Source organism: Zea mays, chromosome 4 (assembly GCF_902167145.1).
Source record: "Zea mays cultivar B73 chromosome 4, Zm-B73-REFERENCE-NAM-5.0, whole genome shotgun sequence".
Taxonomy (NCBI): Eukaryota; Viridiplantae; Streptophyta; class Magnoliopsida; order Poales; family Poaceae; genus Zea; species Zea mays.
Window position 1 is genome coordinate 187886328 of NC_050099.1, and position 71540 is coordinate 187957867.

A 71540-nucleotide genomic window follows, 5' to 3' on the forward strand; every position below is an offset into this window, starting at 1 on the left:
TTGACTCTTCACAAGTTGACTTGTTAGTAGATCCAAATATAATATCATGAACATAAATTTGGCATATAAACAAGTCCTTTGCAATAGTTTTAGTAAAGAGAGTAGGATCGACCTTTCAGACTTTGAAGCCATTAGTGATAAGGAAATCTCGCAGACATTCATACCATGCTCTTGGGGCTTATTTGAGCCCATAAAGCGCCTTTGAGAATTTATAAACATGGTTAGGATACTCACTATCTTCAAAGCCGGGAGGTTACTCAACATAGACCTCTTCCTTGATAGGGCCATTGAGGAAGGCACTTTTCACGTCCATTTGATAAAGCTTAAAGCCATGGTAAGTAGCATAGGCAAGTAATATACGAATTGACTCAAGCCTAGCTACAAGTGCATAGGTTTCATTGAAATCCAAACCTTCAACTTGTAAATATCCCTTTGCCACAAGTCGGGCTTTGTTCCTTGTCACCACACCATGCTCATCTTGCTTGTTGTGGAATACCCACTTGGTACCTACAACATTTTGATTAGGACGCGGAACTAAATGCCATACCTCATTCCTTGTGAAGTTGTTGAGCTCCTCTTGCATAGCCACCACCTAATCCTTATCTCTTAATGCATCCTCTATCCTGTATGGCTCAATAGAAGACACAAAAGAGTAATGTTCACAGAAATGAGCAACTCGAGATCTAGTGGTTACCCCCTTGTGAATGTTGCCAAGAATGGAGTTGATGGGGTGATCTCTTTGAATTGCTTGGTGGACTCTTGGGTGTGGCGGTCTTTGATCCCTAATTTCTTGATCATCTTCCTTATCTTCGTTATCTTCATCTCCTCCTTGATCAATGTCCTCCTCTTGAGGTGGCTCATCCTCTTGATCTTCATCTTCATCATCTTGAGCCTGATCCTCATTTTGAGTTGGTGGAGCTGCTTGCATGGAAGATGATGGTTGATCTTGTGTTTGTGGAGGCTCTTCGGATTCCTTAGGACATACATCCCCAATGGACATGTTCCTTAGTGCGACGCATGGAGCCTCTTCATCATATAATTCATCAAGATCAACTTGCTCCACTTGGGAGCCATTAGTCTCATCAAACACAATGTCACAAGAAACTTTAACTAATCCAGTGGATTTGTTGAATACTCTATATGCCCTTGTGTTTGAGTCATAACCTAATAAAAAGCCTTCTACTGCTTTAGGAGTAAATTTAGAACTTCTACCTCCTTTAATAAGAATAAAGCATTTGCTCCCAAAGACTCTAAAATATAAAACATTGGGCTTTTTACTAGTGAGGTGTTCGTATGATGTCTTCTTTAGGATTTGGTGAAGATATAACCAGTTGATGGAGTAGCAGGCAGTGTTAATCGCCTCAGCCCAGAACCGGTCTAGTGTCTTGTACTCATCAAGCATGGTTCTTGCCATGTCCAGTGGAGTTCTATTTTTCCTCTCCACTACACCATTTTGTTGAGCAGTGTAGGGAGAAGAGAACTCATGCTTGATGCCCTCTTCCTCAAGAAAACCTTCAATTTGTGAATTCTTGAACTCCGTTCCATTGTCGCTTCTTATCTTTTTTATTCTCAATGCGAACTCATTTTGAGCCCGTCTTAAGAATCTATTTAGGGTCTCTTGGGTTTGAGATTTTTCCTGCAAAAAGAATACCCAAGTGAAGCGACAATAATCATCCACAATAACTAGACATTACTTACTCCCGCCGATGCTTATGTAAGCAATCGGGCCGAATAGATCCATGTGGAGAAGCTCGAGCGGCCTGTCAGTCGTCATGATGTTTTTGTGTGGATGATGGACTCCAACTTGCTTCCATGCTTGACATGCGCTACAAATCTTGTCTTTCTCAAAATGAACATTGGTTAGTCCTAAAATGTGTTCTCCCATTAGAAGTTTGTGGAGATTCTTCATCCCAACATGTGCAAGTCAGTGATGCCAGAGCCAACCCATGTTAGTCTTAGCAATTAAGCAAGTGTCTAGATTAGCTTTGTTATCATTAAAATCAACTAAATATAGCTGACCATCTAACACTCCCTTAAATACTATTGAATCATCACTTCTTCTAAAGACAGTAACACCTACATCAGTAAATAGACAATTGTAGCCCATTTTGCATAATTGAGAAACAGAAAGCAAGTTGTAATCTAAAGAATCTACGAGAAAAACATTGGAAATAGAATGGTCAGGAGATATAGCTATTTTACCCAAACCTTGATTTCCATCCCCGAATGTAATAGCTCTTTGGGGATCTTCACTTTTCTCATATGAGGAGAACATCCTTTTCTCCCCTGTCATGTGGTTTGTGCACCCGCTATCGATTATCCAACTTGAACCACTGGATGCATAAACCTACAAAACAAATTTAGGCCTTGTTCTTAGGTACCTAAATGGTCTTGGATCCTTTTACATTAGAAACAAGCACCTTGGGTACCCAAACACAAGTCTTGGGACTCTTGTGTTTGCCCCCAACATATTTGGCAACTACTTTGCCTGATTTGTTAGTAAGCACATAGGAAGCATCAAAAGTTTTGAATGAAATATTATGTTCATTTGATGCATTAGAAATTTTCTTATTAGGCATTTTAACATGAGTGGAATGCCTAGAACTAGAAGACTCATTTTTATACATAAAAGCATGGTGAGAAATAGTATGAGGTTTCCTAGCATGAATTTTCCTAATCTTATGCACATGATAGTTTACAGGATATAAAATGTACCCTTCTCTATCCTGAACCATGGGAGCCTTACTCTTAACAAAATTAGACAATTTCTTAGGGGCATTAAGCTTGACATTGCTTTGGTTCCCTTGTTGGAACCCAATGCCATCCTTAATGTCGGGGCATCTCCCATTATAGAGCATGCTTCTAGCAAATTTAAATTTTTCATTTTGAAGTTCATGCTCGGCAATTTTAGCATCTAATTTAGCTATATGATCATTTTGTTGTTTAATCATGACAAGGTGATCATCAATAGCTTCTACATTAACATCTTTACATCTAGTACAAATGGGAACATGCTCGACAGTAGATGTAGATGGTTTGCAAACATTCAATTCATCAATCTTAGAATTTAACATGGCATTTTCATGTCTAAAACATGAAATTGAATCACTGCAAATGCTAAGCTCCCTAGTCAAGTTTTCACATTTTCTACTTCTAGAGCATAAGCATTCTTTAATTTAACAAATTTTTTATTTTCCTTAACGAGCAAGTCCTCTTGGCATTCCAAGAGATCATCCTTCTCGTTAATGGTTTCAATTAATTCATTTAATTTTTTCTTTTGGTCCATGCTAAGGTTGGCAAAGAGAGAAATTAAATCATCTTCATTATCGCTAGAGCTACCCTCATCACTAGATGTAGTATATTTAGTGTGGCTCTAGAGTGTACCTTCTTTTTGCTGTCCTTAGCCATGAGACACTTGTGGCAAACATTGGGGAAGAGGAGGCCTTTGTTGACGACGATGTAGGTGACGTCCTCGTCGGAGGAGGAGTCAGTGGAGCTCTCATCGGAGTCCCATTCCCGTCCCATGTGCGCCTCGCCACCCTTCTTCTTGTAGTATCTCTTCTTCTCCTTCTTATCCCCCTTCTTGTCTTCGTCCCTGTCACTTTCACTAGAGTATGGACATTTAGCGATGAAGTGACCAGACTTACCACATCAGTAGCACACCCTTTTGGAGCGGGGCTTGTAGTCCTTCCCCCTCCTTTGCTTGAGGATTTGGCGAAAGCTCTTGATGATGAACGCCATTTCCTCGTTGTCGAGCTTGGAGGCGTCGATTGGAAGCCTACTTGGTGTAGACTCCTTTTCTTCTATTGCCTTGAATGCAACGGATTGCACCTCCGGTGTGGAGGTGACGCCTTGCTCCAAGTTGACAATGTGTTTGGAGTCTTTGATCATAAGTTCAAAGCTCACAAACTTGCCAATCACTTCCTCGGGAGACATCTATTTGTATCTAGGATCCCCACGTATTAATTGAACTTGGGTAGGATTACGAAATACGAGGGATCTAAGAATAACCTTGATCATTTCATGGTCATCCCATTTGGTGCTCCCGAGGTTGCGCACTTGGTTCACCATTGTCTTGAGTCAGTTGTACATGGCTTGCGGCTCTTCTCCTTTATTGAGGATGAATCGACCGAGCACTCCCTCGATCGTTTCGCGCTTGGTGATCTTGGTCACCTCGTCCCCTTCGTGCGCGGTTTTGAGGACGTCCCAAATTTCTTTGGCATTCTTCAACCCTTGCACCTTGTTATACTCCTCTCGACATAAATAGGCAAGGAGTATAGAAGTTGCTTGTGAGTTGAAGTGCCTAATTTGGGCGGCCTCGTCCGAGTCGTAGTCCTTGTCCCCCACTTGTGGTGCCTGCGCTCCAAACTCAACAATATCCCAAATACTTTCGTGGAGTGAGGTTAGATGGTGCCTCATTTTAACACTCCACATGCAATAATCTTTACCATCAAAATATGGTGGTTTGCCTAGGGGTATGGAAAGTAATGGAGCGCACTTTGAAATACGGGGATAGCGTAGGGGCATCTTACTATACTTCTTGCGCTCATGGCGCTTAGAAGTAGTGGACGACTCGGTGCCGGACGTGGAGGGTGATGAAGAGTCGGTCTCGTAGTAGACCACCTTCTTCATTTTCTTCTTCTTCTTGTCACCCCTTCGATGTGACTTGATGGAGGAAGAGGATTCCTCCTTATACTTGTTGCTGGACTCTCTTGAGAGAGTCTTCCACGAGCCTGTGGGCTAGTCGTCGATCATGATCTCCCTCTTGGCGTGATCTCTAGATATCACTTCGAGTTGATAAGACTCTTAATGAAGCACTAGCTCTGATACCAATTGAAAGTCGCCTAGAGGGGGGGTGGATAGGCGAAACCTGAATTTTATAAACTTAAACACACACTAAGGTCGGGGTTAGCATTAGAATTAAATTCAAGTCCAAAAGAGAAGTTAAATCATCTATTTTATAAACTTAAACACACACTAAGGCTCTGATACAAATTGAAAGTCGCCTAGAGGGGGGGTGCACTGGCTCGTTAATGGTTTCTATCAATTCATTTATCTTTTTCTTTTGATCCTTGGTAAAGTTTGCAAAAAGAGAAGTTAAATCATCTTCATTATCACTAGAGCTACACTCATCATCGGAAGTAGTATATTTGGGGTATCTCTAGAATGTACCTTCTTCTTTTTGCTGTCCTTAGCCATGAGGCATTTGTGACCGACTTTGGGGAAGAGAAGGCCCTTGTTGATGGCGATGTTGGTGGTGTCCTCGTCGGAGGAAGAGTCAGTGGAGCTCTTGTCGGAGTCCCACTCCAGCCCCATGTGCGCCTCGCCACCCTTCCTCTTGTAGTATCTCTTCTTCTCCATCTTCTTTCCTTTCTTGTCGTCGTCCCTGTCACTGTCACTTGTATATGGACATTTTGCAATAAAGCGACTGGACTTACCACACCTATAGCACACCCTCTTGGAACGGGGTTTGTAGTCCTTCCCCTTCCTTTGCTTGAGGATTTCTCGAAAGCTCTTGATGATAAGAGCCATCTCCTCGTTGTCGAGCTTGGAGGCGTCAATTGGGAGTCTACTTGGTGTAGACTCTTCCTTCTTCTCTTTTGTTGCTTTGAATGCAACGGGTTGCACCTCGGGTGTGGAGGTGGCGCCTTGCTCCAGGTTGACAATGTGTTTGGAGTCTTTGATCATAAGTTCAAAGCCCACAAACTTGTCAATTACCTCATCGGGAGACATCTGTTTATATCTAGGATCTCCACAAATTAATTGAACTTGAGTGGGATTACGAAAGACAAGAGATCTTAGAATAACCTTAATTATTTCATGGTCATCCCACTTGGTGCTCCTGAGGTTGCACAGTTGGTTGACCACCGTCTTGAGCCGGTTATACATTGCTTGCGGCTCATCTCCTTTATTGAGGACGAGTCGACTGAGTTCTCCCTCGATCATTTCGCGCTTGGTGATTTTAGTCACCTCGTCCCCTTCATGCGCCGTCTTGAGAACATCCCAAATTTCTTTGGTATTTTTCAACCCTTGCACCTTATTATACTCCTCTCGCCACAAGGAAGCGAGGAGTATAGAGGTTGCTTGGGAATTAAATTGCCTTGTTTGGACGGCCTCATCGAAGTCGTAGTCCTCGTCGCCCACCTGTGGTGCCTACGCCCCAAACTCAACAATATCACATATGCTTTCGTGGAGTGAGGTTAGATGGTGCCTCATTTTATCACTCCACATACAATAATCTTCACCGTCAAAATATGGTGGTTTGCCTAGGGGTACCAAAAGTAAAGGAGCGCGTTTAGGAATGAGAGGATACCAAAGAGGCATCTTACTATACTTCTTACGCTCTTGGCGTTTTGAAGTGGTAGACTCGGCACCGGAGGTGGAAGGTGATGAAGAGTAGGTCTCATAGTAGACCACCTTCTTCATTTTCTTTTTCTTCTTGTCACCCTTCCTATGTGACTTGATGGAGTCGGTGGACTCCTCCTTGTGCTTGTCGACGACCTCCTTTGACAGAGTCCGTTCATCGTTCTTCCTTCCCGAGGCTACGAACTTTTCACCGGTGACCATCTCCCTTTTGGCGTGTTCTCCTAACATCACTTCGACTTGTTAGACTCTAATAAAGCACCGGGCTCTGATACCAATTGAAAGTCGCCTAGAGGGGGGTCAATAGGCGAAACCTGAAAATTATAAACTGTGAACACACACTATGTCCGGGTTAGTGTTAGAAATAATTCGGAGTGCGGAAGGTAGTTCTCCTTGCTATGAGTTGCTCAATCAATGCGGATAACCTTGGGAGCAAACTCAAATCAATATGAGCAAGAGAACTTTTGAGAGGGAGAGGGGAGACACAGATCGAGTGAAGATCAACACAAATGAACACGATGATTTGTTTCCCGAGGTTCGGTTCCAAAGAACCTAGTCCCCATTGAGAAAGCCACAAAGGCCGGGTCTATTCCAACCCTTTCCCTCTCTCAATCGGTCACTTAGACCGGTTGAGTGCTTCTCCTTAATCACTTGGGTCACTAAGACCCCGCAAGGATCACCACACACTTAGGTGTCTCTTGCTAGCTGTACAAAGCACTTAGAAGAATTAGAGTGAGAAGAAGAAACCAATCCAAGCAACAAGAGCAACAAAAGAAACACAAATGACCCTCTCTCAAGTCTCTAAGTAATTGAGTTGATTTTGGAGCTTGAAGGGGATTGAATGTTTTGATTGTGACTTTGAAGTGTTTGTCTTTGCTCTAGTATTGAATGTGAAGGTCTGAAAACTTGGATGGCTTGAATGAAGGTGTTGGGGTATATTTATAGCCCCAACCACTATTACAATCGTTGTTGTCAATGGACACACCGGACAGTCCGGTGGTGCACCGGACATGGCAATGTTCACTGTCCGGTGCGTGCCATGTTAGCCGACCGTTGGGGTTTGGAGCGGTTGACCGTTGAAGTCCTTTGTCCTCTTGTAGCATCGGACAGTTCGGTGCGTTCTGACTTTGTAGTTCTGACTTCTGACTTCTGCATTGTTCACTGTTCCTCACGTCAGCGTAGTCGACCGTTGGGCGCAGTTGACCGTTGCTCCGTTGGCTCATCGGACAACCTGGTGCACACCGGATAGTCCAGTGAATTATAGCGGAGTGACTCTCAGAAATCCCGAGAGCGGCCACTTCGCGAGGTGCCTTGGCCTGGGCACCGGACAGTGTCTGGTGCACCACTAGTTGCACCTATACTTGTTTTTGCTCCAAACTTTGTAGAGTTCCCCAACTCATTTTCCTTGTTGGTTTACATTGAACTTTATGCACCTGAGATAAATGACAACTAGGCAAACTAGTTAGTCCCCGTGGTTTGTGATGGACGTCAAACAACAAAATCGATTATAGGAAATGTTTTAAACCCATTTCCCTTTCAGCTCTCTCATCCCCTCCTCCCATCAACTGGGTTGTTGACTCCTGTGCCTCGTTCCACACCACCCCAACATCAGAACTATCTCTTTACCCCATCCCTATAATCCCACCTCTCCTTCCTCCATCGTTGTCGGTAACAGGTTGACTCTGCCTGTCTCCTCAGTAGGTGATACGATTCTTTCTGGCACTTTTGTACCTAAACAACATGCTCGTTGCCCCCAACATAATCCAGAACCTTCTCGGTTTATCGCTTCACTACTAACAATCGCTGCTCTATGGAGTTTGATCCATGGGGGCTCACCATTCGGGATCTTACCACTCATGTTGTGGTTGCTGGATGCGATGGCTTCAGCCCCTCTAACCCATTTGCTTCCCCACTCCACCTTCCTCCGCTCATGTTGTCCCACCCTAAGCCCTTGCCTCCATTGTTCCTACCTCCACTTGGCACCATCGTCTTGGCCACCCTGTCCACGATGTCCTCTCTCAACTCTCTGCCACTTCGACCATTCCTTGTCCCCGCGACTGAGAGCACCTAGAGGGGGGGTGAATAGGTGATCCTATAAAATCAACACTAAATAACACAAACTTGTTTTATGAAATGTTAGTGAAACCAAACCAAGGTGTTATGGCAAGAGAGGGGTGACTTATTCACTTAATTGCTCTTCACAAAAGTGAGTATTAAACTTAGAGCAATTATCAAGTGAGTAGAAGATCGCACAAGAATAGCAACAAGTGACACATCGATTTTTATCCCATGGTTCGCCAAAGTAAAACACTTGCCTACTTCCACGTTGTGGCGTCCTAACGGCCGAGAGTTGCACTCAACCCCTTTCAAGCGATCCAATGACCTACTTGAATACCACAGTTTTCTTCCTTATAGTAGATGTTCCCTTTGTGAGGAATCTCCACAGGTTGGAGTTTCTCACCATTACAAGATTGATCTCAATGAAAACCACGAGAGTAAGGGATGGAAAGAAACACACGCAAGAGCTAGAGTCGTAGCAATAACACGCACACAAGTCAAGGCACGAGCACACAAAACACAGCGTAGCGAGTCTACAACTCAACAAGTGCTCAAATCTTAGTCACGGTGATCCAGATGCGTGCTTGTGGTGTCTAGGCGTCTTAGGATGTTCAATGGAGGTTTGGTGTTGTGCTCCATGCGCCTAGGGGTCCCTTTTATAGCCCTAAGGCAGCTAGCCGTTGGATCTCCATTTGGTAGGCAATTCTTGCCTTCTGTCGGTTGGCGCACCGGACAGTCCAGTGCACCACCGGACATAAACAATGCCCAATTTCTTTCCTTCTCTGGCGAAGCAGACCGTTGAGCCCTCGATCCCCTTGGCACACCGGACAGTCCGGTGCGGCCAAGTGACCGTTGGCTCTGGCCACACGTCGTCCGCTGATCGCGCTGCCGACCGTTGGCGCGGGCGCTGTTAGCTCACCGGACAGACCGGTGAATTTTAGCCACGTCGTCCTTTGTGATTCCCAAGAACAGCGAGATCGTCGCTGAGCCAGCCTGGGCACCGGATACTGTCCAGTGCACACCGGACAGTCCGGTGCACCGAAGGCTGATGTAAGTTTGGCTGTTACTTTAGCCAAACTTCTCCAATCCAATCTCATTTGATTTGACAAGGTTCCTAGCACTTAGAGGAATATATTAGTACCAAAAACAATTCACTAGGGCTAGAGTCATACCTTGATTCTTGATTTGCATCTCTTTAACACTTAGTACACATCACCTTAAAAACAATCAGCTTGTTCGCTGCGGCTTGCTGCGGCTGCAATCCGGCTGCGGCTGCGGCTTCTACAGTATTTTTCTCTCTATGGATTGCAGCTGCAGCAATCCAAACAGCTGCAACAGTGTCGGCTTGCAGCCAGCCGAACACGCCCAATATGTGTTGGGCATCTTAATCACCAAAACATTTATAGAATTTGCCCAATGGCACACTTCCCTTTCAGCGGCGATGTCACATCTCTTTGTCATGCCTGTCAGCTTGGGCGCCACACTCGCTTACATTTTTCCTCTTCCACTTCCCGCGTGACTCGCCCCTTCAACCTGATCCATTATGACCTCTAGACACCCCCATCCCCAGTATTTCCGGTATGCGGTACTATCTCGTTATTCTGGATGACTTCTCTCACTACTTGTGGACCTTTCCCCTCCCCCATGAGTTTGACAACTTCCCCCACCTTTCTCATTTCTTAATGTGGGTGTTGACTTAGTTTGGTCGTACCATTTAGGCTATTCAGTGCGATAATGGACGAGAGTTTGATAACTCCACGTCCCACACATTCTTTCTCTCCCATGGCGTGCAACCGCAGATGTTGTGCTCTAACACCTCCCCTCATAATGGTCGTGCCAAGTGTATGATTCGTACCACCACCAACATGTTGTGTTGCCTTCACTTTCAGGCTTCTCTTCCCCACCCCACCCCCGCTACTGGGCTGAGGCCCTGGACACAACCACCTATCTCCTCAACCACCTTTCTCTAAGGCGGTTTCACATCCCACTCCGTTCTTCGCCCTCTTTGGCACCACCCCCTCCTATATCCTCATTTGGGTATCCGTCCCGGTAAGTCCTCATCTCCGATAATAAAAGTATGATCCTATTATATTTTATATAACATTAACAGTCACACGACACCCAATAATGATACATCACAAACAAATCTGATATGTAACAAAAACATTATTTAACCATACAAAACAATAAAAAACAAAGTGACATGTGGATGAGTGGGCGAGGCGACTAGTGGCTGACCCTCTAAGTTGAGTGGATGGATGCTTGAAAAGGTTAAAAGAGTTAGGGTTGGTTGTTGGGCTTATTGCCTATTAGAATGCACACCTAATTTTACTAGACAATATTAACCATGGGTAATCAGGTTCTAGTTCTGCTTTCTACTCATACACATATATCCAATGGGGGAATAATTTTCCCCAAATATGTATCAATAGATCCTCATCGACACCTCTATCCTAGGTGGTTTTTGCTACACCACTGAATATACTGTTGGGTGTTTGGAGGCACCTACACTTATTTTTGAATTACAAGGAAGAGACACTTATACACGAGGATAATTACTACGAATACAAGCACATATAGGACATATTTGTTCTCGTCCTAAATTATATAAGTTTAATTATGTTAAAATGGTAGGAGGGTAAAATACCAATGCTAGCTGCTCCATAAAGTTGGGGCTAACCATTAGATCACAAATACCTCAGTGTTTATAAATAAACAATAATTATATTTGAATAAATATCTCAATACCTATTTATATGATACTCACTCCGTCCCAGTATATAAGGTGTAACCACCTCTGGTTCAAAGGCCAAAAAATATATTTAATTCTCTCTATAGCACTGCATCGATGTACGTATGCTTAGAGAGAGCACGCCTTATATTGTAGGACAAGAATAAAAAGTGGTTATGCCTTATATTATGGGACGGATGAAGTATATATGTGCTGATTGGTTGGTCGGACGTGCGAAGTCGGGCCGGCGCGAGCCTGGCCAGCCGCATACGCAGGTTTCGGGCGTACCAGCGGATGCAGAAAAATAGCTGTAAAATGAATTATTTTACATCTACTCGTGCAACTCACGTCTGCCACATAAAGGTAACCAAACAGGTGCTTGCATAAAGTCAATGCATACTATAGCTCAGGATCAAATGGTGCGGGTAACCAATCACATGGATAACAACCATAAGAAAGCATGAGCAACTGACTAGTTTTAACTTATTTATGGTTCCAAAGTGACATTTTACCTTCATATCCTTCCACCATAATCCAACTTATATAATATAGGAGAGAAACAAACATGCCCATACTCTATGCACAACGTAGCATATTCTAAGACCATATTTGAATGCATTAGAACTAATAGTTATCACGGTAAACAATGTTTGAATGCATAAGAACTAATAGCTAAAATTAGTTGAAAACATATAAATAATCTAGGTAATAGTTCAGTTATTATATATTTTTAGTAAATTAGTTAATACTTAGATAGTTATTTGTTAGCCAGTTAGTTACATTAGCAATTTTTTAGCTAACTAACTATTATCTATAGTGCATTCAAACAACAAGTTTGTTATAGAAGACATTTCATTACCAACAAATATACCACCTATCATAAAAAACAACTACGTTATTTTTTAACATAAATCTAAAGTATAGTACAAATTTTCATCGAGCCGGTGACTTAAATAGGATAATAAATTAGTAGCAGTGAGTTTAAGGGCCCGTTTGGCAAAGCTCCAGCTCCTGCTTCTTTAGCTCCAGATCCTGATCCTCGTGAGGAGCTGATCCTCCTGATTCTCCTAGAGAATCAGAATCATTTTTAAAACCGTTTGGCAAGTAAACTGATTCTTGTCTGCTGAGAGTTGGTGGTCTGTGGCGATTGTCTGTTTTACCATTTGCAGTTCAATTTTGCAAACCAATAAGTAGGATGCATATACGGAAAAAATTATGAAACAATAACATATAAAATATTCCCATCATAGTAGTGCATAAAATGGTCTCAAATGTTTAATCCATAAATTGGCTCGTTATGTTTTTGTCCAATGACAATTGCGGGTAATTTCGATCAAACTTTAAGGCGAGGTCCATATTTGGTTGGTTGAGGAGCTGTTTTAAGGATGAGTGGAGCAGGTTTTTTTAGATCCCACCTTTCTACACAAAAACGACTTCCAATCTTTCGGCTCCACACGAGAATCAGTTTAAAAAAATACCCTTTTGGCACGGCTCCTCTAGATCCTCGTTTAGAATCAGGAGCTGGAGCTGTGCCAAACGGACCCTAAATAAATCCTAGATCTCTAACCCTTGGTGTATTTGCTTTGCTCACGTCTTGCCACACCGCAAGTTAGACGTGCTAGTTTCTCAAATACATATTTTGGTTCAATGCTATGACGTGGTGCACTTTTTAAACATTTTGTTCTATACGTTATAAGCTTATGTTATTGCCAAACTTTGTTATAAATATAGCTTCGATTTTGCTCACTACATTTTACTCGTCCTAAAATAAAATTGGTTTTAGTAAATTAGTGGATTCATGCAACATTTGATGTATATATATCTGAATTTATTATCATTTATTTGAATATATACATAACTAGGTTAGTGCCCGTGCGTTGCAACGGGAACATATAATATCATGATAACTTATATATAAATGTGTTATATTGTTATGAGAAAAAAAATTTAATCCATTAGTGACTCGGCGAGGACCCAAGACCAAGATGATTTTTGTAATAATGTATTATCTTTTTTTCTTCCATACTATTCATGTGCTTATACTTATCAACCATTACTAAGCAAAGAAAGGAGTAGGAAATGTGCATAAACAAGCATACTAACCTTTGATAGTAGAACAGAGCACCTCTAAAATGCTTCAGTGGATCCAAAAATGAGAGAGCCTCTAATTGTCGACAAGCTAGGAAATTATTCAAAAAAATAAAAGTTATATTAGGGGAAGCATAAGAACAACAAGATGCTACTTTCATGTCAGAAATGAACCAAGACAAAATTGTTTTTTTAATAATGTAACACAGCAAAAGAGTAGCCTAAATACTGCTCAATTCATGCTTTGATAACAGTTCAAGGCTACCCCTTACCAGTACATGCTAACTCTGGGATAGCGCTCGGGCTGTGGCAGCCGGCGGCGAAGGCCGAAATGCTGCTCAATTTGTGCACTATCCCACAGTATGTCCCTAGCTGAGTAGCAGTTGTCACGCCTGTTCTCTATTTTTTGGTCCTAATTACTCGTTCGATAATCTGTCAATAGCAGTAGTACTTATGAAGATAACTCTTATCTTTTGTTTCTCTGTTTGCATTATTTGAACTTAGACTATCAGAATGCCTCGAGGACAATGCTCTTCTGTGTCAACCCGTGAGAATTCCAAAGTTGATCGGGCAACTGATTCAAATGATGACAGCCGCAAGATAGGAGGGGTGCTTATTTGCTACTGGGATTGCTGATAGTGTTCCTTCATGGATCATGGTCTGTTTATCATATCCAGTTTGGAAGCCTTCCTTTGCCCCTTGATGCTGAGCAGGCTGGAAAGAGGGGTTTCTCCGAAGCTTCGGCGCTGAAGCATGTTAAGTATTTGACAGGCTTGGGTCCTCACCCAGTCGGTTCAGATCCCCTCGATCATGCTATTCAGGTTGTTCATTCGTGCAGCCTACTTTCACAGTTTTAACACTTGCGATCTTCTAGTTTCTACAGCATAGAATTAGTTTCATTGAACCCACCATGAAATATGTCTTAATTGTGCCTTTTGTTTAGTTTTGTAGATGTTAATAGATTAATAAATTTTTCTATGAGCTTGATCAAAATTAGAGTAATTAATGGCCGCTAGGCTGCTGCAAACTCGGTAACAAGAAAATCCAAATTGAAGTTAGGATTCATCCATTTAATTCTTCCTGTCTCTTTTTTACATGTTCATGATTTGCCATTTTCTTTCTTACCCACAATAGTGTTGTCTCTGCACCTTATAATACATGGTAATTAACATTAGTGAAGCTGAGTCTTTTTTTTGTGGAACTCTATATCCTATCCTATTTTGACATGCCCATGGTGTAGTATGTATATGCAGTAGCAGAAAAAATAAAGAAGACAGCTCATTGGGAGGTTGATGTTCAATTGGAGTTGTTTCACACAGATATAGGCGCAAATCGTCTATCTGGTGGTCTTTTCAAGGGAATCTGAACATGCGGCGCGCATTTTCCAACCAGTCCAAGCGTGCAGCATCAATGATACACTAATGATATGGAACTCAAGAGTGTGTACAAAAGAGAATAATTAACTCCCCCCAAAGAATAAAATGTGTTTTCGATATATAAACACAATTTCTGCTGTAATATTACAACCCAAAAAGAACTAAAATCTGTACTGCTAAAGTTCGTGTATCAGCTCAAAGAGAAAAAAGTGAACTCTATGGTACAAACCGTATGAAGTGAGCCAATCCTTCACCTTTCTAGGATATGGGTTACTTTACCAAGCCTAAGTTCCATCAGTTCAAGTTTTAGTTGTCTCCGTTCGAGTCTTTCTTGCAAGTCAGGCAGATGGAAGTATCTTCTATCTCACTTGACAGACCCATTCAAAGTTCTTCTGTAGGAGCTTAGTCATCCCAATCCACGTTCCAGCCATCTTTGCTATTCGTCTGTGATCTCAACGGAAGGCCATTTGCTGCTGCTTCATCATCCAAGTCATCATCCCAGTTGTCTTCCCAGTCGTCTGTGGTGGTTGCAGTGTTGTCTAAACCTGAAGAGTTCGGTGCCTGACCTCCCATCTCAAGCTGTTGGTAAGGGATTCCATCATTGCCTCTCCTCTTTGCAAACTTACAAAAGGCGCATATAATGCTAACCAAAACAACAGTGAAAACAAAAAAAGAGGCTCCATAAATTGGATTCAAATGCATTGCATAGGCTGCAACCTGCTGAAACTGTTTTTGCAAATCAGAAATTGATTGCCTCTACTGTCCGCCCATATGTATGATGCAGTCCACCTTTTTCCCATCACTTAAAGTAATATTCCCACCATCTGAAGCGGTATATGTTATGTTCATCTATTAATATAAATTGGACCAAGAAATTAGTGCACAATTAAATAAAAATGACAACGCAAATACTAAAATTTCAAACAAAAATCTTGGAACAGTACTGTTTTATTGAAAAATGTCTAAATCTGAACCTGAATAACGCCAATCAAGGTGGTCCCAAGTTTTCCAGAAAATCCTGAAGTTTAGAAAGAGCTGTAGATACCTCGTTTTTTAAGAGGACAAAATTTATCTAGCTTGGATACCTGCAGAGGAAAAAATATAGCTTGTATAGAAACCTAAGACATTAATTCCTCCCAGTTGCTGAAAAATCATCAGGCCAACACCCACCTGAATAACAAAGTTATAGAATTAGTTCTGAACTTCTTTTGTACTTTTCAGGAAACAATAATTGGCACCATTAATTTCTGGATTTTTGTTAGCTAACAAGAAAGCAATACGGTATTTTTAAGAAAATAAAATTCTTACCGTGACTGCATACATGTTTTTTCTCTGAAATAAATCTTGAATCATGGCCTTAGGCAATCAACAAACTGATTCTATATAATCATGGATAGAATGTTAGTTTGAATATCGGTCTACATTGTTTGATAGATGGAAGCTATGTTCAGAATAAATTTGATCTCAGTAGCCTCTTCAGAAATGTCAGAATCTCCCCCCTAAACTCCTGTAATGAAGCATTAAATTCTCTTTTTTCCCTATGTTGGCCTACCATATTATCAAACTGAGGTTTAGAAAGAAGTGTATAATTAGAAACTAAAATTTTAGTCAAGATTTTCTATGCACAAAAGAGGTTATATTTCATATTTTCAACACTATCTAAAAATTAAAAAAAAACTCGCTTAAAGCATTCAGAATTTCAGATACACAAAGTGAGTCGCCTCACCTTATCCTTGACAAGCTCCAACTCGTTTACAAGCTATTGCTTCCATTCTAACTGGGACGTGACTATGAGTACCACCAACAGGAAGACAAGCACTACAGGCTTTGACACCATTATATTGTATGAACGCACTAATATGTAGACATCGCTATTCATCTGAAAATTACGAAGTGCTTTTAAAAATAATATAGAGAAGTGAATAAAAGGTACGCAAACCAAATCACGACCTTTCCTTTAGTACTTGTTTCAATGAGCTACATACAAGAACAAGGTACGCAAACCAACTCACGACCTTTCCTTCTGGCTGAGGGGGCTATCAGAGCTATCCAGAGACCTTAAAACTATCAAAGGAAAGAAGACACCAATTTCCCCCTCTGCCAATATTTTAAAATTTCAAAGAATACAATGTTACCAAAAGCAACACAACAAACAATACTTCCATACATAATAACAATTTTACCTTCAGACTCTCTCCAAACCGGAGCAACAGAACTGAAAACATACCACAAGCATACTGTAATAAAAGAAGAAAAGTCAACTTAGCATGATAGCCCACTCTTATTACATAAATGATCATACTGTCACACCAAGTATGATGAAAACCAAAACTAAATGAATTTCAAATGTTTACCTGAAAAACAACTGGAGATGAAGAGACAGATGCTCGCAGAAGAGCATACGAAAGATATGCTTTGACTGAATCAATGAAGTGAAATTTTTTTATGAACACATTGCTGACTCCCTTTAGCAATCCCTAAAGAGAATGACTACAAATAACATCAAAACAAACAAAAATGAACATTAGCAACCCCAGAGAAGTAAGCTAACCTGGAGCAGTTCAAGTGATAGCAGCCTTGTCTTGGTAGATACCGTCTCGGGCCTAAATAACTGCGATGCACGAAAAAAAACTATAACCGAATTTTATAGCAGGAGCAGTAGAGGAAAATTGACCTAAATATATAATGGCGACATCTTTGCTGTCTGGAATAGTCCTAAATCTAGAGTATTCTGAAATTGGCATGAGTTGTAGATTATGCAAAAATTCCAACAGCGACAACAGTAAAGGAAAATAGATTTCACTTTTGAAAGAATCCCAACATAACCTACAAAACATCTAACTGATATATATAAATAAGAACTATCAAGAAAGAATAATATACAACTAAAATCACATAACAAATATAGGTTTGCATAATAGAAAGAAAAGGTTGCCTTAATTCTGTGAGTCAATAATGGACAGACGTGCACATGCTACTATAAGTTTAAAGTATACTTCAATCAAGTCATATGCTTGCATGAACTTCTCTTCCCTTGTGACGTGTTCGACCTATTGGAGAAATAAAATAGAGCCAGTAAAAATAATGAGTTCCATGCAAGCAAACTGAAAATAATAGCTTTAGCAAGCCAAGGACAGTTTATATGTTATACTTTAATCACATAGAGAGATAGAGAGAGAGAGGTGAGAGAGCGGGAGGGCAGGCAACACTGTTAATATAAGCTATAAATCAAGAATTCTTTTCTGTAAATTCAGAAGTAAAACAGACACGTTCCTGTTGAAGGGACCATATGAACTCTTAAGGTAATCAACAATCAATTTTCTATATCTGCAGTCTGAAAAATGAGCTAGTAGATATATTCTAGTGAACAATATCTTAAGTTTCACTATATTTGCAGTTTGAATAATCTCATGAGCTATCGTCAATAATTTTGTTGATAATATGTTCACTTCCATTAGCGAGGAGATACTCGATCACAGCCAATACCTGTAAATGAGATACAACAAGCAGTTAGATCATGTACGAATAACCAATCTAAATAATGTATTCTGATGCATGTAGTCGTGTTTGCAAGATTTTTTTAAAAATAATATTGAAATATTTTTGGAAGCAATTCCCTACTCACTTCAAAGAAGTATATATAACTGGATGCTAATTGTTGTAGCAAACCAAAGCTCAATATTAGCTTGGCGACAACAGTTGAAGAGAGATGAGAAACAAAATACTTGCCCATCCTATGAACAAAAAAGGCAAGTGTGATTGTATCCTTTGAACATTGTGTCATTCTCTTTATCTAAACACGAGAGAAATATTCCAGAATCAAACTTGATCGACTGAAAAAATATACAAACATATAGGTCACAATAGCACCGTCTGACTTTTGTTTGGCTAAATGCACAGACTATAAGGATGTTAGCCTATAAGCTATATAAACATCCTCATGAGAAAGTAGTAACTAAATAATAGATTTGAACTTCTGCACTATCTATATCAGGATATCAGTTAAGAGGACTGCAAAAGTTATGATTCATCCAATTAACAATGACGAGTTGCTGTGAGCATCCAATTAACAATGACGAAATTCCCACCAAGGAAGGAAGAAGCTTCAGTTCATATCTTGCTGTGAGCAGCAACGACTTTGGGCCTGGAGGCCATCATCCACTGCCTCCCGATGGCCACCAGCTCGCCGGATTCCTTCTTCCGGATCTCCACTGCCACCGCCGTCATCCGCACTTTCTGCTCCACCACCCGACCATCCATCTCCACTTCATCCTAGACGCACAACATTTAAGTGTGGTTCATAACCCTTCTTTGCACCAACCTAAGCAAACTTTGGTTGCCCTGCTGTTACCCCCATTACCCAGAAAGCAGTAACTGTGTTGCTTCTGGGAAACAAAAGCTTCAAAAAGAAGCATGCCCTCTACTTCCTAGATAGAATAGAATGGACCTGAGACCTTTCTTCCTTGTGCTCAAGAATGTGCATCTAATGCTAACTGTGTGCCCGAGGAATTAAAGAGGCTATTACTTGAAAGACCAGGCTCACCAAACTGGACCCGATTTCTGTGAAAGGTGTGCCGTGAAAAAAAAAGATGTCCATAGCAAGTTTCATCTTCTAAGGAGTAATTTGATCAGAATCAGAATAGAGAAAAAGAAAAAAAGATTGGACTCTGCATGAACACCCCGCAATAATGTGCTCTGCTGACTGGCATCCATCCATGATGCCCTCTACTTATTGTTTCTTTTCTCGCTCACGGCTCACTCCAGTGTTAAAGACGCAGACTTATGCGAGAAACTGGAGAGGAGAGCGGTGTCGTGTGTACGCACATGGAGCTTGGCCGTTGTGAAGTAGGAGATGTCGTAGTGGATGGAGACCTTGATGATGCCCTCCACGGACATGATGGCCGCGGCGCACACGTCGTCCGCCGCCGCCACGATGGCGCCCGCATGCCAGTTCCCCTCCACGTCCTGACCAGGGGTAGGGGAGGGAGAGAGCCAAGCCAAGAACCTATCACACGACCTTTGGTCTCCACGAGAGCTGGGATGGGAGGAAGGAGGGACGGCAAGGCACGCACCGTGAGGTGGGGCGGCACGCGAAGCGAGCAGAGCGCGCGGCCGCGCTCCGCGAGGGACACACGCATGCCGGAGAGCGGCAGCGCGTTGAAGCCTCGGCCCGGGGCGTCCTCCGCCGTGGCGCCGGCGTTCTCCAGCCACCTGCGCGCCGCGGCAGACATCCACGCCGACGGCTCCACCGCGCCCATGCTGCCGAATGCTGTGTCGCGGATGACCACGCTGGCTACCTGACTTGTTTGTTTGACCGTCTGCGGTCTGCCTCGACCGTCGCCACACGCTCGCGTGAAGGGGGTTGTTGCACACGACGCGTGATGAGAACGGAGGAGGAGGAGGAGGCGGCGGGACAGTGGATATAGGGAGAGGTTAGCGAGTGTCTGAATCCCCTTCCATGGAGGTTGGGGCGCGCAGATCTGGGCGGCGTCAGACGCTCCCCTTCCATGGAGGCTGGGGCACGCAGATCCGGAGCGGCGTCTGATTCTCCTTCCATGGACGACGCAGACACGTCGATTCTGGAGATCTCCAACTGGAGAGAGCGGACGATCACAATAGCGCGGACGCGGCTGCCATGGATGCGACTGCAATGGGCGGCGGCGGGGCTACGGGCGCGGGGAGGGGAATCGCGAGCGGGGGCATGCGACCGCGGATTTCGCCGGAAAGATAGCGAGGGCACACTGTACCGATTCATTATCTGGGCCGCACCAAACATCGCTGGAATACGGGCCACATGAAGATTTTAGCCCAGGACACGAGCATTGTTTGTGGTGCTTTCTTTACTATTGTGGTTAGTGCCATACCGGCTAGTGAAACAGGCAGAGAACGACTTATAAGCGTTGGTGCAGCCCCAAATGTTAACTTGCTAGCGGCTCAATGGCGTTGGTAGAGAACGATTTAGGTAATGTTGTAGATATTTGTTTTGCTTGGCGAGGAAATGGGCCCCTGCTGGTTTGCATGCGTTGGGAGGGCGATTGCTTGGCGAGGAAATGGGCCCCTGCTGGTTTGCATGCGTTGGGAGGGCGAGGGAGCAGAGCTGCGCGTTGGGCCCGACGTGGGAGCCTGGGAGGCAGAACCGTGCACCATCTGAGGTGTGAAGTCTACACTATCCTCTTATATAGTAGTAGAGAAACTAAGAGCTAAATTGATTATTATTTTGGGATGAAAGGAGCACATGTCAACCACACTTTATCTAGACTAGAGATGGCAACGAGCGCGTACCCGCTGGGTACTATGTTCCCAAACCCGTACCGCGAAATTAAAATATACCCGCTAAGAAACCCATGTCCGCAGCCGGGTACAAGTTTTTGCCCGTACCCGTGCCCACCCGGGTATTGGGTACCCGCGGGCTACCCGTGCCCGACAAGAAAGCTAATGGGCTGGGCTGCCAACCATGTTTACTAGGCTGGGCTCATTCGGATGCTAGCCAATCGTTCCTGCACTGAGGCTCTAGATTTCATAGATAGCTAATGGGCTGGGCTGCCAACCATGTTTACTAGGCCATAAAATGAACTTTTGGTTTGTTTAATAATATTATGCCGGATTTTAGAAACCCATGGGTTTGCGGGTATGGGTACTAGGATCCCATACCCGTACCCGCGTACCCGCTGGGTTTAGCTTATCACCCATTAAGAAACCCGTGGGTTTGGATATTAGCCCGTACCCGTCCCATAATAGGGTAAAAACCCACCGGGTTTCGGGTTTCGGGTACCCATTGCCATCTCTAATCTAGACGTGTTAAGCAGGAACTAAACAGATCCTATAGTGAGAAGGTGACACACAAGCACGGCCCAGAAGCAGTTATTCGAAACCGGGGCCATGGACTTTTTCTCTCTAGACCACTCAGCTTCCTCAGACGCCGCAGGCCCAGTCTACGTAGCCCATTTTATATAGGGAACGCGGGCCGATGTTTAATCGACTCAGTTTCACTACACACTCCGCGACATATTTGCTGCCTCACTTCACGCCGCTTTGTTTCTCGCTGTCTCTCGACTCTCTACTCACTACTGCCCAATTGAGCCCCTCCGCTTCCGCCCTTCCGCCCTTCCGCCACCACCACCACACCTCGTCCAGCGGCGGTCGGCAAACCCTAGAACCTTAGACCCATCCGCCATACTGCGGTTACTGGGCGCGGGCTAGGGCCGGGCCTCCGTAATCGCAGCTTGCGGCGATGCCGCTTTTCATCTCCGACGAGGAGCTCCGTCTCCTCGGCGGCGACACGGCTGCCGTTGCCGAGCGGGCTGATGCTGCCATCCGTGAGCTCCGGCGGCAGGTGGATACCGTACGCGCCGAGGCGGATGCCGCTGCGATCGCTGCCGAGCAGACCTGCGCCCTCCTCGAGCAACGGTACGCCTCCCTCTCCGCGGAGTTCGATCGCTCCAAGGCCGAGGCTGCCGAGCTCACCGCCTCTGCCGAGCGCCGCGCTGCCGAGCTTGCCTCCTCTCAGGCGGAGATACATCAGCTTCGCATCCAGGCGGTAAGACACTAGGTTTTCAGTAGAATGATCACTTTGTTTGGTTTGGTTGGGTGCACTGATCACTCGATGTTTGTTGTTGTAGATTGCTAAGGATGGTGAGGTGGAGAGGTTGAAAATTGAAATCTCGGAGCTGCACAAGTCCAAGTGCCAGTCGCTGGAGTTGATTGAGCAGAGAGATGCAGAAATTAAAGAGAAGGACGGCATCATCCAGAGCTACTACAATAAAATTGTGAGCACTTCTGTTTAAGTACTTCTAATAATATATATGCTCTAACCAGTCAATTTGGCCGCCATATTCATATTGCATGTAGGTTATATGGTTACATAAATAATTTTTTTGCCTGCTGCAACTGAATAGGGATATTCTCATAAATTCGCGCATGTTTGTTAGGGAAAATGTGGATACTGTAGGATGGTAAGTTCCACATGATAGGCTGCTAGATCTTATCTTAGATTCTTGTCAGTATTGAACTTTGTAATGTCAAAGCTCGCTCAGTTATACGACCAGCACTATCTAAACTATAAATGCATAAACTCTTTTGATCAGTGACCTATGAATATTCCATTAAGCCCTGCCACTACTGTTGTAGCCTTGTGGTCCATAGACACCTATTTACATGTTCTATTCTGCCTAAGCTGTGGTGGACAATTTCTCTTCCTGAATTTGCAAGTCGCAAGAAGTATGACTTGCCACATGTTCCATATCATGTGTAGCAGACAACCAAAAAAGGCTCTTAGTTTTTCATTTAATTTTTACACTTATTTACATGCTCTCTTATCTTGGGGATCGGGTATATATTCTGCAAATTTTTATGTAAGTTCACTGAAAACATGATTGTCATCTTTTCAGGTAAACCTGGCAGAAACTTCTGCTGGTAAAGAGGCCAGGATACAAGAGGTCGAAGCAAAGTTTACCCATTGTCAAGCAATTTGCAATCGCATGACTCAGGTATGATATGAACATAAAATGGATGAATTAACACCTAGATGCAGAGTTGTTATTTTAGTCTATTCACTCCTTTACTATCTGATACATTAATACTGTTAATACGGAGCCTACCCATATGTTTGCAGGGTGTACCTGTTGGTTCTTATGTGGTTTGCTTTTCTTTATCAGGAGAAGGAGCTGCTTGAAAAGCACAATGTCTGGCTTGATGAAGAACTGAAAGCAAAAGTGAAGAACTTGGCTGAACTAAGAAAAACAAATATGGATGAGGAGGCTCGGTTGTCAGCAAGTATTGCTGAGGCGAGTCTTTGTGATCTAACTCATGATGGATAGTCATTGTGATCTATCTCATGATGGATAAATATGATTTAGAACACATGCGCTGACTTAATCTTCGTGTTTCAGCTTGAAAGAGAGATATCTGAATCCTCTAGCTCCTTGAGGCGAAGCAAAGAACGCATCTCTGAACTGGAGCAAAGGGTATCCTACATGGAAAAGGTAATTTCTCATGCAGATGATTGCAGTATTACTGTTTCCATCTAATCTTTTCTCTTCATGTTTTGGTGATTGAAGGAGTTGCGCTCAACAAAGGATACTGCAGCTGCTAATGAACAACGTCTGGGTGCTGAGCTTTCAACTGTATGGTTTAATATCTCTTAATTCTCTCTCTTTGTCGCTGATATGTTTGCACCCTTGGTGCTGCTGTATGTCGGTACTTGACTGGCGCTTAGCGCCTAGAGATTCTACGCTCGCCTCCTGTTATCTCGTTATGCCTGTTCACCATTCTTATAGTTGAGTGGGGCTTTTTGTCACATATTAATTGCTAATATCTGATGGTCCTGTTACTTGACTGAAACTCATTATAAATGCATGTGGGAACATCTGGAGTACTTTAATCATTTGTTCACTCTAGTGAGATGATTTACCGAGCTCATGGTGCTTAGGTCAAGAAACTTGCTGAGCTTCACCAAGAAAGTTCTGAGGAATGGTCGAAAAAGGCTGGGGAGCTCGAAGGTGTTATTAAAGCATTAGAGGTAATGGCTTTGCTTGTATATCATGGTTACATGTTTTTGTCCCCCAGTCCCAGTTAGAAACAGTAAATAACTCATGATAAATTTCTTCTACAAACTAGACACATCTGACCCAAGTTGAAGATGAATACAAGGAAAAGCTTGAGAAGGAGACCTTGTCCAGGAGAGACCTTGAAAAGGTATATCTATTTTTATGTTCATGTCCCCTGCAAAATTTTAGTTGTTTACAAGTTTATTAAATCTTGCCATAACCCGGAACAAGATCTTGGATGTTCTTACATTGTTATATGTGATCTTATTACCGCAGGAAGCTGTCAACTTGAAGCAGAAGCTTGAAAAGTGTGAATTTGATCTGGAGAATACAAGGAAGTCCAGTGAATTGAGCCTCGTTCCATTGACCAGCATTGCAGCAGGCTCTTCTGATGTAGTAGACACAACAGTACAAGGACTGTATGATCTCTAGCACTTGACTTCTTTTGTTTAGTCCTACAGTTTTCACAAACATCAAGAGTTTGGTTTGTTATGCAATTGTGTTTTTTTTTCTTTGTTGTGCTTTGATTAAAAAGTGGATCTTTTTTCGTGGGAATACCTTTGTATATATAATTATATTGGATGTCATTACCTTATTTTTGTGTTAGATCCTTTTAGATAGGATTGTCTTTGGTGCATGTCTAATACAAACCCCCTCAAAGTTTGCAACTAATATGTAGACTGTAAGTCCTCAACCCCCCTTAAATTCTTGGGTTGGTTGTAAATGTGGTACATCAAACATTCAAACCAGTTGAAATGCTAGGAAAACAAAAGATTCTGAAATATTTATCAAACCGCCAGCTGTTAACTACTCTATTGAAATGATTAAAAGTAGTATCACCCTTCCATATTAACCACTTTTGGTGGATGTGGACTAGTGGCCTGTCCCCTGTTCTTGGCTCTGCTTGGCTTGCAGCAGACCCATGGCAGAGTTTTGTCCAAGCAGTTCTGCAGTTGTTCCCCCCTGAGGATGTGATGATGCTGGTAGGGCTAACTGAGATGATATGTGGTCCTACTGCAGCCTCTTTTGGTGGTATGGCTATGCAAACTGAGATGAGGGTACAATAGGGCATATGAAACTTAATTCCTAAGTAACAATGATGCTAGGATAAGATTAAAAACTTGTTAGGAGTTTAGTTTGTTGCAAGTTGATCTCTTTAGTCCTTTCCATGTTATTTTATATGGAGATGGAATGGGAATATTGTCATGACTCGTGAATGTAGCACCCCCTGAGCTTTTTGTTTTATTACACTTTCTAGTTATCTAGGTCAACTTTTAGTGAAGATTTTTCATAGAGGTGGATGTGGGAATGTAGAAAGCATCAGTTCTGAGCATTCTAGAATAATATTTATGGCATCGTCTTTCTTATTAGAAATCTAGATATTGTAACAGTCGTTGACATATAATTGTTAAATAATGATACAAACCATTTCCACTTGACGCGTCCATCCCCCTGATTTATCATTATTATTCAGTATTGTGTTAACCATCCACATTTTCTGTATTGTCACATTTATTGAGGAAGTAGTAAAGACAATAGGAAAAGGCAAAATGACGAGAGATGAGTGAATCAATCAAAATGGCTGTTCATATTTAAAGTCTGTGTTTCACTAAAGCTCGCTCCTATTTTGCAGGCCTATTTCTGATGCAGTTAATCAGAATGATCTAATGGTTATTCCAAAGGTACCTAGTGGTGTTTCTGGTACTGCTTTAGCTGCTTCTCTTCTTCGTGATGGTTGGAGTGTATGTCCTACATCTTTCCTACTCTTTTTTTCTTTGTTTTCACCTCTCTTTATGTTGCTTGGTAACATTCATTGCATTATCAGCTTGCTAAGATCTATGAGAAATACCAAGAAGCTACTGATGCTTTTCTTCATGAGAGGCGGGGAAGGAGACATGCAGAAGCAGTTTTGGAAAGGGTTAGTTATTGTGCTTGTTACTATCTCTAAACCCTAAACCCTATCAACTGCCCATCTTCATTTTACCCAAGTGATCATTGGTTAAATTTCTTTTGTGCCATTGGAATTCTAATTGCCTTTGTCAGTGGCACAGGTTAAATTTCGGCCAGTGGTCTGGTTAGAAAGGGGCTGAATTCTCTGGTTCCGATGGGTGCTTACATTATTTGGAACCACCACAAAAGATGTGTCTTCGATAATTGGATTCCTAATGTGACTTTAGCCATTAGGATGGCTATGGAGGAAAGATGGATGTGGGAAATGGCTGGAGCTAAAGGGCTTTCCTATCTGTCTGCCCCCCTTCTCGAGGTTTAGCCTCGGAGGACGTTTTTCTTCAGTAGTTTGTTGTTGTTCTCAGATGAACTATTTTGGTTTTTTAGTTTTTCGACCTCCGTAAGGAAGTCGGTCGTTTTGTATCTGGTCTGCTTAGACCTTGTTTCTTCTTCTTAATATAACGAGGCGCAGTTCTCTTGCGTTTTTCGAAAAAAAATATTAATAGAAAATAAAAGATGATTTTTTTTGCTATGGCAAATAAGAAATTACCATGTGGACATTTGGAGCTCTATTTTCAGTTATCATTTCTATATCTAGAGAGCAAAGTAATTTGAATCATCTGATGGGAATTAAAAAGAAGTATGCTAGTTTTTCTACAGGATCACAGAAACAGCAATGTCTTTCCCTTTAAAGAGATCCTTTGTGCAAAAGTATGTGCTGTTTTATCTAAATCACTGTCGAGTATCTGAATATCTCTTGCACATCAGGTTTTGCATGAAATAGAAGAGAAGGCCGAGCTTATCCTAGATGAACGGGGTAAGTTTTGCTCTCATTGTTCTTAACCTCTTGAGGCAACACACAAGTGAAATAACATTGCTTGCCAGATGAAAGCACCACAATACTGCTTACTGTATGATTCATCTCTGTTTTTTCTTGCGATTATAGCTGAACATGAGAGGATGGTTGAAGCTTATGCTATGATGGATCAGAAATTGCAGCAAGCATTGCTGGAGCACGACAATTTTGAAAACAATGTTAGGAATCTAAAGGTACACATATGCAAGTATTACACGTTGATATGTTTCAATGAATGCAGTTTTAACATCCACATACCTTTCAGTCTGAGCTGAAAAGACGGGAACGTGATCATAGCGTGGCACAGAAGGAAATAGATGACCTGCAAAAACAAGTGAGCACTTCAACTTGACATTTGTATTTCAGTCTGCTTGTTTTCATTATTGACATCTCAAATTAAAATTACGTAGGTGCTTGTGAACATTCAAATAGATTGTTCGTTGTGATTTAGATGTGTCATGTATGGGATTTGGAGCAGTTTCAGTGGGTGGGACCTTGGGAGCCCCTGCAGTCTGCTTGTTTTTTTTTGCATAATTTCTGCATTAAAATGGTCATATGGTATTGCATATCCATGATCTGATTTATGTTTCACTGTCCTTTGCAGGTTGCTGTCCTTTTAAAAGAATGCCAAGACATACAACTTCGTTGTGGTTCTAGCCTTCCTAATGTAGGTTATGTCGCTTCTTCAAGCTTAGTCAATGTTCTTTCCAATGTAGAGCATGATATCAAGGACAATGTAAGTCTCATACTCTTGTGGCTATCCCTTTCTAAGACATTTTGCATCACGTTGTTGTCTTGTCTTACCATATTGTACTCTTTGCAGATGTCTTTTAAAGACATCAACGGGTTAGTTCAACAAAATGTTCAACTAAGAAATCAAATTCACATGCTCTCAGCCGATCTTGACAAAAAGGATATGGAACTACGGGTAAGTGTGATATGTTACTGTTATTTTTACTGCAAAATTTGAATTGTTTAATTTGTCAATTGCGAGCTATATTCTCAATTTCAATTGTGAAGACACTTATTTTTATTCCTACCTTTGTAGGAGAGCTTCCAAATCGAGTTGAAGAAAATTACAGATGCTGCTGCGTCCAGGGTTGAAAAAGTTATGAAGAAATCTGAAGAACAAGCAATAATGATTGAATCTCTCCATCGATCTGTATGTCTTACATATTCTTCTTTCGAAGACAGAAAATCTTTTTGTGTTGAAAACATAATTATACTAATTGCTGCATGTACCATGAATCATAAGGTAGCCTATTGTTATTCTTTATTGTTGTGTAGGTGGCGATGTATCGGAAACTTTGTGAGGAGCAGCAGAAGGCTCGTTCAAATGTTGAATCGGCACCCACTACTCTGCAAGGTTTGTTCTATTATGCCTTTTATTTTGATTTGTCCTGCCCATTAGTTGAATAACTTGTATTTGTTTGGGGTTGACTGTGTTGTGGTGGCGTATGTCAAGGCACCTGTACTTCACAGATGCTCTTGGATGTTAATTTTGCCTCACACTTTCCTTTTTTATTCTTTAGATAGCAGCAGAACAGACCTGATGGTTCTGTTTGAAGGATCACAGGTAATTTTCTGGATGTTACTTCTTATGCAGCCTATATGGATACAGTGTTTTTCGATCTATTCCATCAAGTGTTTTCTACCTGAAATGCATAGGAAGTCTCGAAGAAAGCTTATGAGCAAGTCTCTGAACGAGCCAGAAGCCTTGATGAAGAGTTGACAAAATTGAGGTTGTCTTTTCTCATTGTTTTATCTGGCTTACTTCACATAGCTAATGATCAGTGTATGTTTTTTTTATTTCATCATACAAGATCTGCAGTAAGCTTCTAGGGGATTGTCAGTAGCTTTATAGGTCAGAAACTCATGAACTATTGAAGAAAAGCTTATTCAACACCGGTTGAGATGGTTTGGCCATGTCCACCGGAGACCCCAGAGGCACCGGTGCATAGAGGCATCATAAGACGGGATAATAATGTGAAAAGAGGTAGAGGTCGACCAAACTTGACATGGGAGGAGGCAATCAAAAGGGACTTGAAGGAATGGAATATCCCAATGGAGTTGTGTTTGGATAGAAGTGCTTGGAAAGAAGCTATCCACGTGCCCGAACCGTGATTAGGCCTTTTTCCTTTTAGTGCTCTCAAAACTTTTCCCCTCCCCTTTCTCTCTATTTCTCTTTTTGGTGACATCTTGTTGGGTTTCAACTCTAGCCTACCCCAACTTGCTTGGGACTAAAATGCTATGTTGATGTTGATTTGAGGAGTAAGTGCTATTTTTTTGTTGCGAAAAAGCTAGCTACTTTACCGTTTGATAGAAGCCTTGTCTGCGGTAGTCTCATGCTGGTAGCATGTTGTAGGAACTTTCAGTTCTCATCCACACCGGGTGATATACACTGTTAATTTAATTTTCCTTGCACTTCTGTTTGCCTTTTATTTTGTTTGGTTGTAGATGGCATATTTATTGAAGTTTGACTATGATTCTATTTCTGGATAAAGTTCAAATACGCTCAATACTTACTGTTGCCAATTCAGGACTGAGCTTGAGTCTCTGCGGTCTGAGCGTGATAAGGCGGTGCTTGAAGCTGATTTTGCTCGGGACCGGCTTAATGGGTTTGCAGCGGAGCTTGAGCATCAGGTCTTTTTTCTGTTTTGTAATATTGTTTTCTCTTCTTAATTATATTACTCGCACAGTTAACTCAGATCTTCATTTATTTCTTGATGAGAACTCTTGTGTGTTATTCTTCATGCTGATTTGGTTTATTCTTCTGTAATTACAGAGGAAGGAGTCTAACTCTGCTTCACTTAGAAATGCGGAGTTGACTCGTTTAGTAGTTGATTATGAAAGAAGACTTCGTGAAGATTTGGATTCTAAACAAGCTTTAGAGGAGAATCTAAGGAAGCTATCAATGGAGGTTCATTTGCATTTTGTGCATCTATTAAATAATTATAATGATGCTGAATCCTGACATGATTTCCCATCATTCTAGGTGTCCACATTGAAGAATGCAAAAGAGAGTTTAGAGAAGTCAGAGAGAAGAGCTTTGGATGAAGTCCGTGATTTAACGGAGCGAGTGCATCGTTTGCAGGTTTATTTTTTTTCTCATTGCCATATATACAAGTTTTATTGGATCGGGTGTCATTTTACATCTATCAGTTCTTATCTTGCTGATATTGTTGAGGTACGATATATGCAAATTATTTTTTTGTAGATTCATCCTTCATTATGTTTTGGTTATGTGCAGTTGTGCACATTTGTTATAAAAAGCCTACTGAGTGTCTCTTCTCATCCCCCATTAGTCTCATTCAACCAAATCTACAAAGTTTTGTTCCCAGTATTTGATAGTTGCTTGATTTTATGGTCGAAGAACATGCAAGTTATTTTCACTATCTGATATAATCTTTGATAGATTGTAGTAGTCTCATTGGTTTGAGGTTGGATGCTTATGGCAGTGGAAGTGTAAGAGTGATGGATTGCTGTTCTGGCAGCTGTGGGGCTTCTTATCTCCCGCCATGACAGGAGCTCTGTTCTGACTGGATCTTTTAGAGTTTGTGTACTTGATGAAAACATAGCATATAACACAACCTTTTTGCTGATCTTGGAAACAAACCCCTGTTTGTTAACCTAGATTTATTGGTGTGGCTAGCGTTGGCTGCAGCTGTTACGTCTGCGGTCTGCCACCATGCCAGACTTGCAACCGGTTTCCTCCCAATGAAAGTCTTTATCATAGTCTCGAAGTTCCTGGGCCGATAGGGTCGAGGAACGGGATCGAGGAACCTGGTACGCTACTTATGAGAGGTTTTTACATAGTGGGAACGAAAATGACCCTGCGTACCCGGGTCAGGGATGACGTTTCCGGGTCGAGGGTCCTACCACTATACCCGTTTCTTGTGACTATGGTCTTGATGGTTGTTCACAACAAAAATATCTTTGGATGCTTTCACCTTTCGGGACATGATGTTTATTTAATATTGTAATAAGGCATTTGGAAACTTTTACTGATCTTCATATACACAAGGAAAATGCAACTACCTCAGTCAGTCCTCAAAAGAATGAAACTTATTTGGCGTCATAAAATATTTGTCTTTTTTTTAAAAAATAAATTTAGTCGAACTTTGAATGGTGTGCTGGAGTTGCATTTTTTTGTGTGATGGTGGTAGTAGTCGGTAAGACATATTTGGATTTTTTATCGTTGGTGTAAGTCTCTGCTTATATCCCAAACCATGAGAAATAGCTGTAAAATATGTTGTTCTTTCTACCTTTTATATAAGACACTTTCTTCAAGTTGGTGTCGCGTCCTGTCACATTTCTTAGATCTATGTAATGGCATGGTACCATGATTATTGTTGCACAGGTAAGAAACTATGCAACAGAAGGATTATTGTTGCACAGGTAAGAAACTATGAGAACCAACTTTTTTGAGTTTTGTTCTCTCGTATGTTATGCACAATGTTTCCAAACGTCTGATTGACCCTAGTCACCATGGCACTGGTAAGCTGATTTGTCGTTGATCATCTGGATAGGTCGATCCTAGTCAACCCTAGTCGTAGATCATCCTCTATATACCGGAACTGATATAATGTATGTAGTATGTTTTTTTCTCGAACGTGCAGGAGAACTGCACATCATTATATTAAGAAGGAAAAAGGTCCAAAATAGACCCTGGTACACGAATACCCTCCTAAGGAGGTTTACAACAAAGAAATAAGAAACTATCCATGATTCTAGAAGAAACAATTACAACCCTACAACGAGCAGCTAAGAGACACATGTGGTGGCTGCAAGAAAGGAGAGACCCTTAGCTCCCGCCATTTCCCACAACTGCTGTTCCTCCCTTGCCTGACAGAGAGCTGCGGAAACCCTACAATGTATATAGTATGTAGCAATAGCCTTTTTTGCTAGTGATGAAATATCTGGAGTGACACCTGATGCAGCTGCAGCACCTACTTCTCAGTCAGGCTCATGCATTAACACTTTCACCACCGCATGCCAGCGCTGATCCACATTTACACAAGGGCAGCAGTGCACATATAGATGGTCTACTGTCTCTGTTCTCAGGGAACCAGAGCATGGAAGTACTGAAATCGAGGGAAGAGAAGATAAGCAGAGCTAAGAGCTACTAGAAAAATAGATCCATAAGAGGGGGGCTCGGAGCAAGGAAACTTAGGAGCAAAATGATGTGGAGGTCACTAACCATCAGAGGTGGTGCTATTGTTCAAAATCCAATGGAACAGGAGGTGTGACCTGACAGTGGGCAACGCTTGAAGGACAGGCAGACATCCAGCGACGCTTGACTGCGGTGGGGATGGGTTGGATTGGCAACTTCCTCTGTGCGGGCTCCTGGCCAGCAGATACAATGAAAGGAGGTGGCTGTGGCTGGGAAGGAAGACGGTAGCCGTGACTGGGAAGGAAGGAGGTGGCTGCGATTGAGAAGGTTGCAGCATCCAACAACTTCATCCACCTATATGAACTCTGTGGGCGACGATTGCAGTCTGCAGGGAAGTGAATCAAACAGGAGATAACAAGATTAGAAGAGATATGAAACCCTATTCGGATGAAAAACAATAAGCCCAAGTGGCCAAGTGACTGTCTGCCAGCCCATGATGAGTTCCACATCTGCTTTGCTAGTTGTCCATCACCTAAGTGGGATGACTAATAAACGACGCCTAACTGGACGACTTGGTTTCTGATTGGTCTAGTCTAGTCGGAGATCATAATCGATGCTAGTGGATTGATAAGCATGGTCGAAGGTCAAGAAAATTCCCCGGACAAGCTGGCTGTCGGGGAGGAGGACGCGCAGAGACATGGGGCCTGGGGCGGGAGCTGCGACTGCGGGAGGAGTCTCCGGAGGCGAAGCTAGAGGTGCGGAGGATGTGGGACTCCGTAGAAGGATGCCAACGGGGGAACCGACTGAGGGGAATATGGCGAGGGACTTGGGAAGAACGACCATGCGGGTGCGAAGCCAGGAGGAGCCGTCGCAGTAGCGTGGGGAGCATTCACAAGGAGTCCACGACCAGTGATCAAGGGGAGACCAACAGTTGCGTCCATACCGGAGGAGAGACAGGGAGGCGAGCACCTGGAAAGCTGAGCTCGTGCACAGGAGCCAGGGGAACGAGGGACAGGGAGGGGCGTGTCGGGCTGGAACGGCGAGGAGGAGGGCGACACGGGTCTAGCAGGGGAGCTCACACATGTTTACGTTAGCGCAGAAAGGTCACAACAGTAAGGGGGCCGAGCCGGCGGCTCGTGGGCACCGTCGGCGAGCAGGAGGGCCGAGTACGAGCAGGAAGGCCGCAGGGAGGGGCCAGGCGGACCGCGACGCGAGGAAAGGGTGGTCGGCAGTGGTGATCCGGTGGGCCAAGCCGTGCGTGTAGGACAACCGACGACGGGGAATCCGCCCGCGGGTTGAGGTTGACCGACGACGGAGATGCGCGCGCAGGAGGTCGGCAGACGGAGGGGAGCCACACGGTGGGGGGGGTCTAGGGTGGCCGACGTCGCTGCGCGGGCCTACGTTAGGGATGGCCGACATTGGAAGGAGGCTGCTCGGCGAGCGACACCAACAACTGAGGGTGGGCGGGCCGGCCTTGGGCAGAGAGGCCGGCGGCCATGGTTTTCAAGTCGATAAGTCGAGTCGAGTTGACAAGGCACCGACACTTGGTGACTAGTCGATAAGTCAGTCGACTAGTCGTCGACTTGCCAATATAGTGGCTGTTTTGCCTATATAATGGCTTCTAATAGACAATATACCATTTATATATGAAGAAAGAGCATGTTTTACCTCATTTGAAGGTTGAAACTGAACGAAACTGAAATAAACAGCAAGTCTTACCTCGTTTGAAGTCTCAAACTGAACCAAATCAGCCATATAAGTGATAAGTCATAACAGCCATATAGTTCAAATTGAAAAACAAATAGCAAGAAAATATAGTTCAAACTTGAAAGGAAATAAGCTCCATTAGATAGCTAAGCTGCTGCTGCAGCTAGATAGTAGATACCCTAAATATCTCCCAAATCAAGATCACCCATTTCATTTTCTCCCAAATAAAGAAAATATGTTGTGTAATGGGCCTTTGGGCTGAACTGGGGCACAAGTCGGCCGACTTGCCAGACCAAGTCGACGACTAGCCGACTGAGAATTTCCAGTCGTTGACAAGTCGCCCGACTTGCTAGAAAAGTCGAGCCGGCTCCCCAAGTCGAGCTCCTAGGACCGACCGGACGACTAGTCGCCGACTTGAAAACAGGGCCGACGGCTATGGGGAGGGAAAGAGAGGAGAGAGAAACTGGCTCTGGTGCCAAGTTGGAATGGGACCAAATTTGCAGTGTATTATTGTATTACTATTTTCTTGTCATTTCGCTCTTCTTTCTGTGTGTATATATATATCTGATATAGTGCTTTTCAGGCCACAATCGACACAATCCATACCACTGAGGAGGTCCAAGAGGTATGCAGTTTTAGGCTTAAAGACGAGTCATGGAAAGGTTTAGATTATATGTTGCCTCCTTGTTAACCTGTGGATTGTTTAGAATGCTAGGTCCATGGAAAGGAGAAATCATGAGGAACACATTAAGCGACTGGAAGTAAGTTTCCTCCTTGCTACTTTTCCGCAGTGATGATTACTTGTATTTTATTTTTTAGGGATTGTCACTAGTGTTTTGTTTTGTGTCTATGTTTTCATGGGTTTAATATTTTTGATCGTCTATCTTGTGTTCAAGCTTGTAACAGCTCAAATCTTAGCATGAGTTATCTGCATTACTTTTCCTTTCACTTAATCTTACCTAGGTATCCATTTATTCACAAACTTAATCATTCTGCAGAGGGATTGGGCTGAGCTTAACAAGGAGCTTCAAGAGCAACGAGATCATGTCCGTGTTTTGTCTCTTGACAAGAAAAATGTCTTCGACAGCTGCATGAAGCAGGTAGAGGATATGAGAAAAGAGCTAAATAACTCGTGGAAAGCTGTTTCTGATGCTGAAGCAAGGGCTGCCATTGCGGAGGTTTGTTGAAATATTTTTATTGTACTGGACTGATAGTATTTTATTTGAGAATGGGGCATATTTGGCTTGTTTCTCTTTATGCAGGCCAAGTGTTCTGATCTAGAGGCAAAGGTGAAATCGAGAAAGGTAGATACAAATGAGTACAAAACTGTGATTTTGCAAGCATTGAATATCAGAAACCAGTCATATTTTTAGCGCTGACAATCTTCATAGTTGTTCACATATGTGCACTTCTTATTGGTGAACCATTTTAGGCTATGTGAGATGATTGCTTTGTATAGTGACCAAAGTGCATGCCATTTTGAGGATATTAAACGCTACAGAAGTACAGTACTATATGTTTTAAGTTGAAAAGCGAAATCCTTAATACTCCTACTTGTTACTAACCTTTGGAATCTGAGAGTCTGTCTTGTCCCTTGGGGATGACAACAATATATAGAGAACTCATGGGCCATATAGGCCTAGAATATATATGGGCTAATGGCACTGACATACTTAACCCCCACCCTCCCCACCCTTTAGTAAGTGAAGTTGATGCTGCTCTCGACTTTGTGCTGTAGTGAAGAAATCTTTGACTTGCGATTCAGAGGGCACATATTGAAGAGCAATTGTTTTGTCATGACGGGCTTCTCTAGATATATGCTATGTCATTTCGGCTTTTCTAGATATACACTATGAATGGATACGTAGTTTAAAAAACCAAAATGACTTACAATCTGGAATGGAGGGAGTAATAGTTAATATTAAATTGATGGGCTGCAACCATATGCTGTGGTTGTTGTTGCAGCTTACCTATTTTTGAATATACTGCAACACAGAAAGCACTATGTTTAGTTTTTGGAGTGGTGATGCTGATGTATTCCTTTTTGTAAATATTTCCGAACAAATAATGTTAGATTTTTCATCAAAATTACTTTCATAAGATTATATTTTTTAAAAGTTGTATTAGTTTTTTAAAAAATATTTGTTTAAATCCCATATCAGGTATCTTGCCAGTTTGGGAAAATATAAAATATAGTATGGACCGCAGTAATAAAAATGTTATCTATCTGGTAGGAGAGGGAGGGCATGATATAAGACATATCCATCATGTGTTGTCTGCTGTTCATGGCCAAATTTTAAAAATGGCCACTTCGAACCTCGTACAATCATAAGACCAGATCATATGCTGTATTAGAAAGATCATTACCATGTAAGCTCCTAATTGTGCTGTTATTCTATCAGGCCATTTCAAGGGATGGTTGCCATGAAATCTCAGCCGCATCTGAGGTGAGCTATTTTTGTTGTTGTTGTATGCCATTAACTATGTATCTATGGGTTTGTTCTCCAATAATCTTGTATCTACATTCTGCGGGGTAATTGTAAGGACTACAGTGTTGACATTTAGATTAAATGGGATCTATATTTTTTATATCCTTGTCTTTCCATGTTCTTCTGAAGCATCAATGCACCATTGAATCTTTGCACAAGTCATTGCCGCACCCCTACCCTCCTGTGCCAAGTGTTACTTTATGCAGCTCATTGTGTATTAACTTGCTGATTGCCTGACACTTGGTGTCTTGGTCACCAATAGGAGAATGATGAACTATTCCAGTTGAAAGAGGAGTTAGAAAAATACAAGGAGGAAGCACAAGCAAATAAGAACTACATGGTTCAGGTGCCTGTCTCTCACCTTGTTGAAGTCCAGAGGATCATGCTTTACGTAGATGTAAAAATGTTTCTATGCACTGAAAAACTAAAGGGAAAGTTAAAATGACCTTTACCACTATTAGTTCTTAATTATAAAGCGTTATTCTATGTTTCCTCCCTTATCTTTCCTGTTACCGATCTGAGTGCCCTGTTCATAATATTTTAAATGAGAGGGCGGCTTATTTATGATGACAACACCTTAATTTTGCCTTCTATGAAAGTTGCTTATTCACTATGTATGGATCTCCTGAATCATGCAACATGAAATCTTGTACAGTACAAAGAAATCGCACACTCAAATGAAGTTGCGTTGAAGCAATTGGAATCTGCACATCAGGACTACAAGGCTGAGGTACTAAAATTTTGCATATGTTACATTGAAGACTCTATTATGCATATGCACATTGACTTAAGGTACTTTTCATGTATAGACCGAGGTTGGCAGGAAAGCCTTGGAAGATGAGATTGTTAACTTGAGGGATAAGTTATCAGAAATGGAGAAGAGTTATGTCATTAAGTGTGAAGAAGCTGCCAATGCAATTGAATCTAAAGAGAAGCACATCACTTCTCTCATGAATGAAATTTCTGTTTTAAGAACAGAAGTTTCTCAGAAACTGTAAGCATTGGTTTACTCTAAACCTGTCAGAAATACTTCTTCAGTGTACTTGTACATGAATTGACTTCTTTGCTGTTGTTTTGTTTTTCTTAACAGACCACAGTTAGAAAAATTGGAAATTGAATTGGCTTTGTCAAAGAGTTCACTTGATGAGCAGTATAAGCGCTGGCGAACTGCCCAAGATAATTATGAACGCCAGGTTTTTTTTCTTTTATACGTGTGCTGATGCGAACCAACTTTTCTTGTGGGCCACCATTGTTTCGATCGGTGCTGCTTCTGGTTTCATCATGCTTTGCATAAGTGATTTTGTAGAATAATTCATTGTATAATAATGCTATAATCATTTAGAATCAGCTAGCTTAATAGTAACGACTCATGCCAATATGTTGGCTTTCTTATTTGGAAAGTTGCAAACAAGGATGTGCATTCGAATTGTAGTTCATATACTAGGCTACTAGCGATGACTAGTCATGGGCCTGTGCGTTGCCATGTTTTTTAAATAAATGGAATCACTATCTACTATCCTATGAATTGTTTACTAACTTTTCATTAACCTAGCTGTGCAACTATTAAGTCAACAAGCCAAAAATTCCCTATGATAAAAGCAATTGAATTTATATACTATGTAGATTTTCTTTTGTCACGTACACATGTACAAATGCACAAAAAAATCAGCCACAGACATAGAGAGATCTTCCAAGGTGGAGGCAACACTATTGTGCAACATACCACTAGCCGCCACCACAGCAAAGCACAAACTCAGTTTTTTAAATTATGAAGATTATTATATATCCATAATTGATTCATAGCCTAGCCCAACTTCCTTGGGACTAAAAGGCTTTGTTGTTGTTGTTGTTGATTCATATCATCTTTCTAATTTACGTTTATTGTGAACATCACAAGTATATGAATGCATGGGTTTATACTAATCTATATTCATGTTTACACTTGTCTTCTCTAGGTTATTCTGCAATCTGAGACGATACAGGAGTTGACAAATACTTCTAAGCAGCTATCTTCGTTGCAGCATGAAATCACTGTACTTCGCCAGACTGCAGATGCACTGAAAAATGAAAATGTAACTTGCCCTACCACTCTTACTATGTAACTATTTTTTGGGCTATTTTTTTTCAGAATCTATGTCATATTTTAGTCACACAAATATACCTTTTGACTTTTTGAGTTTTTGTCGGCTGTGTGCATGCCACTTACATAGCTCCTGGTCTTCATAAACACCTTCCTTATCGAAACATGAAGCCTGAGTTTGGATGAAATGGTGGTCTATTCACTGTTTCATTATTTGGTAGCCGTGGTGGGCCTGCTGCTGATAAGTCGAATATTTATGGAAAAAGTCCAATTTACTCCCCCCACCGATGGACAATGTTCATGTAACCCCTAAGGTTTTGTTACTCAGTATTCACCCCAATCCACGTGTATTGAGGTGGATTGGGGTGTAAATACACGTGGATTGGGGTGAATACTAGAGTACCCAAACAAAGCCTAAAGTATTTTTTAGTTCATTTTACCCTCCACTCCTTTGAGTTGGTTCACTTTACCCCTTAACAAAACTTGTTTTTTTCATTTCTTTTTGTGCAAACTGAGTTTTCAGTTCAGATTTTGTTGGTTAGTAGATAATAGCATAATATAATCTAGGAAAATATATTATGATTTTTACAATTATTTTGATAGGTTAGGGATTTTTTTCTTGAAAATGCAGGAGGATAGGTTAGGGATTAGATAAGGTAATAACTTCAATGGTACTAAACTAAATATGAAATCATGATAAAAAAATTAACATATTTTTCTAACATAGGTTATGATGTCCTCGATCACCTTAGAAAATATGAACTTGAATTTTAAATTGTGCATGGAGAAACGAAAAGGCAAATTTTCTTAAGGGGTAAGCCGAACCAATTCAAAGGAATGGAGGGGTAAATTGAACCAAAAACATTATGTGAACATTTGTCCATGGGAGAGGGGAGTAATTTGGACTTTTTCCTATATTTATTGTCAATATATAGATGTAATTGTTTTTGCAAAATTACTTTTTGATTACCCATGTTCTCAAACAATATTGTTGCTGATTTTAATATTAAATGTGAACATCTATTTTTATCATTCTCGTACAAGTATTTTGGATAACCAAATCCATGATTGCTATTGTTGCTGGTTTTAACAAGCAATGAGGCTGATTGGTTGCTTGCATTAGCCTTAGCCTGCATTAAAATATATGTAGCATAACCTGAGCTAACATAAAAATATCCAATGAGTTGCTGCACAGGCAAACAACATTTGATAAATTTGTATTTGGTTGTTTACATTTTGCTGCCTATATTCACCTCCATGTTCTAGTTGAAGTCTCATATTTCTAGTAGCACTATTGGGGTAAGAATATTTCATTTTTTGTGTGCGACTGGCTTGTGCAAACCTGCATTGTGTAATATGACCAAATCTAGCGTACTAGCTATTGCAGAGAACTGTGAAAGCCTGCATAAGAGCCTATGCAGGCGACCGAACATGAGCAAACTGCACTGTACTGTACAAGCCTGGATAAAGGCTAATACAGGCAACCAATCAACCAGTCAAACCCAATGTGATCAAAGCTTGGTTATGTTAATTTTGCATTTCTTGTCCGACTTATTGTTATTCCTATTTCATCTTTTATACTCAACTTCTTGCTTTTGTGGTTTTATGGCTGTTTTGGGTTATTAAGTTGACGTGCCACACTATGAAGTATGAACTATGAAGCTATATGAGAGAATCATCTGAGAGAAATAGAGGATTTCGGTTTCATGCCCAGAAGGTTAACCCTGGAAGCATTTTTTTTAATAAGACAAGTGATGGAGCGGTATAGGGATGAGAAGGTCATGCACATAGTTTTCATTGCTTTGGAGAAGACGTATATGATAAAATACCAAGGAATGTTACATGTTGGGTTTTGAACAAACGTAAAGTTGTTATAATGAAATACGTTGGAATCAAAGGCTTATGACAAAATATCAAAGAATGTTACGTGGTGAGCTTTGGACAAACATAAAGTTGTTATAATGAAGTATGTTGGAGTTGGACTCATTAAAGACGTACAACAATGTTGTTACTAGTGTGATGGGGACACATATGACTTCCTGAATAGAATATGACTACATCAAGGGTTAGCTTTGAGCCCTTACCTTTTGTCCTAGCGATGGATGAAGTCACATGTGACATACAATAGATATCCCTTGGTATATGCTTTCTGCGGATGATGTAGTGCTAGTTGATGAAAGCTGGGCAAGAGTAAATTGGAAACTAGAGTTGTGGCTAGAGACTCTAGAGTCCAAATGTTTTAGATTTAGTAGAATTAAAACCAAATACATTTTATTTTTTGACTTCGGCACTACTACAAATGAGGAAGGAGATGTTACTTTGGAGGGTTAAGTAGTGGTTAAGAAGGATAACTTTCAATATTTCGGATCAGTGCTACAGAGAGATGGAGATATTTTTTATGATGTTAGCCCTAGAATCAAAGCTGAGTGGAGGAAGTGATGCCAATCATCTAGTTTCCTATGCGACAAGAGGGTACCACGTAAGCTAAAAAGCAATTTTTATAGGATGATGATTATACCTGCTATGTTGTATGGTGGAGAATGTTGGCCTACAAAAAGACGTTATGTTCAACAGATAAGTATTGCGGGTTGCGTTGGTTTTGTGGCCATGCAAGAAGGGATCGAGTTTTTTTTTGGAACGACGCAAGAGAGCTGCATGTCATTTTATTAAGCAAGGGAAAACATGTGGGGGACGATGCCAACACCATACAGACACAGTCTCAGTCTTACAAACACAGGCGCGCCACACTCAGGAGGAAAAAAGACCTAAACACAACCAGGGGGACTGCTCAAGAACCCAGCCCCACCAACATCGCACACAGAAGGCTAAGCGCTGAATTACCAGCAAGACACCACAGGTTGTCTTCCTGCACAATTTTACGACAGACTAAAGCCCTCAAACACACACTCATTCCTGTGTTTCCAGACTTTCCAGGCTACCAAAATGATCGAGGAATTCATGCCCTTGACCTCCTTAGGAACTTGATTGATTACCCCAAACCACCAGCCTGAAAAACTCCTTCCACTGGGCTGCGGGATATGTGTAGGCAGCCCCAAGCAAGTGAATACCATGGCCCAAACTTCACGTGGGAAAACACAGGAGATAAGAAGATGCTGCATGGTCTCCTGCTCCTGGTCGCAAAGAGGACTGATAATAGAATGCGGGAGCCCACGTCTAGCCAAGCGATCCGCCGTCCAACATTTATTCTTTAACAGCAGCCAGATGAAGAATTTGCACCGGAGGGGTGGCCAGCTTTTCCAGATCCTTTTCCAAGGCCCAAATTTAATTGTCCCTAAGAAGAAAACCCGATAAGCAGATTCAGATTGATAAGAGTACTCAGATATTCTCAGATATTCGACCAAACGAATTGATCAAGAACTCCTGGTTGCAGAATAACAGCATCAACCAACTCCAAAATTCTCAGATATTCGACCAGAACTTGGACAGTAAGCCCCCCGCACGGATATCGGTAACCCATGTATGATTAGATATATACGTGGTAGGCTAGGGGTAACACCAATTGAAGAAAAACTTGTCCAATGCCGTTTGATCGAATGGAATATACCCAAAGATTTAGCCTTGAATTGGAGCGAATGGAAAACAACTATCCATGTGCCTGAACTTGATTTGTGGCTTGTGTTGGGTCTCAGCTCTAGCCTAACCTAACTTGCTTGGGACGAAAAGATTTCGCTTGTGTTGTTGTATGCCTGGCTTGGGTTCCCAGAATGCCACCTCTGTTTTCTTTGGTGGACTTTGAGTTTATCTATATTCTGTGGTTTTCTAATGCTATAATATACTTTTAATGCTGGGTATATCGTTAGCACATGTGTTATTTTTGTTAAATTTTGATTATATATGGTTCCTTATTTTGCGAGAAGTGAGCAAAGCAATCAGAAATAAAATCAAATTTGGCCTCTTCGTGCATTTTTTTTGAGAAAAAATGTATCGATTTCTTGATGTGCTACCGCCTACCGGTGTACATTATCAATGTTGCATTGAATTTTGTAGTTTCCATTGTTCTGTTTCTTACGTAACTAATTCATACTGCAATCATTTCAGGAATGTCTAAGATCTTCTGCTGAACAAGAAAAGATAGGCTTATTGAAAGAGAAGGACGATGCCCTGCAGAAGTATAATGAGCTTAATGATCAGGTTATTTAGCAATTTTTGTGTTGAATATCTAATACACTACCACAAAAAGTTTTTTTATTACATTTGATGTTTGTTATTCTTGTTTAAGTAATTTTCTGCCTGTTGTAACTGCATGCTGGACATTCACCTTTTGTTTTCTTTTCATAGCACATGCCTACTTCAAGTGTTAATTTGTAGTGGACATATTGTTACTGCTGGGGTGTAGACATATATTTGGAACAAGTAATTGTTGTCAGTTAGGGATGAAACTGGACAGGATAAATCCTGTACCCTCTACCTTTTTTGTCCCAACCATTTTCATATAACCGGGAAATTACAGTACATCTTAGATATAAAAAATAATATAACTCAATAGCTGTAACTTCAAGTGTGTTATTGTGTACTCTGTTTGGTTTTAATATTCTGGTTTATGTCTGTTTCTGCTGAATCCCCACTCGTATTTACCCGTTCCGTATTGCCGTCTATCTTGGTCCCGGCTTTTTGGGTCCTGCCGCTCCCGCTCCCGGCTTTTTTTGATCCCGCTTTCATCTGTTTTCATCCCTATTATGAGCGTAGCACAGTATGGTACTCCCTATGTTTTCTGGTCGAGCGACCAGCTGGTTGACCTAGGGTTCCGACCAGGTGACTAATCGTATATATGGTATATATAAAGTAAAGATTAAACATGACATGAATTTTGCAATACTGACTTAAGAGAAGATATTTGTTCATCCATCTAAAAATAGTTTCTCCCCAGTGACCCTAAAGTAATGCTGGTGTTCAAAACAGCAAAGAAACACTTACTACCACTCTAGAATTTTGGACATTTAGAAGAACAAGTAATGAACAGCGATTGAGAATTTCAGAGATCTAGAATTTTGGAAGGTTTTATTGAGGCTGCCGGCGGACGTTTCACCTCTCTGTAGCCGGCTGCTTGCCAGAAAAAAGCCCATAAAAATTTGAGGCGCGTCGAACCTTGGTTGGACATTATCTCCTGATGAACGAGCGACTAATCGTAGCTAGTCGGCAACTAGTCGGATGGCCAAGGCGATCAGGTGTCCAGTGTCCTAATCGGGTCGCCTGCCCTGATTGACCACCCAAAACCTACCAGCCCGACTAATCGCGATTAGTCGGATGATAATGAAAACACAGCTCCCTCCATTTAAAATTACATACATTTTGGCTTTTCTGTATTCATAGTGTTTGCTATATATGCACTTAGATATACACTATGTCTACTTGTCTAGATACATAGTAAAAGCATGTATCTAGAAAAGCCAAAATGTTTTATAATTTGGAATGTAGGGAGTATCATGCAAAAAGGCTTGAACTCTCCAGCTAGATAAATGTCTCATTTGTAGTAGTAAATAATTTGAAGATGAAATTGGTTAGTGACGGTTGTGGACGTATGTATTTTTATGGTCTACTTCAACTAGGCATATATTGGGAGTCTGTGCTTTCACTGCTTCTTAATGCTATTCTTTTCACAATTAATGATTCTGAGTTTGACTAGCATGCATTTTTTCATGATTTCTATTTTGTTATGAGTGCAGAATAGAATTCTACACAATCAGTTAGAAGCTTTACACATTCGGTTAGCCGAGAAAGAACGGAATATTGCTGGGCTTTCATCACATCGTACTGATAATTCACATGCAGAAGATGATCTACAAAGTGTCATCAGTTATCTGCGCAGATCGAAAGAAATAGTAAGCATTGGATTTGGAGGCTTTGTCTAGTATTCAGTTTGCACTAGATGTGGTTCTTATTCAGCCTATTGACTATTTCAGGCCGAAACAGAGATATCATTGCTTAAACAGGAGAAGTCTCGGCTTCAGATAGAAGTATGTTATGCTAGCACCTGGCAACCTGCCCTGCATTTGTCCTTATTCAAAATGCTTTTGAATTTAAAAATATAAGATTCCATGAGGACCATCTATTGCTGGTTAAAAAACTGCAGCACATTCTGCCAGATGCAATATGCCATGTTGACCATATAATTAAAAAGTTGTTCGATTTCTGTTTGATAAACTGTGCATTGGTTCAGTGTCGTAGGATCTATGATTTTTTTTTGCTGTGCGTCATGTTGCCTTCTAGTTGGTGTCAAAACACCAGCTCTACTGGCAATTGTTTGTTTAAATTGACGCCTCCCTAATAATAGCCAATTTGCTCTGGAAACGGTGTTATCTGCTATATGCGTACATGCTCTGAAATTGATGACCCTTTTTAATTCATCTGTCTTCAAGGAAAGGGGGTTTTTTATAGACTAAATTCGGAATGTTTGGTTGGGACTTTTGTGTTAGAAGTAGTATTTGATGGAGCATGTGAACCTCCATTGTAGTTTACTTTACAAACTTTTTTGGTTGAATGTATTGATGTCTCTAATTTCATATGTTTCTTTATAATGGTAATACAGCTGGAAAGTTCTTTAAAGTCTGCCAAGGAGGCACAGGACTTGTTGCGAAGTCAAGCTGATAGTGCCAGGGCATTGATGTTCAAGGATGAAGAGTTCAAGTCACTGCAGATTCAGGTGCAATTCAATTGTTGGGATTAGTTGATCACATAGCTATGTCGCATTGCTATGTTGCTTTGACCTGGTTATTGAGTGTATTTTAGCCTTATTACCTTATTTATTGTTTTTTATTTGAAATGACCGACCTCAGGTCAGAGAAATTAACTTGCTTCGTGAAAGCAACATACAACTTAGGGAGGAGAACAGGCACAATTTTGAAGAATGCCAGGTAATATATTAAATTGGTAATGTTTAATTGCTGGTTCATATCTGGATGTGCATAATTTTTTATTTTAATTTTGTGCGTTCAGAAATTCCGTGAAGAAGCTCAAAAGGCTAAAATGGAATCTGAGAGGTTGCAGAACCTTCTACTGGAGAAGGAGGTAGACGCTGAAATGTGCAAAAGAGAACTGGAAATGCAGAAGGCAGAAATAGCTAATCTCAACCAAAGTATTTCTGAGGTAAGTTTTAGTCCACTTTCTAACAGTAATGATAAAATGCCATGAAATTCCTTTGGCTTCATTAAGAACAGCAGCTGTGGTTTTTGTCCCAAGCAAGTTTTAGTCTGTTGGTTTGTAATATGCAGGTTATTGCCATAAAAAAATTGTAAACATTGTGAGAAAACAATATGTGCATAAAAATCTATATATTAATTCATTCTATTCTTCATATGTTGAGTTCTGCAGTTGTGTATTAATGTTTTCTTGGCAGCTGATTGAAAATAGCAAAGGCATTGATTTGAACACTTATGAAGCCATGAAGAATGAACTTCAAAATATCAAAGTTAGTCTTCTGTTTTCCTCTTCGTTTTTCTTTGTGATGATGCCATTTTGAATGTTTCTTGGTCAATGATGTATACATGATTGGATTTCTTTTTCTGCACAAAAGAGTTTGATGACTGTCATTTTTGTCTAGTTTGACTAAACATTTGATGAATCACTATAGTGTCTTGTTTCCCTATTTTGTACCAAATATTTTTGTACCACTTTATTTTCTTTGCTGTGAGTTTGTGACATAAACTGTATGAGCTTCTGCACTGTACTCTGTATTACGATTATTGTTATCTTTTGGATGGATGCTTGCTTTGGGTGAAAGTGATGGCGCAAGTCTCTAACTGTACATGAGTCATTAAGTGTCTAATTTCATTAGTTGTATGATATTGGATTTGCTTGACTTTTTTGGGTCATAGTTTAATCGTCTTACTATCACATACATTAACATAATTATCGTTTTCAACAGTCAACCTTGAGAGAGAATTCTATGGAGCTTGAAAGTGCAAAGATACTGCTTTCTGAGAAAGAAGTTGCCATAAAAATTTTGGAGGATAAGCTTTCATTATGTCAATCTGAATTGGATTCCAAGGAAAAGAAGCTGAATGATGTAGAGGTGATAATAGTTCCAACTTTCATGACTAATATATTAACTAATTCGCTGTAGTACTTATATTTTTTTGTCCTATTGTAGGCGTCCCTTAAATCTGAGATTGACAAGCATAAGAAGATTAATTTAAACTTAAAGGTTTGGTTTTTTTTCACTTAGTTGCAATATTGAATTTCTATTTTCTATTTTGTTTATTCATGTGTCTTCTCCCATTTTAAATGTTCCAGAGAAAGCATGACAATTTGATGAAGGAGAAGGGAGAGATTGCTAAAGAAAATCAAAGCCTTGTAAAGCAGATGGAGGATCTTAAATCAAGTACTTCCACGCTGTTCCTTGTTCCGTTGCATCTTATTCTTTCCCACTTGAGCAAACTTTTGAATAGTTTCATACTAGTTGCTGCAAATCTAATAATATACTTTAGCAGCTCAGAAGACAACATCTGAAACAACACTTGAGCAGGCTATTAAAGAAAAGGATTTCAGGATACAGGTTAGCACGTTTTGCTTAAATGGTACACAAAAATATTCTTGAGCCTTTAACATAAACATATATTAACAGACATTAGAAAGAACTCTGGAAAAGGAAAGAGATGATAACAAGAAAGAGAAGGCAAAGAGTAGGAGGAATGAGAACACAATCTTTGGTGCACTTCAGAAGGTGCAACAGGTACATTCGTTCACAAAAGTATGGATTGAATTTGATGCAATTAAAGGTTTATGTGCCTTAATGAACCTAGGAATGTTGTGACTATTGTTCGAACAAGTGATGGGGACAAGGATGACTTTCAATTATAATAGGACTATAGAAGCTTCCTCATGAGCTATCTTTATGGGTGCTAGCTGGTGCCAAACACCTCGGAAGCCTTGGTCTTGCTGCTGCTCTAGGCGCAGCAAGCTCGACTTAGTTTTTTCTTTGGTCACCTCTTTGTATCTTTTTCCTATGGATATTTTTATTTATGCTTGTTGCTGGCCACCATAGAGTGGTTATTGTACTGGTCCTCTTGGACCTTAAATTCCCCTCTTCTTAATATGAACACGCCCAACTCTCCTGGGTTTTTCGAAAAAAAAGAGTGAACTTTGAGCCTTTACCTTTTCTCTTGGTGATGGATGGGGGTCACAAGGGACAATGGGATATTTTTTGGTGTATGTTTTTTGCGGACGTTGTAGTGCTAGTTAATGAAAGCTAGGCATGATTAAATAGAAAACTGGAGTTGTTTCAGGAGACTGTAGAGTTAGACTGAGTAGAACTAAAACCGAATACATGAGATGTGACTTCGACACTAGTACACATGAGGAGTTAGATGTTAGTTTGGAAGGTTAATTAGTGTCAAGAAGGATATCTTTTGGTATTTAGGATCAATGCTACAGAGAGATGAAAATTTTGATGAATATGTTAGCTATAGAATCAAAGTATGATGAAGTGGCGCCAAGCATCTGGTGTTCTATGTGACAGAAGGTACCATAGAAGCTAGAAAACAAGTTTCATAGGATGGTGTTTAGACCTGCTATGTTGTATTATTATATGGTGCATAATGTTCACCTACAAAAAAGATGCCATGTTCAGTAGATAAGTGTTGGTGAAATACATAGTATTGCGTTGGATTTGTAGCCTTACAGAAAGGGTCGAGTTCGGAGCGATGATACACGTGGTAGGCTAGGGGTAATAATTGAAGAAAAGCTTGTCTAACACTGATTGAGCGAATGGAAAACATCTATCCACGTGCTTGAACCTTGATTTTCAGCTTCTGTTGGGCTTCAACTCTAGCATATCCCAACTTGCTTGGGACTAGAAGACTTGTTGTTGTAGTAATGAACCTAGGTGGAACTAGGTGGCATTTCAAATAAGAACTAGGCTCCCAAATTCTTTTCTGGAATCCTCCGCCATGATTGTTAAACTTATGGTTGTACCAAAAGTGCGTTAGTGAATCCTAATTGATTTGGCCATTGATTTGGGTTGTTAAACTTATGGTTGTACCTTGATTTTTTTTCGAAAACGCAGGAGAACTGCTATTCATTATATTAAGAATAGAAGAAACAAAGATAAAAGAGACCTGATACAAAGGCTTCTTAAGGAGGCCAAAAAACACAGAAAACTGAAAAAATCCATCAAAACACACCTAAGGAACATCCGCTAGTTTTCGCAGCAAGGTATGTAAGACCTTTAGCCCTAGCCACTTCCCAAAGTTGTCTCTCCTCCCTAGCTAAACTAAGGGATAAAGCCAAACTAGGAGTACAGCCATCAAAAACACAATTGTTTCGGAGTTTTCAAATTGTCCAAGCCCCCAAGGCAACAAGGCAGTTGATGCCCTTTCCAGGTAGACCAGTGATTGCTCTGGAGATTTGCTCCCACCAAATGATGAAGGATGAAAGCCCTGGCTGAGGAGCCAGTCTTTCAAATCCAAAAGGTACCAGGAGGTTAAACCAGAACACTCTTGTGAACACACAAGAGACAAGGATATGGTCAAGACTTTCAGCCAGAACACTCTTGTGAACACACAAGAGACAAGGATATGGTCAAGAGTTTCAGCTTCCTGATCACATAAGAGACAGTGCTGGGTGATCAAAACCTCTCTTAGCAAGCCTGTCAGCAGTCCAGCATCTCTTGTTCGCAGCCAGCCAAAGGAAAAACTGGCACTTAGGAGGTGCCCAGGTTTTCCAAACCAGATGGTAATGACCAAAAAATGTTGAACCAGCAAAAAAACCTTCATAGGCCGACTTAGCCGAATATTTGCCATCCGCAGCAATACTGAACACATGCTTATCCTCTACTTCGGGCTGCAGCACTATTCCTGATAGGAGCTCCCAAAGATTCAGGTAGTACACTAAGGGTGTGTTTGGCATGGCTCTGCTCCACCCCAGAGCAGCTCTACTCTAAAACTCTGGGTGGAGCAGCTCTGCTCCAGAGTTTAGATTGTTTCTCATAACCAGTGGCAATGGCGGGTAAATAACTCAAAACTCTATGACTAGGTTGCTTTTTTGGAGTTTTCAGAGCAGCAAAAGAGGTACTCCAAAAAATTGTACTGCAGCTCCAAAAACTCCATAGAGTTTACAACTCTGGAATTAGGGTGTTTGGCATGCTCTGGCCAGCTCCTCCTTGGAGTTTTGCTCTGGAGCCATGCCAAACAGGCCCTAAGGCCCCGACAGACAAAGCACCTTTTATATCAGATATCCACTTTCTGTTGGTTAGGGCCTTAAGGACAGTTCTCTTATTAGCAATTCTCTTAGGAATGATGGCGAATAACCTAGGAGCCTGATTGCTTATTTTCTTACCCAAGAGCCATTTATCTGTCCAGAACAGAGTATGTGCTCCATTTCCCACTTTTGAAACCAAAACAGTAGAGAAGAAAGACCTTGCCTTTTTAGGAACTTGTATAGGAAGGTTTGTCCAAGGCCTGTCTAGATCAGTTTTATGTAGCCACGACCATCTCATACGAAGTGCCCAGCATAATTCCTTCAAGCTAGAAATTCCCAAACCTCCCAAAAGGAGGGGTCTGGACACCCTTCCCCAGGCAATCAGACAGTGTCCTCCCTTGACATCTTTACGACCTTTTCAAAGAAAACTCTTTTTATCTTATCAATTGCCTCTAATGCCTAAGTAGGAAAATCAGTGGCCATAGCCAAGTAGACAATCATACTGGTGAGCACATGCTGTACAATGATCCTCCTACCAGCTCTAGACATTAGATCAGCTTTCCAACTTGGAAGATGGTCAGCCACTCTGTCTATGATTGATTGAACATGTTCCTTGGTCAACTTGCGAAGGGATAGATGAATTCCAAGATATTTGCAAGGGAAATCAGACCTCTCACATGGCAATAAGTTCTGGACCATCAATAGATCATCCTCAGAGCACTGGATGGGATAAACATTAGATTTCTTCTCGTTATTTTGGAGGCCAGAAGCCTTTCCAAACAAGTCCAAAATACCCATAATAATGGAGATATCTGCAGCCAAGGGACTCAGAAAAAGAACCACATCGTCAGCATACATAGAGATCTGATGGAGTTTAGATCTTCCAGACAGCTGTTGCATCAAACCAGATTCTTCAGCCCTAATAAAGAGAAGGCCCAAGATGTACATTACCAAGATGAATAACATCGGGGAAAGAGGGTCCCCTTGCCAAACCCCTCTTCTGTGAATAATCTTCCTCCTTGGATACCCATTTAGTAAGACTCGAGTAGAAGATGCCAATAGCCCACAAATAATATCCCTCCAAATTTGTCAAACCAAATTGCTTCAAGACTTCAATGAGAAAAGGTCACGAGACCGAATCAAAGGCCTTGGTGATATCCAATTTAAGGAGCAAGCTAGCCTTTTTATGTCGGTGTAAGAATCTAGAAGTCTGCTGCACCAACATGAAATTATCTTGAATAAACTGTCCTTTGATGAAGGCACTTTGATTTGGAGAGATCATTCCATTAAGTCTGCTAGCCAATCTGTTAGCTAAGATTTTGGTAATCAATTTGTCAAAACTGTGCACAAGGCTAATTGGTCTAAAAGTCCATATGATCAGCCCCTTCTTTTTTTGGGATCAAGGAAATGTAAGCAGAGTTCAGCTTGCCAAGGTTATCAAATTTTCTATTCTAGATCGCTGAAATTGCAGCCATGATATCAGATTTGATAGTATTCCAGCAGGATTTATAAAAGCATCCAGTGAAGCCATCCGGACCCGGAGCTTTATCAGAAGGTAACAGCTTAATGGTCTCCCAAACTTCATCTTCTGAACAGGGGCCTCAAGCTCTGCCAGGTCATGATGAGAAAGGCCAAGGGCCTCCAAGTCCACAGTTTGATCTCTATCCTGACTTATACCAATTAAATTGAAGAAAAATTCATCCACTGCTGCAGTGCTGCTGCCTTGTCCTCATGACTGGTAAGAATCACCTCCCCATCAACCAAAGAAGCAATAAAAATTCTCTTTCGGTGCCTGGCATGCAAGTGGAAGAACTTAGTATTGGCATCACCATCTTTAAGCCGTAATATCCTTGATCTCATCCTAGCCATAGTATGCTTCAGGGAGGACAGCAGCAAAGAGTGTTTCTTAAGCTTGTTTTTCAGCCAAAACTCAGCAGGAGTTAACACCCTTTCATCGTGTGCTATTTCCAGCTTATGTAAAACTTCCTTTGCCAAGGCCACCTGCGATCTGATGTGACCAACATGCTTATCGCTCCAGGCCTGCAGACTCCTAGCTGTCTTCTGCAGTTTAAGATAAAGGGTTTGATATGGACAGTTCACAATCCCAACATCCTCCCAAGCAGTAAGCACAGTATCCTGAAATCTCTGCAACGTAGGCCAAAAAGCCTCAAAATGAAAGCGACGCCTCCCAGAATTGTTGTCCTGAAGACCCAAAATTAAAGGACAATGATCAGAGTCATGGGAAGCGGTGCTTTGAAGCAACACATTTGGGAAGAGCAGCAGCTCCCAGGCAACCGAGCATAACACTCTGTCCAACCTTGGGCCCAATGCATTTTCATTGGAAGGTGAAATCCTTCTTCCATGCCGCCATTCACACGGAACTTGGCTATGGATGTTCGACACTTTTCTGGGAAGATAGATGGATACAGGGAAGAAATGTGAAGGACCTTACTCCTAGACTGCTGGCAGCTGTGCCAAGGCGAATTCAAAACAGTAGAACTGTCCATACAGCTTTAGCAAATAGAAGTTGGTTGAATGACATCAAAGGAGCTCTCACAGTGGAAGTCCTTGCTGATTTCCTTGATCTTTGGGATGCACTTCTCACAGTTTTGCTCATAATGGAAAATATTCTGCTAAAGTAGCCTACGAAAGTCTCTTCATTGGATCAACATACTTTGAGCACTGCGACAGGGTTTGGCATTCCTGGTCCCCCCCAAATGCAAATTTTTCTTATGGCTTGTGGCGCTTCAGAGATGTTGGACAACTGATAGACTTCAAAGGAGGGGGCTGGATCACCCAGATCAGTGTCCTCTATGTGACCAGGAAACAGAAACCATTGACCATCTTCTTGTGGGTTGTGTTTGGAAGAAGCTACTGGTTCAGGTTGCTAGGACAGGTTAACCTCCAGGATTTCACTCAAGTGCATGAAGCGAATATCATGCTTTGGTAGAAAAGATGCATTTATCAGCTGCAAGGAATAGCTAGAAAAGGCCTAAACTCGCTTATCAGTCTCGGCCTCTGGATCTTGTGGAACCATCGAAATGCATGTGTCTTTGACGGTCTTTCTCCCTGTCTCAATGTAGCCACCAAGAGGACCGATGAGGAGAGGGATCTATGGGTGTTAGGGGGGCTAAAAACCTAGACCTCCTAACATCTCCAATCCTAGGTCTTTAGATCAGAGTAGCTCCTGGTTTTCCCTCATGGTTGTCTTTTTGTTTCTTTGTTTTCGGCCGCCGTAGTGGGGGCTTTTTGTGTCCCCTGTATTGATCCTTTATGGATCTTTTTCCTTCTCTTCTAAATGAAATGATGCACATGCCTCTTGCGCGTTCGAAAAAAAAACTCTGTCCAACCAGACAAGAATAGGCTCCACTTGTTTACTTCCCTCTATTCCAAGTTGTAGTTTCCTAGTGTAGGGTTTCCCCTATGTATCCAGCATGTACTTTATATATAACACCTCCCAATGAGTCTCAATAAAATTATCCAATTTACTCTCTTATTATTGTACCATGCCATGATATTAGAGGTCTAGGTTTTGTGATCCTTGCCATCCAGCTTCTTTCGTTTCAATACGATACCAGATAAGCTAAATACCAGATAAGCTAAGAAGGCAGCACCCCCCCACCCCCATCCCAATTTCTCAGCTAGTTCGTTCCCCTGCTCCTTCCTTGTCACTACGGTGACTACGAATCGTCAGATGGCTGAAGAGTAACGGATCTGACGCCTGAAGGTTCATTGTCTGGCTTGCTGTGTTGGGCCGTGTGGCCTTGTAATCTGGTGTGCGTGCTAGCCCATTGTAGAGGCATATATAGGGAAAGGATGTGCCTTGTAAAGGAACTAAGAAAATAGAAATAACAGAATACCAAATTCCCCATACCTCTATCTTCTTCCGTTCTGCCTTCCGCCCTCTTCTCTTTTGGAATTCATCTCGCCGCCGCCGCCGACTCGTCGGGACGTAACAACTGGTATTGGATTCAATCTGGGCGCGCGCCGCCTCGTCTGCAAGGAGTTTTCAGTTGCTGCGTACCTCTCCGAAGACTTCGCACTTCCCTCAAGGCGTCGCCACGGCTCCTCCAAGCAAGCGCAGCACACACGGCAGGTGATGGCGGGTATCTCAGAGATGGAACAACGTCTAGCAGAGAAGTTCGACGCCACCATCAAACTGTTGGCAGATACTACGCTTAAAGAACTTTCAGAGAAGTTGACTCGATTGGATGATGTCTCCACCAAGTTGATCAACATCAAGAAGAAACAAGATGAACATCGACAAATCCATGAGTTACATTCAGGCCAAGTTCGACATCTTGATGAAGTCGTTGGCGCACATGCAGCAAGAGCAGACCAAACTGTCAGGTATGATGCGTCATCCTACAACGCCTGCTCCCGTCCGAATGGTTCTTCTGCAAACACATCAACCAACCAGGATACAAATTCTCTGCTGAATTTAACAACAGAGAATGAATCTTCTGTTCCTCGCTCATGCTTGCCGAAAATGGATTTTCCTCGTTTCGATGGATCGGATGTGCGAGTTTGGTTGGATCAGTGTGAATCCTATTTTACACTGTATTCGATTCCTGATTATTTCAGAGTTTTTGCTGTTTCTCTTCATTTGTCAGGCAAAGCTAGTCACTGGTATCAATCTTATAAGGAGATGTTTGGCCAACTCGATTGGACTTTGTTCAAGAAAGCAGTGACTGAGGAGTTTGATATTTCTACCCATCGAGATAAGATGTTAGAACTACTCACACTTCGACCGACAAATTCAGTGGGGGACTTCAAACAGCAGTTTGAAGACTTGGTCTATCATATTAGGTTGTTTGACAAGTCGATTAGTGACACATTTTTGGTCACTCAGTTTATATTGGGTTTGAAACATGAAATTAGGATGCTGGTAGAACCCTATTTTCCTGATTCTGTACCCAAAGCAGCAGGGTTGGCTCTTCTTCAAGAGAAGATGTTAGCGAAGAATACTAATGCCAAACCCTCCAATTTCAGGCAACATGTTTCTGGTAAATCTGACACAGCCACAACACCTGGAAAGTTGTGGAAAGCAAAGCAGCTGAAGAATATAGACGTGCTAGTGCTAATGGACTGTGTTACAAGTGTGGTGATAAATATACACCCGGTCATAAGTGTCAGTATTGGAATGTGGAATGCTTGTTGTATTGCATAGGAGATGGGGTACAATATATAGACTCACAGGAAACCCTAACCCTAATGGGCCGGCAGCCCAACTGTGGTGCCAGCCCACATACACTCACACACACATAGTCTAACATCCCCCCGCAGTCGCAACGGGGGCACCACACACGATGAGACTGGAGTAGAGGCTCAAGGTAGGAGCCGACGGGTTGAAATCCCCCCGCAATCGCAAAGTCGTGATGGTACGAATGTTGCGGCTGGAGTAGAGACCGGTGTGTGCTCCAAGAAGACGATAGCCCCTAGATGCCGAGGTAGCCGAAGTCGAGGTGTTCGCGGTCGGAAGAGGCGCATCAAAAACCTGATCTTCGGGAGGGTCGACGTTCGAGCGTCAACGATCGATAGGGCGACACAACAAAAGAGCACCGACAGGCCGACCTTCCTGCTTCTTCGATCGTCCAGACGTCAAGGAGCCCCGCCAGGGAGGCCGACGGCAGGGCACGCGTCTGCTTCGGCCATGGTGTCCGCGCCCGCGGCAGAATAGAAGGGGAAACGACAGATCCGGCCGGGAAGGCCACGACAGCGATGGATCTAGCCGGGAAGACGCGATCCAGCCAAAGGGATGGCCGATCGAGCTGGAAAGGTCGCAACAACGTGGATCCGGCCGGGAAGGCCGCGGCAGCGACGGATCCAACAAAGGCGATGAAGGGGTGGGCGGCGGGGCGGGTCCAGCCGGGCAGGGGCCTGTGTCGGACCAGGCAAGGGATGATGACGGCGTCGACGACGGGAGAAGCTCGAAAGGTTGGCGCTACTTGGTGTCAGCGCGGTCAGTTAGGTGGCCAGCGCGATGATGAAGGCGGTGCGCGCGGGGCGCACAGAAAGGCCGGGGGCACTGCGCGTGGGGGGCAGCGGCGCGCAGGATGCGTAGGAAGGCTGGGGGGCGCTGCGCAGGGACGAGCGGGGCGTGCTGGTGACGCTCGGCCGCGCCAGCGTCTCCACACTGGTGCAGCTGCTCACGGCGTCGGCGCCCGCGGTCTGGGAGAAGGCCGCCACGGCCGTGTGCCAGGTCGCGGGGTCGGGCGCCGCCTCCGAGGCGCTGCTTGTGTCGGAAGGCGTCCTGCCGCCGCTCGTCCGGCTGGCGGTGTCCGGCAGCGCCGTGGGGCGTGAAAAAAACGCGGCCACGCTGCACCGCCTGTCCGCGTCGCGCGCGCGGTCGTCGGGCACGACGACGCCGTCCCGCTCGTCGAGATCTGCCGGACGGGTGACTCCGTCTTGTGTCGGAGGGCGTCCTGCCGCCGCTCGTCCGGCTGGCGGTGTCCGGCAGCGCCGTGGGGCGTGAAAAAAACGCGGCCACGCTGCACCGCCTGTCCGCGTCGCGCGCGCGGTCGTCGGGCACGACGGCGCTGTCCCGCTCGTCGAGATCTGCCGGACGGGTGACTCCGTCTCCCAGCCCGCCACGGCCGGCGCGCTCAGGAACCTGTCGGAGGTGCGCCAGGCACTGGCCGACGACTGGAGGTGGGAGGCGGCGGGGAAGAAGGCCGCGCGAGCGGCTCTGTGGCCAGTTCCGCCAGGGAAAGAGGGCCTGCGCCGATGCACACCAAGGGTGGCGGCGCGCCAGCGCGGAGGAGGGGGCGACGTTCAGGGATGAGCCCGCGCCATGGCCGGGGAAGAAGGCTGCGGCCGCGCTGCTCCGTGGCCGGTTCCGCCGGGGGAAGAGGGCCCGCGCTGGAGGAGGGGGGCAGGCCGCGGCCACGCCAGCGCGGAGGAGGGGGACAGACGCGGAGGTCCGCGCCCACGCCAGTGGTGGATCTGGACCGGCGGACTGGGGACCTCCCGGGGACGGCGGAGCGGAAGCTGGTGGCCGGCGGCTTGGGCGTTGGGATGAGCTGGCGGCTGTAGGAGGGAAGCGTGGGAAACCTAGCCCTCTGATACCATATTGGAATGTGGAATGCTTGTTGTATTGCATAGGAGATGGGGTACAATATATAGACTCACAAGAAACCCTAACCCTAATGGGCCGGCAGCCCAACAGTGGTGCCAGCCCACACACACACATAGTCTAACAGTCAGATTGCAGCAACTACTCAGCTTAATTTCATTACCACAGAGGAAGCTAAGGATGGGGGTAGGCATATATAGGGCAAGGATGTGCCTTGTAAAGGAACTAAGAAAATAGAAATAACAGAATACCAAATTCCACATACCTCTATCTTCTTCCGTTCTGCCTTCTTCCGCCCTCTTCTCTTTTGGAATTCATCTCGCCGCCGCCGCTGACTCGTCGGGACGTAACATTCCTCTACCCACTCCATATACTGTTGCTCCCTCTCTCCACCCTCAGTCAAGGCTGACACTGGAGGATGAGCTGAATAGCTCGATAGGATGTCTACCTCTGTCCTGCACCACCATTCGTCCATCCTGCCTTAGATCCCTTCAATCACCAAGCTTTGCCCTCTGTGGACAACAAGGTCGAACTCCTTGTTCCTGGAATTGGGGTTGCTGGGGTTAGGCAGTTTTCTTTGATTTGGGGCTGTGTGAGGTAAGTTTGAGGTTACGCTTGGAAGCCCAAACACTAAGATTTTTTGTGCAGCAGATTGTCAAAAGGTGAAAGGCGGCTATATGAACTTTGTCAAAGTTAGAGAAGTTTGACTTAGGACAAACTAAGACTTTATTTACATTTTCTAAAGAGAGGAACTATGTTACCGTTTTTCTGAAACATAGGAACCAAGTTGCAAATTTGACTGTCCTTGTTCAAAACTATATATTTTAAAATTAGAAGTAATTATAAATTGTTCCTGATTTTTTGTGGGTTGCCTTCGATCGAAGTACTGATTGCGAGCATTGATTTACAGGACAAGAAACAAGTAGAGGAGTCTATAGATAAGCATAAGCAGGCTGTGAGAGAGTTGATTGAGGTACACTTTTGAATGCATTTTTTATGGCAAGTTACTGGACAAATGTTTCAATTTTTCCTCTTTGTTTAAATGATCCCTAACTTTGATAAAAGAATACATCAAACATTGTCTTATGTCCTTCTATATCAGAACTGAAAGTTACAACACATTCTTTTCAGAATTATCCTGGATTATCATCTGAAGTGCCACCTATCTCTGCACTAGAAGAGCAACTTCTTTCATACTTCCGTGCAGCTAAAGATATGGAGGAATCTTCTAGTCCCTTCCGTGATGGTGCAGCAACTCAAACTCCAGTTGTTGAAACTGCCCCTGTGGATGCACCTACTTCAGCTGGAGGTGATTCAGTATTAATTTTGTTCTGACATTGCTGCCATTCTATTCATTTTGTAATGATTCAGTACTCATAAGTCATTCTGAAGCATTTGATGTTGTTTCCTATGTGATGACATTTGATTCATTACTCTTCCGGTCAATGTGGGAGCTGATAAGTCGTTCAGTTGCAGGACGTCCAGTAGATACTTCGTCAAGGCCAGCTAAAGCTAAAATGACGGAAGAAAGAGCAGTTCCCAAACCAAGCAGTGAAGTACGTAGGCCTGGAGGAAGAAGACCCCTTGTTCGTCCTACTCTTGAACGAACTGAAGAACCTCATGCTGATACAGATATATCAGCTGTTGATGCCTCCACAGTTCAGGACAAAGGGGGGCCACCAGCAGAGCAAGAAACTTCTGGAATTTTACCTGTGTTACAGCCTTTGAGTCGTAAACGGCTTATCACATCTTCACAGACGGTAGACAGTGCCTCGCAGGGTGAGGCTAATGATGTCAATCCTCCATCTAAGAAGCCCAAGGAGGAAGAATCTTCACAAGGGACTAGTGAACTCAAAAGTGGTCAACCACCTCTTGGGGATGTAGCGGCACAGGTTAATGTGCTTCCAGCCACTGATGACCTAGATGGACAACAGCCTACAGAAGAGATCGATACTGATCAGGCACCTGAGCCAATGGTAGAGGTTGAGGCAACAAGGGAAGAGGATGGGGGTGATAAAGATGACTCTGGAGATGCATCAACGGACATCAAAGGCCAGGATGCTGATGCTAATATTGACGCAAATGCAATTCCTTTAGAAGAAGAGCATGTAGTGGCAAAGTCAGAGGCAATAATTGAATCATTTGATGATGACCGGAAAACAGAAGATTCGAAGGAAGATGCTCAGCGTACTACTGCAACTGATGTTGATGATGACATGGAGGAGGGAGAGTTGGCAGAGGAACCTGAAGACAAGAGTGACGTTGATATGTCAGAGATCGAGGGTGAGGCTACAGCCGAACGTGCTGCTGTGGAACCGGACCAAAGTCCTATAACACAACCTGGTGCAGCTGATGCCTCACCAAGCAGAACTGCAGATGCATCTCCTGCTCGTGAACCTTCCCCTAGTCCGGTCCAAGCTGGTGCATCTTCTCGACCCCAGAATACTAGCACTGCAACAGAGGCACGTGAACCTTCCTCTAACCCAGCCCAAGCTGGTGCGTCTTCTGAACAGCGGAACACCAGTACTGTAGTGGAGGCTGCTGAAACTCGTTCCAGAACAATCAACTTAAGTGAGAGGGCCAGACAAAACAGGCAAACCAGGTTTCAACGCGCACAACAACCTGGCACTGCTCGGGGTCGTGGCCAGCAATCTGTTACACTCAGGGTATGGTTTCTTTATTCTTGTTCATTTCAGTTGGGTGCTTATATCCAGCATTGAGCTGATTCGGGGCTGCCTTTGTTTTGCAGAAAGATGCTACGGGTCGAGGATCAAGGGGCCGCGGGGGGCGTGGTCAGTCCTAGTAAAGTAGATTGTCTTTTCTCGTGCAGGGATAATTTTGTCCATTGGGATAGAGACCCTTGTATTTTTAGATTGATCGACGAACTTCATGGGGATACAGAGACCCTTGTGTTTTTAGATTGATCGACGAATTTTGTCTCATTGGTTTTTACTAAATGTTCCCTGACCTGCGTGCGAATCCTTGTGGGTTCTGAGACCGCTATATCTAATCCAAACTGTTGTGTTTGTTGGTACTATGGGCTGGAGCTGCACCTCCTGAATCCCAATAGCACTAGCATTTTTCACATAGCCATAAAAATGATGCTACGTGAAGCATTCCTTGGGGTGGATCCCTACCCGGGCTTCTAAACCACGACTTTATACATGACTTTCATTTCTCTTTGTATATGGACTAAAATGACTTGTTAGTGTTTATACACCCCTTCTAAATATGCATGACTTTCATTTCTCTTAGGCTGAGCCCCTAAAACCTTATGTACTTTAAATATAGAGGACGAAACGGTTCTCTACGCTCTCCAGCAGTATCCTCTAAATGATCCTCTAAATTTAGAGGACGCTGCTGGATTCTCTATATATAGAGTTTCTCTAAACGGTTCTCTATCCATTTGAATACTTTAAATAACCGGTTTAGTAAAACTAAAACACGTACAATACATTTAAGAGTATGACAAATATGTATGTACAAAAATAAAAAATAAAAAATGTCTTTAGTATAGATATTTGCATATAGAGAATGTGATTTAGAGGATGTTGGAGAGGAAGGAGATATAGAGGATAAAATCTTTTAGAGGAGATTGTAAATGACGGATATAGAGGATGAATATAAAGGACGTTGCTGGAGACAATCTTAGTATCTATAGAATATTTTATACTCCCGTTCTTTTTTATTTGCCCCGTTTTAGTTGAAAATAAATTAGTGGACGAGTATCATATAAATATAAATATATATATACATGGCTCTAGTTTATATAATAAATGTGTTTTTTTATCCGCTCCTATTTTTAACTTAGTTTTAATCCGTTATGTTTGGGTACTCTAGTATTGACCTCAATTTATATGTGTTGAGATGGATTGGGGTGTAAATTAGTCAATACAAGTAGATTTAGGTAATACTAGAGTATTCAAACTAGGCGATAAGCGGATTCGAGTTTTCAAACTAGCCTATAAAGTTATTCTAAAGTGGGAGATTTTTTTGAGAGGGAAGAACCTTTACAAAAATGAGACGTCTAATGGAGGACCGTAAGTTTTTGACCCTTTCTAAGTGCATTATTATCTTCCTTTTCTATGTTTGGTTCCAAAGGAATGTGGTTTTTTAGGATCAAAAGCAAGCCCATCTTATCAAATACTAAAACCACTCTTTTAAAAAAATAAGTCTTTCAAGTGATATCTTTTATGGGTTTTGGACCTTGATAGGAAGGATGTAGTTTACAGAGTTAGAGGAGGCTTAAGTCCATAATAACATAGGATGAAGATAATTTCATTTGGTACCTTTTTAGGGTATATGAATCTTGCCTCTCCACATGTATCCTAGCAAGTAGATTACACCGAATTTTTTATATTTTAGCCTTTCCTCGGAAAAAAATTCACGTTTGGACCTTAGAAAATTTTAATGTCATTTTTGGACCCTTTGCTCGGCGCCATAGCCAATGGCGCCGAGGTAACACAGCTCGGCGCCATAGGCTATGGCGCCGAGGTGCGTGCTACGCTGGCCCAACCTGAACGACGTGGCGCCAACGTGGTACCGAGCTCGGCGCCAAGATCTATGGCGCCGAGCTCGGATATGTAACAGCAAAGTATGTCTAGCTCAGTCGGTAGAGTGCAAGACTTTTAACTTTGAGGTTGTGGGTTCAAGCTCCATCGTGGACGTATTTTTTTATCATTAATTTGTTATTTGTTGTCTATATTTTTCGTTTATGTCGCTGATTTGTCCGTCCAGATTTATTTTTCATCTAGTTTTTTTTGTTTTTGTGACCGATTTATTTATTCATCTGGATATTTTTTGTTTTTGTTTTTGTTTATTCAAACTGCGTGACGCAAGTACCATGCACATAAGTAACCCACCCTATGAAAGTACAAAGTACTTTATAAAATCATCAAGTCACTGTTTATTTATACCTTGTATATTTATATTTTGGACTCTAATTATAATCTTTTTGTTTATTAAGTATATTTATATTTTGGACTCTAAAACTCCAATAATCTAATGTATTCGAAATTATACTTTTTAATATTAAAAAAATTTATCATTGTACATCACTACTAATGTAAGATTAACACAATCATTTGTTTATGATATAAATATTTTTAACATTTTAAATGGTGTACTTCAGTTTTTAGTATATTATTTAATGTTTAAAATCACTTGTAATTAGCGAGAGGACGGAATCAAGCTTAAGCATGTGGGGTTTACAATGCACCAAGGGCCAGACAGATTATTCAGTACTATTAAACAAAATGTAATAAACAAATCAGTCGCAAAAGCAAAAACAAATCAAGATGAGAAATAAATTTGGACGGACAAATCAGCGGCATAAACGAAAAAAACCACGATGCACCATAGCTAAACCGGTGGCCGCTAACCAATGTAAGTACGTTTCCTTAAGCTTAATAAACGAAAAAAATATGGACGGATAAACAAATCAGTCACAAAAACAAAAAATCTGGATAAGAAATAAATCTAGACGGACAAATCAGCGACATAAACGAAAAATCTGGACAACAAAAAAAATCAGTGTCAAAGACAAAAAAAAGGATGAAAACATGCCTATCATGGGGCTTGAACCCACAACCACAAGGTTAAAAGCCTGAACTCTACCAACTGAGCTAGACAAGTTCTGTGAACATAACAGAGCTCGGCGCCAAGATCTATGGCGCCGAGCTCGGTTCCATGTCGGTGCCACGTCGGTGCCACGACGTCCGTTTGTGCCAGCGTAACACGCACCTCGGCGCCATAGCCTATGGCGCCGAGATGTGTTACCTCGGCGCCATTGGCTATGGCGCCGAGCAAAGGGTCCAAAAATGACATTAAAATTTTTTAAGGTCCAAACGTGAATTTTTTTCCAAAAAGGGCTAAAATATAAAAAATTCGGTAGATTACATGTTACTTATTGTATTTGATTATTTGTTTGCTTTGGAGTGTTATCCTAGCAAGTAGATTGTTAGAAAAATGGATTGTGGCCCATTTGATTAATGCATTTTGGTGTTTGATGATCAACATAACTATTTAGACTAATAATGTTTATTAGTGTTTATGAATAAAGTTCAAAGGATGTAGCGTGGACTTAGACGAAGACAACATGGTGACAAGAAGATCAACACTAAGACATTAGAAAACTCATTAAAGACCTATCAAGATCATGCAAGAGTCTAAGACACAAGATAAAAGAAGCCTAAGTGAAAAGACGCGAAGAAACAAAGAAAATAGGACTATATAGAGCATCAAACGTGTCGAATGATGCACCAGATGCTGCACCGGATAAGTGCAGTGTCTGCATTGAAGAAGGGCTTGAAGACCGTGTACACTAGACAAGTAGGTGTCCACTGAACATGTGCACCCGATACAACACCGAACAAGGCACCCCGTAAGATGCAAAGTGTGCACGGGAGTTTACAATGCACCAGATATGCAGGTGACACACCAGATCCTACTAGGGCCGGACAAAATGCTCGTGGTTTGTTGGCTCGCACGATTCGTGGTTAGCTCGGCTTGGCTCGGATCGACTCGTTTAAATTTTTTCACAAGCTGAGTTGGCATTCTAGCCCAGTTCATTAACAAGCCAGCTCGGTTTGTTAATGTGCCAGCTCGCGAGCAAAATAAGCTATCACATTTCAGCAAAACAAAATTATATGCATATCATTTACGTAACAAATGATGACCATGTTATATGTATGTGTGGTTTCTATTGCCTATGAGTTAAACTAATGATTGATGAATTGTGTCCATGTGTTAAATTGGTCTATACGAATGTAAATGTGGGTTAAACTGATGAACATGTGTGTGAATAGTGAATTGATGAGTGAAAAATTGTGTTAATTTGATGTTACATTGATGTGGTCTGCGAAACTATGAGTATAATTACTATTTTATATTGTTAAGTTAGTTTGTAATTAACTAGAAATTTATTATTGTATACATATTAGTTTTTCCTGTTCTGGCTCGCGAGCTAAACAAGTCGAGCCGAGCTGATTCTGTGGCTCGTTAGCGTAACAAGTCGAGCCTAGCCAGCTCGAGCTTGAAGGAGCCGAGCCTAGCCGAGCTGGCTTGATATCCAGCTCGATCCTACACTGAAGACTATCTATGGTTTTACCTAATTCATAGCTTGGCTCTCGCGTGGGCTACCCTTGCATGTGGTTCAACAAGGATTAATAAGAAACTTGCGTGTTTCTTGGTACCTCGGTAAAAATATCGGCACATCAACGGAAGTTTGCATCTCTATCTCAATTAAGCCTTTGCATTTATATTGTTACCTTTGGTCGTATGTTTTGTCTTATTAGCTTAGTTATATGCTAGCAGGTAAGTTTAGAACCTAGGTTGTAAACTCCTTTTATCGTGGAGATAACGATACTTAGACAAAACCTTAGTTGCATGTATCAATACTTGATTATTCTCATAGATTTTTAAGAAAAAATTAGAGACCTAAATTAGTGCAAAAATAGTTCCTAATTCACTCCCTACCCCTCTTAGGTGGTCACGTTCTTTCAAGGTGTACTATAGTCATTGAGTTTAGTAGTGTCTAACCAGCTACTGTAACACCTTAGTATTGGTATACTGATATATTGAGAAGTGGTAACCATAAGTTAAGAAAATAAGTAATTAAGAAAGTAAGTTTTTAAGTATAAGCCAAAAAAAGTGTGAGATCAAAGGAGAGAAAGTTGAGCTGATTTTAGTGACTTAGTCTAGTATAAAAATTCGGTCGGGGAGGGAAAAACCGCCCTCTCGATATTCCATATAAGAAGAGACCGAAACAATGGTCCCGACCGAGAAAATCCTCGAACCCTGCCCCCCATCACTAACGGGCCGACGTCAACTATCCACTCTGCAACGGCCCAACCGAAGGGTGGCGCATAGGACATCGCAACCCGAGAGCGGATGGGGCACAACGAGGGGTTTTTTAACCAAGCCTAAAAATTCGCTTCCGATAGGAATCGAACCCAGGACTTGAGGTGCTACTCGGAAGTCCTTAACCGCTAGGCTAGAGCCCCTTTCACGACTTAGTCTAGTATATCCTAATCGATTCTATCCTGACCGAGTCTAGTCTATCATACTCTTACACACTGTGGTCGGAGGTGTTATAACCTGTGATGGTTGTGAACCCCTTTCATATCGCAGAAATAAAAGCAAGGGATAGGCTAGGATGGAAACCATTGTACCTCGCCGCACTCGATCCCCATAGACCAAAAACTGGTCTATCATATTCACAAGGGTAAAGGAAAGGTCACCACCAGGTTCACTATGCTCGTGTGACCCTCTCTCGCCATCACCATAGAAGAACTGCCCTAATGGTGAGTTTATCTAGACCTGAAGGTATATTACACTAATATTTTGTCCATCTAATGTTTAGGGTTCAAGATCAAGATCATTAGTGTATATAAGCTTCTTAGATCGACTCCTACATGAGTATATAAATCATACCCTATCATATATCTATACATTCCAACGATATCCTCTAAAACGTTCTCTAAATATAAGGGACGCTCCTCTATCCTATACATATAGAGATTCTCTCTTCCCTAGTCTATCCATTTTTATACTTTAAACAATATATTAAGCAAAACAAAAATATGTATAAGGCATTTTAGGGTATGGTAAATACATATGTATAAAAATCTAGATCAAAATATGTCTCTACTATAGGTATTTAATGTATAGAGAACGAACACTACTAGATAGAAATGATATATAGAGGAGAGAATTTTTTTAATGAGTGTGTAAAGACGAAATATAGATAGAAGATATGGAGCACATTGTTGGAGATAGTCTTATCTTGTCCCCATAGTGACATCGATGCGTCTTTGTTTATTTCACGAACCAGTAGAAATTACTAGCACTGAACACTGAACATGGTTTTTTTTTGTCCGAAGGAGTAACAGGTTAAACAGATTAATTCATTGTTCAAAAAATACATGACTTACGCATGGGTCAAGTTTTAGGAAAGGTAACACTAGGAGATGAAATGTGCAGCAGGAGAACATGAGGAGGCGACTGAGTGACAAAATATAAAGCATGGTAACAAAACTAACTAGGTGACACACCCAATAATTTTGTCCATTATTTTCCTTTTATACATACCTCTCGCATTGATTCTCAACTAGCTAGGTGTGCTCCATCACCCAATTGTATATACTTTATGCATGATTTTCACATGAAACATGCTAATAATCAACATCTAATCTAATTTTAATGTATCAGTAAAAACTCACAGGATGTGGGCGTTGGCTGTTGCACATTTGCACCAATATGGCTTCCTGACTCCATGCTAACGATGTTCCTATAGACCTATAGATAATAAGAAAACTTATTTGAAAAGAAAGTTGCATCGATCAATTAAACTTCACACAACATTTATGGTTTTCATATTTGATTGTTTGCTTTTGTTTTTCAAGTTATTGTATATGTTTGTTCAAAAATATTGTTCATAAAGTTTTATACTCCATCCGTCCCAAATTAAAATCCGTTTTTAAATTTTTCAATGAATTTATATAATAATTAATATACGTGTTTTGTGTTTTGTATATGTGTCTAGATTTATCTTTATTTATTTAAATATGCACATAAAAACTAAGTATTTGAATATGCACAACATTTATCTTTTGCTTTACCATAAGTATGAAATGAGAACCTGAATACAACGTACGCAAGGCAACGCGCGCTAAACCCCGGAGAAACTATCCAATCACAAGCGCGTGCCGTGGCCTGTGTCCTTGGCCGCCAGATGTCACTAATAAAAAAAAGGTCCGTTTGGCAATGTTTAAGGCTAGTTTGGGAACCCATTTCTTTAAAAGATTTCTATTTTTCTTTGGTAAAATGAACTAATTTTCTTTGATAAAATAGAAATACCTTAGAAAATTAAGGTTCTCAAATTATCCTTTAGCAACAAAAAAAACGACAAAACAATGTAAATATGTGATGATCTGCGTATGATGATGAATAAACTGGCAAGACCATCGATCAAAGGGAAAAACGAATTAATTCATACTAGCGAGTAGCGCAACACTTCGAAGTTTTTCTTTCTTTTGCGCAGCACACAGATTAGGAATAAATTACTTGATCGAGCATGAAACATATCACATTTCGGCACGAAATCTTAACACCATCGTGACCGTCGCAGGAGGAGCCGAGGCCCTCGATCAACACGCCGTCGTCGTGCCAGACAGCTCGGCCGTCGATCGATCCGCATGCAGACAAGCACGTGCGCGCCCGTCGTCGTACCACGCGCAGCGTCGTCACATCTTGGGTATGGTGGCGGCGACGGCGGGGCCGCTGTTGTAGGCGTCGCAGCGCCGCCTGACCTCGCCGTCGGCGCCGGTCTTGACGCCGAACAAGCTGAGCTTCTCCATGGCGCGGCCGAAGTCGTCGAAGAAGGCTGTGGCGTTGGATGCATAGAGCTGCACCAGGGGCTTGGTGCGTGGGTCCGTCCACAGCTCCTCGTCGGTGCTGAGCAGGCCGAGGCCGCGCTCGAGGTTGACGAAGTACATGTTGTCGAACTTGCCGGGCGTCATGATGTCGTTGAACGCGGCGATGGTGGGGTCCTTGAGGTAGTCCCTGCACACGTCCTGCAGCCCCCTGGCGTAGGACGGGTTCATGCTGGGGTCGAACTGCTCCGGCTTCCCGCCCTGGTTGCGGAAGTTGTAGAGGCGGTCGGCGAACTCCTTGCAGTGGGAGAAGCCCAGCGTGTGGGCGCCGGACAGCGCCACCAGCTCCTGCACCGTGAACCCCTTGGCGCCGAACATCTGGATGAGGCGGTCCACGGTGAAGTTGGCGTGCGGCAGCTCCACGTCGGGCGCCGTGGGCGACGACGACAGCGAGTCCCTGCGCCCCAGCGGAACCGGGTACCGGGGCCCGCCGGTCATGGTAATCAGCACGCCCGACGCCAGTGCGAGGATGTCGGCGCAGGACACCACCCCGGGGCACTCCAGCTCCAGGGCCAGCTTGGCGCGCACCACGGCGTCGAAGGCGTCCCCGGGGAGGGAGTGGTTGATCTCCGCGTCGTGCTCCGACTTCTGGAACTGGGTGGACGCGATCAGCACCGACGCGTCGCACCCGCTGACGAAGCAGTCGTGGAAGAAGACGCGGAGCAGGCCCGCGGCCGTCGTCGGGTTCGCCATCTGCTTCGTCTGCATCACCTCCGCAATGATCCGCTCCGCGCGCGGGCACGACTGGCTATAGAAGTCCGGCTTCAGGGCGCCGCCGCCGCCGCCCGCCAGCGGCAGCTGCGCCGCGGTGCGCGCCGAGAGGGCGGCCACGACGACGAGGAGGAGGGACAGGCGCATGGTGGCTGGTATCTCGTGCTTGTGCATCGCTGTGCGTTTGCGTAGCTCTTGGCTGATGGGTTCCCCTCCTAACTTTTGGAAGCGTGGGTGTGCGGGTCCAAGAAATGCGAGGAGCGGCCGTTCTTGGAGGCAATGGAGGGTGGGCGAACGGAAACGAGGGAGTGGCGGGGAGAGGTTTGCGGGGGAAACAGCCCAAGAAGAGGAAGAGGAAAACAGTGCGTGCGCACGCTGTGCTGCTTCTAACGTGTGTCGTCCTTGTGGTCTTTACTACAAATAGCAAACGCCAAATGACATGGATTTGTGCCAGGCAAACCAAACCGTATATCAACAACGTACAAGTAAACAAGCTCAAAAAATTACACCCAGCACAACTACAGCAGCAGAGGATAGGGAGGACCAAAAGGAGCCATGGCCGCCCCTAGGTTCTTAATTTTTCTTCATATAAACATACAATAACCTATGGATGATAGACCAAAAAATGTAATACACATTAATAGGTATAAGAGATAATTATATGTAAATTTCTTTTTTTTTGTTTTTCTCTCAAATAATTAGTTTATTTTCTATTTTCCCTGAATAATTAAGATGTTTTCTTTTTACCGAATAATTGGGGGATTCTTTTTTCCGGATAATTGAGGGTCTAGAATTGTGTTTATAATTTGTAAGTGACACAACCATGATGGAAACGATAAAAATTTATGCTTTATAATTTGTAAGTGAATCACGGCAACGGTGGAAACCATGAAAACCGATGCTTTATAATTCGTACGTGACTCATGGCGACAATGGAAACCGATGCTTCATATAGAGTACACACTACTAGAGATAGACTGACAACACATTCATTCTGTGTTTGAAACAACAAGAATCTTCAAAATATTATTCTTCTTTCATTAAGCACGACACACAAGTTTCAACCAGCATCGTGCATTGCTAGATTGTCTCTGTTACAAAATATTACATATGTGATCAATCCAAGGGGTGCCACAGTTTTCCCCAAGGGACACACCCCTTGGGATACACCCCTTAACTTGTATATAAGTGTAATGATCTCTGGAATACGAACACGGAACTGTCATTCCTCTCTGTCTCAACTCTTTTTGCCACTGAAATTCTAACACGCATTAAAAAGGGAAGGGCAATGAGTATGACAAACTCTTTTGTCATTACACTATACGTGATATAGTGTTGTATGCCCAGGCATCTAATCTTGTATATGAAATCCCAATAGATGCATACTACTCATGAAAGCTAAGATATGAAGTGTACTTCAATCTTCCATCTGACATGATAACAGTGGTTAGTTGTGTAAATCGTGATTTGTACTAATCATGTAACAACACTTCTTTTTCTAAGAGAAGACCACTTTGTTAGATGATTTGCTTTTGAGTACTATTTAAATGATGCATGAGATTTGGTATAATCTCATAATTGATGTTGTGATAGGTTCAACTCATGCGATGTGAGTTGAACACACTCATGTGATTTGAGTGTAAAAACTCATATGAATTTGAGTTAAACAAACTCATCGATTAGAGTTGAACCAACTCATCAAGGGAGTTATTGACTCATTGATTTGAGTTATGCAAACTTGTACGACATTTCTTCTAATTGAGGAAGAAACATGCAATGTGGAGAATTGAACCACAAACTCTATATATGGGGAAACAAAATATTCTCATATTCCTTTGGAAATAGGAAAGGATATTTTTAACAATCGCTTCGTGCGATATTATGATATGTTAATATCAAGTCCCTTTTTGGTAATGAAAGTATCAAGGAGGTGTTGATATATCCTAATTTTATCTTACCAAAATATAGAGATATCCATATAATTTCTATCATGTGGAAACACAAAAGGTGATAGTGATGGATATTGCATGTGTTTCTCGGAAACATTTCTTATGGATTGTATTCCACATACATCCTCCCATACAATGTGTAGCATTTGTTATAACTTTTCAGGTGATGATACTTACCATGCTGAGTAAGATTGAATTGGTCATCCCATTGTTGGGATGAAATGAAAAGTTATGAACAATTCTATTGGTCATGTTTTTCCCATAAGATGGATACTTGATGAGTATCATCGGGAATAAGATTTTAAGTTCCTCTTATCTTAAAATATGATCTGGATTGGTTAAGTTCTTTGAATTGTTTCTAAAGAACTAGTGTGGTCCATTACAGAGATTGTATGGACATTGAAGGCTTTATGGTTCTATGGTGCATCTATATTGTCGGGGATCATAATTAGGGGTACCCCCAAGACTCCTAATCTCAGCTGGTAACCCCCATCAGCACAAAGCTGCAAAGGCCTGATGGGTGCGATTAAGGTCAAGGCTCGGTCCACTCAAGGGACACGATCTCGCCTCACCCGAGCCCAGCCTCGGGCAAGGGCAGCCGACCCCGGAGGATTCATGTCTCGCCCGAGGACCCCCTCAAGCAACGGACACACCTTCGGCTCGCCCGAGGCCCAGTCTTCGCCAAGAAGCAACCTTGGCCAGATCGCCACGCCAACCGACCGAATCGCAGGAGCATTTAATGCAAGGGTGGCCTGACACCTTATCCTGACGCGCACCCTTCAGTCGACAGAGCCGAAGTGACCGTAGTCACTTCGCCGCTCCACTGACCGGCTTGACAAGAAGACAGCGCCGCCTGCGTCGCTCCGACTGCTGTGCCACTCGACAGAGTGAGGCTGACAGCAGCCAAGTCCGGCCTCGGGCGCCATAGGAAACTCCGCCTCGCCCGACCCCAGGGCTCGGACTCGGGCTCGGCCCCGGAAGACGACGAACTCCGCCTCGCCCGACCCCAGGGCTCGGACTCGGGCTCAGCCCCGGAAGACGACGAACTCCGCCTCGCCCGACCCCAGGGCTCGGACTCGGGCTCAGCCCCGGAAGACGACGAACTCCGCCTCGCCCGACCCCAGGGCTCGGACTCAGGCTCAGCCCCAGAAGACGACGAACTCCACCTCGCCCAACCCCAGGGCTCGGACTCGGGCTCGGCCCTGGAAGACGACGAACTCCGCCTCGCCCGACCCCAGGGCTCGGACTCAGCCTTGGCCTCGGACGACAGTCTCCGCCTCGCCCGACCCGGGGCTCGGACTCGACCTCGACCTCGGAAGACAGACTCGACCTCAACCTCGGAGGAGCCTCCACCTTGCCTGACCTAGGGTTCGGACCGACCACGTCATAAGAGGGGCCATCATTACCCTACCCCTAGCTAGCTCAGGCTACGGGGAACAAGACCGGCGTCCCATCTGGCTTGCCCCGGTAAACAAATAATGATGGCGCCCCGCGTGCTCCGTGACGACGGCGGCTCTCAGCCCCTTACGAAAGCAAGGAGACGTCAGCAAGGACTCGAGAGCCCCGACAGTTGTCCTTCCTCAAGACTCAAGCGCTCCTCCGACGGCCACGACATCACATGAACAGGGTGCCAAGACCTCTCCGGCTGCCACGACGGCATGTACTTAGGGCGCTAGCTCCTCTCTGCTAGACACGTTAGCACACTGCTACACCCCCCATTGTACACCTGGGCCCTCTCCTTACGCCTATAAAAGGAAGGACCAGGGCTCTCTTATGAGAAGGTTGGCCGCGCGGGAGGACGGGACGGCGCGTGCAGGCCTCTCGCCCCCTCCCACGCGGACGCTTGTAACCCCCTACTGCAAGCG

The 71540-nt window shown here is 42.7% G+C and overlaps 3 protein-coding genes and 1 long non-coding RNA gene across 10 annotated transcripts; 1 reads left to right on the forward strand and 3 right to left on the reverse strand.

Moving 5' to 3' along the window:
- Nucleotides 1-16627: 16627 nt before the first annotated feature.
- Nucleotides 16628-17077, reverse strand: LOC103654262 (uncharacterized). The gene is made up of 3 exons (XR_565989.2): nucleotides 16971-17077; nucleotides 16800-16853; nucleotides 16628-16711 (listed from the first exon to the last, which is right to left on the reverse strand). It is a non-coding gene; the product is annotated as an uncharacterized lncRNA (long non-coding RNA).
- Nucleotides 17078-18726: 1649 nt separating this feature from the next.
- On the reverse strand, nucleotides 18727-19874 carry LOC103655758 (uncharacterized). The gene is made up of 3 exons (XM_023302312.1): nucleotides 19689-19874; nucleotides 19441-19581; nucleotides 18727-18888 (listed from the first exon to the last, which is right to left on the reverse strand). Exons 1-3 carry the CDS (start codon nucleotides 19872-19874, stop codon nucleotides 18727-18729), a joined length of 489 nt encoding a protein of 162 aa, XP_023158080.1.
- Nucleotides 19875-21593: 1719 nt separating this feature from the next.
- On the forward strand, nucleotides 21594-59619 carry LOC100193455 (Nuclear-pore anchor). 7 transcript variants are annotated; one of them, XM_008678332.4, is made up of 49 exons: nucleotides 21594-22153; nucleotides 22236-22382; nucleotides 23004-23102; nucleotides 23271-23399; nucleotides 23505-23597; nucleotides 23673-23738; nucleotides 24044-24133; nucleotides 24232-24309; nucleotides 24438-24580; nucleotides 25795-25903; nucleotides 25987-26079; nucleotides 26877-26925; nucleotides 27055-27158; nucleotides 27230-27298; nucleotides 27569-27700; nucleotides 27788-27892; nucleotides 28013-28126; nucleotides 28252-28330; nucleotides 28497-28540; nucleotides 28633-28706; nucleotides 29505-29607; nucleotides 29750-29884; nucleotides 29960-30058; nucleotides 34368-34409; nucleotides 34492-34545; nucleotides 34783-34962; nucleotides 35047-35088; nucleotides 36187-36231; nucleotides 36536-36619; nucleotides 36929-37003; nucleotides 37083-37267; nucleotides 37364-37466; nucleotides 38229-38345; nucleotides 42413-42505; nucleotides 44038-44193; nucleotides 44275-44328; nucleotides 44901-45014; nucleotides 45148-45225; nucleotides 45308-45457; nucleotides 45708-45779; nucleotides 46236-46382; nucleotides 46461-46514; nucleotides 46604-46691; nucleotides 46798-46865; nucleotides 46935-47042; nucleotides 57493-57555; nucleotides 57714-57891; nucleotides 58053-59248; nucleotides 59332-59619. In XM_008678332.4, the coding sequence occupies exons 1-49, from the start codon at nucleotides 21848-21850 to the stop codon at nucleotides 59383-59385; spliced, it is 6060 nt and encodes a 2019-aa protein (XP_008676554.1). In that variant the 5' UTR covers nucleotides 21594-21847; the 3' UTR covers nucleotides 59386-59619. The 7 variants fall into 7 exon arrangements, with proteins under 7 accessions (XP_008676554.1, XP_008676556.1, XP_008676555.1 ...); XM_008678334.4 differs by having other exon boundaries at nucleotides 58059-59248; XM_008678333.2 differs by having other exon boundaries at nucleotides 46801-46865.
- Nucleotides 59620-66549: 6930 nt separating this feature from the next.
- On the reverse strand, nucleotides 66550-67959 carry LOC100282284 (uncharacterized). Its single transcript, NM_001155196.2, has one exon. It carries the CDS (start codon nucleotides 67898-67900, stop codon nucleotides 66827-66829), a length of 1074 nt encoding a protein of 357 aa, NP_001148668.2. The 5' UTR covers nucleotides 67901-67959; the 3' UTR covers nucleotides 66550-66826.
- Between the last annotated feature and the right edge of the window lie 3581 nt (nucleotides 67960-71540).

Bases quoted from the DNA above. Each gene is read 5' to 3' on its own strand.
- LOC100282284 (NM_001155196.2), bottom strand. From the start codon at position 67,900: ATGCACAAGCACGAGATACCAGCCACCATGCGCCTGTCCCTCCTCCTC.
- LOC100193455 (XM_008678332.4), top strand. From the start codon at position 21,848: ATGCCGCTTTTCATCTCCGACGAGGAGCTCCGTCTCCTCGGCGGCGAC. The intron at 36,620-36,928 runs GTGCCTGTCTCT...AATCTTGTACAG, and splicing joins ATAAGAACTACATGGTTCAG to TACAAAGAAATCGCACACTC. The intron at 47,043-57,492 runs GTACATTCGTTC...ATTGATTTACAG, and splicing joins CACTTCAGAAGGTGCAACAG to GACAAGAAACAAGTAGAGGA.
- LOC103655758 (XM_023302312.1), bottom strand. From the start codon at position 19,874: ATGGGCGCGGTGGAGCCGTCGGCGTGGATGTCTGCCGCGGCGCGCAGG. The intron at 19,582-19,688 runs GTGCGTGCCTTG...ACCCCTGGTCAG, and splicing joins GCGTGCCGCCCCACCTCACG to GACGTGGAGGGGAACTGGCA. The intron at 18,889-19,440 runs GTGCGTACACAC...TTGTGCGTCTAG, and splicing joins TCACAACGGCCAAGCTCCAT to GATGAAGTGGAGATGGATGG.